Raw genomic sequence first — 72,089 nt, 5'->3', positions numbered from 1 at the left:
AAAGGTCTTCCCAATATGATCGGAACCTCATAATCAACCTCACAATCCAAGATCACAAAATCAGCAGGCAAAATGAACTTGTCCACCCGAACAAGAACATCATCTACAATTCCAAGCGGCATCTTCATAGTTCTATCCGCCATTTGCAACATCATTGAAGTAGCCCTCGGTTGCCTAATACCCAAAGTTTTGAACATGGAGTAAGGCATCAAAATTGATACCTGCACCCAAATCACACAATGCCTTTGCAAAATTAGCGCTCCCAATGGTAAATAGGATGGTGAAAGCGTCGGGATATTCAAGCTTTAGAGCCACCGAGTGCACGATTGCACTTACTTGGTGAGTCATCTTGATGGTCTCACAGTCCATGGATCTCTTCTTAGTCACCAAGTCTTTCATGAACTTGGCGTAACCCGATATTTGCTCAAGATCTTCCACCAAAGGAACATTGATTGATAAGCTCTTCATCATGTCAATAAATTTTCTAAATTGGTTCTCATTCTTTTGCTTTGCAAGCCTTTAAGGGTAAGGTGGAGGAGGCCTTGGCAAGGGAGCCTTAGACTTGGGTACTACCATTTTCGGTATGTCTATAACATGTTCCCTATACAGGTTCACATCATCTTGGGTATCCACCTCATCATCATGAACATCAATCCTCACTTATGCATTCACATTCTCTTCTCTCACGTGCTCATCAACTAGAGGAACATCATCATCTTGCACTTGAATCTCATCACTCACAATTTCCTTTTGCTTGGAGGTATTTACATCACCACCTCGACCACTTCTAGTAATCACTGCCATTGTATAACTGGTGTTGTTCCCACCCTTCGGGTTTACTACCGTATCAGTAGCTAGAGCTCCCTTAGGGTGAGTATTCAAAGACTGTAAAATCTGGCCAAGTTGAATCTCCAAATTCCAGATTGAAGTATTGTGGGATGCCAACTGGGCATCGGAGTCGGCGTTCTTCTTCATCATTTGTTCAAACATCATCTCGATCCTTCCCATCTCATTATTTTACGAGCTAGGACCTTGGGACGGAAATGGAGGTGGGTTGTTTGGTTGTTGATACATCGGAGGTCTTTGAAAGCCTTGCCCCCGATTCCCTTGATTGCGATTGTTCCAACCCCTTTGGTTGTTGTTTCCTCCCCAATTGTTGTTGTTGCCACTCCAGTTTCCCTGATTGTTCTGGTTGCCCCAATTTTGATTGTTGTTCCCCCAGTTGTTATTACCTTGTTGGTTTTGATTCCCCCAATTTCGTTGGGATCTCCATTGTTGTTGTTGATTAGGAGCATTGCCCCTTTGTTTTTGGTAATTGTTTACATATTGCACTTCTTCATTTTGCTCATCATAGCCCTCATCTTGATTGAAACCACCATTACCTTGGTCATATTGATCCGGACTACCTTGACCTTATTGATCTCTTTGTTGCCTCTTGTTGACCAACATGTTGACACCTTCCACAACATTTACTTGTCTAGAAGATTGAACTTGTTGCAATTGAGCTTTCGTTAACTGGTTCATTGTGGTAGTTAACTCTGCTATTGCCTGGACATGATCATGGAGCTCTTTGTGCAAGTGGATGACAGTGGGGTCACCCTGTGGCACATTGGCTTGACTTTGCCAAGCTGAGGAAGTATCTGCCATCTCATCCAATATCTCACACGCTTGATCATAAGGTGTGTTCATAAAATTTCCCCCTGCTAGCTGGTTCACTACACACTAATTGGTAGTGTTAATGCCACGGTAAAATGTCTGTTGAATCACTGCTTCGGTCATGTCATTGTTCGGACATTCTTTCACCATTGTCTGATATCTCTCCCAAATCTCATGAAGTGGTTCATTAGGTTCCTGTTTGAAGGCCAAAATCTCATCTCTCAAAGTTGTCATATGCCCCGGCGAGAAAAACTTTGCTATAAACTTGTCCGCCAACTCATCCCAAGTAGTGATGGAATGGTTGGGAAGCCTTTCAAGCCAGTCCAAAGCTTTCCTTCAAAGTGAAAAAGGGAACAATCTCAACCGAAGTGCATCCTCTGACACATTTGTTTGCTTGCTTCCCCAACAAGTATCCACAAAGCCTTTAAGATGTTTGCAAGCATTCTGATAAGGAGCACCTGTGAAATACCCTCGCTGCTCCAACAAAGTCAACATCACATTTTTAATTTAAAAATTGCCCGCCCGGATCCAAGGTGGGGAAATTGCACTAGCATATCATTGGTTTGGAAGCACCTGAGGAGCCACTCTTGGAGGTGGCGGGGAGGGTCTAGAACATTATCATTGGCCTGGCGGCCTCTCCTTTGGGCTTGAGGCACTAAGGGTACCTCTTCATCAGTATTGTCATCTACCTCCTCCCCCAAAATAGCATTTCCAAGAGGGTCATTGTTATTGTTCCCCATTTTGTACCTAGATTGTCAACACACACAAGTTAGTACCACAGAAGGAAAGAAAAACAAGACACAAAACTATTTAGATAGATAGCCAAAATTGTTAGCTCCCCGGTAACGGCGCCAAAAAATGATCGGATCCAACCCTACACCACTACAGAGTGGCAAGAGCGGTCGATGCAGCTTTTACCCGAGAAGGTCGGGATCGAATCCATAGGGAGCTAATACAATGTTTGGAGTTGGATTTCTATCTAATCTAGCAGTGTGTAGTGCTCTTGATTACACTTCCAATCATGTTTGTTTGTTTGTTTGTTACTTCTAATTTTATACGAATGATGTGCGGAAGTAAGCTAAGTAGATATGGTTGTAAAGTTTTCTAAATGGGTAAAGAGGCACTAGAGAAGTGACCTACTCCTAGGTGAGTATCTAACGGGAGAACTTAGGGCAATATTGTTAGAGTTGGGTTCATGATATAGCCAATGCACGAAGCTACTCACTCTACACCTCTCGGTAGTAAGAGTGACCTTGCCCTAATTGGCTTTCTCAAGCCCAATTGGGTGTTCAATTTGTGCAAGCAATGTTGGCTCAAGTCGGGTATTACTATTACTAGGTTTAACCCTTTAATTGGGGCTATCAATCTCTTGAATACACCCCAATTCCTTGTTGGCCTGAAATTACTAGACTTAGTCTCTCTTTCTCAAGAAGAGCCTAAGTTAAAAAGGCACAAATTAGTGTTTGCAACCACTAATTCAACATAGAAAGCATAAATCAGGCCAAATAACAATAACTCATAAACATCTAAGCCCTAAAATAAAAGACTCATTAAATATCCACACTAGGGTTGAGCTACAACCCTAGCTATTGGGTTTAGCTACTCATAATTGAAGAAGAAATCATAGATTGAAATGAAGAATAATCCATAAATTGTAATTACAAGATAAGATACTAAGATTAATTGCTAAACTAGCTACAAAATTACTCAAAATGGGAAAAAGTCGTTGTTCACGTGCTCCCTACTGATGAGGTGCCCTAAAAATCTGAAAAGAAAGTATTTATACACAGCTAAATTTTTCGGATAAAAATGCCCCTGACGGAGGTACCGTTGATAGCGGAAAATGGATCGCTGCAGCGGTGAGGCTACTGCGGCCGCGGTAAATCAACCGTGGACCGTGGTCTTCAGCTTTTGCTCAAACTCCAGGCTCTCTGAACTCCTCCATCGCAGACCGCAGTATACTGACCGTTGTCACGGTGGAGGTACCGCGGTCACACAAAATCACTGCGGACCGCGGTAGCTTGAATTCTAAAAATGCCAACTCTCTGAATCTTTGCCACCACGAACCGCGGTCGCGGTGAGTCTTTTGCGGCTGCGGTGGATTTTATGCTATAGCGCTGCTTTGATTTGGTTTTGAACTTGTGCTGGTTTCACTCTTTTTTTTGTGCTGGTTATGACATCCTTGTCCCTTTTTGACCAAACACTGCAAGCAAGCACAACAATTTAGATTTTGGGGAATACTTGTACACATTTTAGTCCAAAACTCAAGCAAAAAAGAAGCATAAACTAGACTAGAATCCCTAGTTATTAGTGACCTTTTTTGATATCTTGAATTGCTTATTGCTTTTTGAGCAATTTGTTTGTCAGAGAGAGTCGCAACTGGGTATGCGCCTTTTGCAAGATGTGCACACTTCATAGTCTCTGTTCAGTATTACATAGGTTATCTTTGCTTGCTTTAGCCAAGTAGGCAGACAAGGGTCTTTGGGGGGGGAAGTTTTTGCATGAATCCTTAAGGCATGTTGACTGTAACACCTGAGTGTATTGGCCAAATTTACTTTGTGCAACTGAAAAGCTGGTAGCAGATTTTGAAATCTTTTTTTTACTTATTTTAACAAGGACGGACTCAGAGTGAGGACACAATGATGCAAAGAAACAATATTAAGAAGAAATACCCCTGCCGGGAAGGATAAAAGGAATTGTTTTTGGGTCAATAACTAGCTTTAATGATCATGACATGCATTTTGGAATCAACGACCTGATCTATCAAACTGATCTAATCTTTCCTTTCACCATTCCTATGGCCTTTGAAGTTGGGCTTGTTCGTGCCAATCCTTTGCATCAGCTTCACGACTCACTTTCGACTAGTGGTACCCCGATGAATTTTCACCAACAAGTCTCTCTCATTTATTATCTTTACTTATTATCGCCTTACAGTGCCCGTAAGGGTTTTCACTAGTAAGACTCTCTCATTTTTTCTTTTTTCCTTTTTTTTGTGAGCAACTTGAAAGTGTTCTATGTCGTGTGGCAACTGTTGCTCATTGCATGCGTCTCTTGGCATTCTTGAAGGCTGATCAGGAGGTCTCTATTTGAAAGGTTTTTGGATAGAGTTGGAAAGAAAGAATGACATGAAGACTCAAAGCAGACTCAATATGATAGATTGTACACTTACAACTCTTGGAATCGATACTTTCAAAAACTAAAACAAACTCATGCCCTAGTTTTAGATACTGGATTTTTTTTTGGTTGGACCGAATCTAGGGTGAGGCTGCCTACGTATCCTTTTTTAAAGGAATCAGGTCAAACATAGTTCAAACATCTGACCTAACCATTTTTATCATTCTTTGTGTTTCTTTATCTTTTTTTCTTTCTTTTTTTCAAAACAAGTTGCCCCTTCTTTTATTTTCTGGCAGAATGGACCTTTGATTATTTTTTTCTTCTTATTTTCTTTTTTCACTTGAACTTTCTAAGAATTGCCCCAGTTTGTACTATGGAAGCATCATTTTTTGGACTTTTAACTCTAAACTTGATTCCAAAAGATGGTGGTTAAAGAAAATAACATAGACTCAAAAGGGTAACGAAGGGTATAAAGTGTTTAGGTAGCAGAAAAAGGGCCTCCCAGCCTCGAGAATGCTAAACATAGTATCCTTTCGTGATCACAACATTGATGAACATGTCTGTCTTCTTGGTGTGTCGTGGTCAAAAAACACTTTCTATCTCTTAATGTCAAACTTTCCATCGAACTTCAAATGATTCAACATTCTCAAATCTGATCTTCACAATGATTTTGAAGGTAAAGATCCTTAACTTCCACGGGTATGACTATTCTAGTTCCACTTGAATTTTACTCGGGCTTAATTCCAAGGTATTTCAACTCTTTTTCGTCCTCAAAAGTGTTTGGTTCTCAGTTATCTAGTTCGAGCTAAATTGGTTTTCTAAGATCTTGCCAAAAATTTCGCATGCATGTCATGTCACTAAAACTAGCGAGAAAAGTACTAAGCGCAGAATGACACAAAAAAGACAAACTGTATTTCATTGAGTAAATGATGGGAGGGTTTGACAACAAGACAAACAACCTAAAATCCGAGTTACAACCCTAAAATAAACCAGATAAGGAAAATAGCAACAAAACAAACAGACAGGACTTACACAAACAAAATAGATAGATAGAAGGGTTTGACTCAATAAAACAAATAAAATCTGGGTCACAACCCTAAAATAACCCAAAGAATAGAAAAACATCAAAACAAGCTACCAAGATTCCTTCCTAGTGAGGAGGGAATGACTTTTCAATTGCTAAGCTTGACATTTAGCCATAAATTTGCTCATCAGAATCACCAAGGCCTTCTTCAATCATAATCAATTTTTCCTGGATCATCCTTTCTATTTCTCTTTTTAAATCCTGGCAGCTTTCAACATTGTGCCCCTGGCATTGGAATGATATTCACACCTTCTAGAAAGGTCAAAGATTCATGTGGGTCCACATAATTTGGAGGAATTGGTGCAATCATGTCATAATACTTTAATTTCTCAAACAAGCTTGCATATGATTTCTATTGGTATAAAATTATCTTTCAACCTTTGTTCCCCTCTATACCCCAAGCTTGGATGTGGGTTATAGGGCATTTGAAAATTTTGTGGAGGCTGGTGGAGATTTTATGATGCTCGTGCTCGCCTTCTGGGGTGTTTTGATGGCTGGACAACATACTGAGGTGCAACAACAAAGTATTATGGGTTCTGAGGTGGATAATAGTGCTCAGGAGCATCATCGGAAACCAGATGAGGCTGGTCATACCTTCGAGATGCTCTCCTAGGACCTCTTCTCGACCCTGATGTCATCATGGTTTCTTCATCCTTCTCATTCATGTCACTAAAATTAACGGATTCAATCTAGACAACCTGAGTTATGGCTTTTAGAACTGCTTAACTCATAATTCTGCCCGTCTTAAGGCCGTTCTCAACCATTCCCCCCCATTTTGATTGCTTCCGAGAAGGATTTGCCCACTGCGAACATCATGTTTTGAAAATTATCTGGCTCTTGAGCCTGAAGGAAGACAGTTATTAGCTCGTGGTCATCTATGGGTGGCTTAACTCTAGCTGTTTGCTCTCTCCATTTAATGGCGTATTCCCTAAAACTTTCAATTGGTTTCCTCTTCATATTTGAAAGGGAATTACGTTCCGGGGCAATGTCCATGTTGTATTGGAACTATTTGACAAAGGCCCGGGCCATGTCATCCTAGACATGCCAGTCATCCCAGACATGCCAGCGAGAGGTGTCTTGATCAATAAACCATTCAGAGGTTATCCCGTAAGGCTTTCCCCAAAATAAGCCATTAGTAATTCTTCATTTCCTCCCGCACCTCTTAGTTGATTGCAATACCTTTTCAGGTGGGCTATGGGGTCTCCATGTCCATCATACTTTTCAAATTTGGGAGTCTTGAAACCAAGTGGCAAACGAACATCGGGGAACATATATAGATCCTTGAAGGCAATACTCTTCTGATCTGCCAACCCTTGCATATTTTTCAACTATTGTTCTAAGTTTTTCATTCTTTGGGTCCTTTCTTCTTGTGCCATCTTTCGGGCAGGCTTCTCAATCTTTGCAGGAAGATCAAATAGGTACGAGTGGTGCTCAAGAGAGTGGTATTGTTCTTGTTGGATAGCAAATTGTAACTCATGGGTTTTCCTCTGCACCACCATCGACTGTGGGATGGTGAAGATGGGCACAACAGTAGTGGTTGTCTGATTGGTTGTTAATGGCACACTTTGGGAGCGCGCAACAGAAGTTCGAGTTATAGTCGTATAGTTGGGACAAAGATTGAACCCAAGTGGATAAGATTGATCAGACAATGATACCGGAATAGTAGTAGTCGAGATGAATGTGAACTCTGGGAAACCATGAATAGGAAAAGGTTGTCCTTGGTCATTGGCCTATGCTTGACACATTTCGGTCATTTGTTGTTTCACTATTCTATTTTCCTCAACCACAGTAGACTCTTTTTGAACCCGCTGATCCTGAGTCTCTTAAGCACCTGTAACAGCTTCGATGTCAGTTGTCAATGGTATTTTTTCCTTGGATCTTGTGTTGCCAGTTTACCACAAACCGACCAGCTCAAACTTTCTTTACAATTCAAAACAAGAGACACGTTAGAATGGACTCAGTTAGTCCTTATTATTATCATCATCATTTTTTTTCTTTTTTCTTTTTTCTTTTTTTGAAAATGGTCGATCGAACCTGATGTGGGCTGCGTACGTATCATGTAGGAACATGAATTAAATCTTGCGTAGTTCGGGAAGATCAGGAATAAAGGAAATAAACTAACTCTCTTTTTTTGGATTTTGATTTCTTTTTTCTAATTTCAGAAAGAAAAACTTATAAAGAAGAAAGAAAATATTTTTGCATTTCGATTTATTTGTTTCTTAGACTTTTTGAAAAGAAATACTTCTAAAGAAGAAAGAAAATATATATATATATATATATATATATATATATATATATATATATATATATATATATATATGTTTTTATTGTTGTATTCTTGTAGGAATATCGAAAGAAAAACTTCTAAAGAAGAAAGGAAATATTTTTGATTTTTTTTGACTTTTATTTTGAATTTATGAAAGAGCGAGTTCTAAAGAAAAAAGAAAATATTTTTGAATCTTGAATTTTCTTTGTGGAAGAAAAACTTATGAAGAAGAATGAAAATATTTTTGGATTTTTAGAAGAAATTAAAAGAAAATATTTTTAGATTTTTTTCTTTAAAAAAAATTAAGGTCTCGAAGAAAGACTTTTCTAAAGAAGGAAGTAAAAGAATTTTTTTTTTTGATTTTTTGAAAATTGTGGGCCGGAACCGATGAGATTTGCCTACGTATCTCACATCCCGTGAGAACCAGACCCGCATAGTTCGGCCAATTTTGACACAACGGGAAAATATGACTTATTTTGAAATGACTTTTTCTTTTATTTATTTTTTTCAAAATTTTGGCAGAGTTTCAGGATATTTCGAGTACCGGGATTTTCAAAACCGGATGGATTTTCTCTTTCTACTTCACTCTTGGTTTTTCTTGATTTTCTTTCCCTATTCTAGAAGTCGGTCAACGTGCAAGATGAAACAAATAAATGCACAAGTAGCACGTTAGAATGCATCTGGATGGTCTTTTAATTTAGGTACACCTGTCCTAGACAGACCCAACCTCTTTGTTGAGTCCCCAAAGTCAAATGTACGTGATGCAAACAAGCGTACCTACTAGAGATCCGGCATGAGGCTATGTTATTCTAGGTTTAAATCCTAGGGTGTGTTTTTCTAGACCTAGCATATCCGAGCAGACAATTCGAGCCGAGGAGGGGCAATGTACCAGGAACCAAAAGGTCATCCGGCGTTGTAACTAATCTGATACTCGTCCTAAATTAGGGTATGACACTAACAGAAAAGAAGTCACGCCAGCGTGTGCTTCCCAGAATATTTAGAACACTCAAAGAGAAGAAGGGTTTCGTAACAATTTTATATACAGTTCAAACAATATCAAAGCGGTAAAAAGCGGCATTTAGCACATTAGACTCAAACACGTAAAAAATAATAATAATAAACAAAAATCAAGTATAACAGTTATTCTAAAATCAAATTCTGAACCCTAAACCAGAGATTCTGGGTTCGATCCTCAGCAGAGTCGCCAGAACTGTCACACCTCCTTTTTTCCGAGGGGATAAGGAGTTTTTTCAATTAAAGTGACATTAATCAAAATGGGATTATTTATTCATTTAGAGTAGCCACTTGGGATAATTATTATAGCGTCCCAAGTCATCGATTTATTTTTAAAATCCCAAATCGAGGAAATTGACTCTTATTTATGATCCGCGAACACAGAAGATCGGGTAAGGAATTATGTTAACCCGAAAAAAGGTGTGAGACACTCCCCAGTTTCGTAATTTTAGCATGGTCGCTCAACTATAAATAATTAGCCTAATTATCTGATTTAATACATATTTGAAATCTATGTGCATTTTTACTTTTTGACCGCTTTTAGTATTTATAGAATTTGTTTGAACAAGTCGCGATGTCGCGTACTCGTTTGTATTTTTGTACACATTGCGAATCGCGCCACGTGAAAAGCACCCGCGATTCACAACATGTTAATTTTTATTATTATTTGAAGTCGGGGGTCAAATCACGCGAAACGTGCACTCGAATTTGGGAATTAAGTATCATGACTATGTTATAGGAACCGTACCCATAGCCACGATAATTCATATTATTAGTCGTGCCTAAAGCAAGCTACGATATTTATAAATCCTTTTGCTAAACTAATTTGAGATTATTATGAGGCAAGGAGCTATGAGACGTCCAAATTCTTTAGGAATACGACCAAAGTGATGGTTTTCAGAAAGCACACTGGACGAAAAGCATTCAGAGAAGAAGAAAATTTATTAAAATTCTAAAACAAGTTATATAGATGCAGAACAGTGGATGGTGAAGCTATGATTACCAAAAATCTACCCAGTTACTCTTTGTAAAAAAAATAGAAAAGGGAAAAAATCTACCCAATTACTTTCGCACGTTTTCTTTGGCAAAAATAATAAGGTAAAGTTTTAATTTGGCAGACGTCCACTCCAATGTATATGACACTCTTTATATTATGAGACAGCTCCTAAGTAACAAATGGAAACAAAATAGAAAACTGTACTAATATGTAAATTCGATGCAATTTCAAATTGTAAAGGGATAAGATAGTGTTAACCTAGATCGGGAAGTATTAATTCTATGAACATAGCACACTAGATATTGTTCTTAGACTAAAACCAGATCCATGTAAGTATAGTTGAAGCTTACAGTGATTTTGAGTGAGATTTCCAAGTTCTGGTGCGAATATTCCTTTCAATGAATATCCATGAAGGTCCAACATTTGCACTTTACCATCCTTACATTGGACACCAGACTACATGGTTTCTTACGTATATGGCTACATATCGGACCGCCGCCGGAGCTGCAAACAAACACCTCATCGGCAAACTCAATTTCAACCTTCTTGGACTGGTATTTGGAGTTATTTTTCGGCTGAGTTTAAGGCTTTTGGAGCTTGGTTTTCGTGGCTACTTTGTTGCATTATGTGGTGGAATTCATCTGAGTTTTAGGCTGATATTGAGCACATTCAAAGCAAAAGAAGTTGTAGTTTGATGGAAAAAGGGGACAAAAGATTAGGCTTATGAGTAGGAGCGCTACGAAGCTTAAGGGACTATTTTAATGTCTGATTTTTCAGCTTTTTTTATGGAGCTGGAAATGCAGAAACAAAGTGCTTTTCTCGTTCTCTCCTCTTCAAGCTGTTGCGCAACTTTTCCTTCTTTTACTCTAGGGTTCTTTTTTTTGTGTATGAATGAATTGGCTTTTATGTGGTAGGGTAAAGGAGTATAGGCCAAGGGGAATGGGTTGTCCGCTTTGGGCCTTTGTTGGAAGGTATGTACTCAAAATTGGCCTAATTAGCCAAAAATCTATCAACCCAATATCAACTCTTGCTTATTACACAAAACAAAGATAAAGATACTACCAAAATATTAATTAGTCCTACTTAAGTAGAATAAACTATTAAAATAAAATTAACCGTTAAAACAAAATTATTTTTGGCATTTTCAAATAATAATAAAAATAATATCTTTCTAAAAATACCTAATACCTGAATTAAACAGAAAAAATGAATCTATTTTTTTTGTGTTTTCAATTTCATATCTTAAAACTAAAATTGTATATCTATAAACTCAAATAAATATTAAAAATACTACGAATACTAACGATAATTCTAATGTGGGGGTCAAAAATTACGTGCTTATACTGACCAAGAAAAATGTTGATCTCAAGAAACAGGTCGAGGACCTGAAGGAGAGGCTGCTTAACAAGCAAGTGTCGGTAAATGCTCGAATGGATATCCTCCTTAGTACCCTTGTCTCTTCATCTCTGCCTCCCTCTTCTAGTGCTCCTTAAAATAGTTCCCTTCCCACTGTCCAGTTAAAAGTTGTATGTCCTATATCTTGGTTCCTTTGTTTTGTTATTTTTGGTGGCCGGTACTTTTTAGGTTGTTTCTTTTTGTGAATGGTTGTGTTACAATGCTACTACTAATTCTGTTCGCTTTTTTGTCAAATTAATGAGCATCTCGTCCTTTTGCTATGCATGTTTTACTCTTATGCTATGTTTTTAGTCATGCTTTGTGCACACATGTGGCATGAGTTAATCATGTTGGATTTCTTTTTGCTTATTACTTGTGCATAATCTTTTTATGATGCCAAAAATGGGAAAATTGACAGGGGGAACAGGTTCTCAGGGGGAATACAAGAAATATTGTATGGTGATCTGGTTCTAAGGGAGAACTTCAATTATAAGTTTGTCATCATCAAAAAGGAGAAAATTGATAAGTTATGTGTTTTTATATTTTGATGATCTAATAAACTTTATGATAAAAATCAGATCGAGAACCTGTTACACATTCTCAAAGTGCTCAAAAACAACAAGTCTCAAGTCGAGCATGAGTTCCAACAACTAGAGTCAAAGAAACGAAAGAGGGAACATATGGACATCAATTCCCTTGCTGACTGTACCAATCAACTCCTCACAGCTGTAAAGTTGCTGCAACTGTTCCTTTGTACACACGCAATAATGCAAACAGTGCAGCATTCACTTATGGGGAATGCCTTGTACCGGATAATTGCTTACATCATCCAAGTGACATCACTTGTATATTATCAACATGAAGCAAAGGAAAAACACACACTTGCACATCCTGAAATTAATCAAGTTCTCTCTCAAGTGTGCTGCCTTTTTGCAAGTGATATTCAAGGCTTCAAGAACAAAAAACAACAGAACAAAGGACCAGTTTCCTGCACCGTGTTATCAAATATTTTTAGTTGTGTTGTAACTTTGTTTGAGTGATCTACTTGTAATCCTACTTAGCTCAGCTAGAAGTATTGTGTAGGAAATCATTTGTAAAACCATAAACCTTGTGTTTATGTCTTGTCTAGAGTTAGTCAAGTTGTTAGCTTTATAATAGAGTTATTACGAAGAGGCTTGTAATAGAGTTATTACAAGTGAGTGAGGGATTAAGAGTGTAATTCCTAGGTTACAATAGTTTGTAATCTAAAGTTTGCTTAGTAGTGAAGTTGAAATACTACGAGTGTAGGTCGTAGTTTTTAATCCTGTGAGCTGGGAGTTTTTCATATAAAACTCTATTGTGTTATCTACTTGTCTCTCATTATGTATGTTCCGTGAGAACTGACTATACAGTTTGGTGGACCCTAAGTTTTCATCAGAGAAACATGACAATACAAGATTAATGGTTAATGCATGGGCAATATGTAGGGATCCAAAGTACTGGGAAAATGCTGAATGTTTTGAACCAGAAAGACACCGAAATTCGACACTTGGTTTCAAAGGGAATCACTTTGAGTTCATACTTTGGTGCTGGAAGAAGGGCATGTCCTGGTTTGTTTGGAATATCAAATCTTAAGCTTCCACTTGCTCAGCTTTTGTTCCATTTTGATTGGAAACGCCCAAATGGTATTGAACCAAACAACCTTGATATGACAGAGGCTTTTGGTGAAACCGTAAGGAAGAAAACCAACTTGCGTGTAATTGGAATTCGCTATATGTCTAAATCATGTGGCTTATGGCCGTAACTCGGAGAAAGAGAATAAGAGTGATTGTCGGAATGTAAAAAAAGAACTTGGGTCGCTCATAGAAACTAAGGTCCACCAAAGTTCTCACAACAATAGTAAATAAAGAATACACAATATGTACGTGAAAAACTTCCAACTCATGGGATTAAAAATCACGACCTACCCTAATAGGATTTCAACTTCACTAACTAAGCAAACTTCAGATTACAACATATTGCAATCTAGGAATTAAACTCTTAAACACTCACATCTTACAATAACTCTATTGTAAGCCCTTTGTACTAACTCGATTACAAAGCCACACACTTGACTAACTCTAGTCAAACAACCAAAAAGCAATAATGGTTTAAATGATATCCTACTAAATGCTTCTAAAAAGTTGTTTAGAAATTATAAGTAAATACAAAAGACAAAGACACATCAAACTAAAGGATACAAGACATTAATGTTGGGTTCTGGTCCTTTGTTTTGTAGCTCCTTTGTTCTTCAATGCACCTGAGGGAAACAGAGGTGGCGGCACACTTGAGAGAATAATTGATTTTGTATTTGCAAGTGTTAGGTCAAAACCTTGTAACATGTTGTTTATATATGTGAGATCACGAGGGTAGTTACAAGGTATTTCCAGTTTAGCAAATTGCAACTATGCTATTGTACTGTTGCAAGTATAGTGCAATAGCTTTAACATCTGTAGAGTTGACTTGCGTGACGGCCTGAGGAACTGATCCTATCTCTTCCCTCTGAGGTTCCCTTATTTGTTTTTCCCGAGAATTAAACCAAACAACAGGGTATGTTGCAAAGAGCACAAGGGAACTGATTGTATCAGGTTCCTATATGCTTCTTCCATGAATTTTGACAAATTATCAAAATCATACTCGCATAACTTATCAATTGTTTCTAGGAAAAGAAAGAACTGCTATAACAACCACTGGGACATGCATTTTATTCTCTTCCATGGTGTACCTCTCGACCCCATCTCCAAGCAACTTTTAGACTAGCGAGTCATGAATGTATTATGTTGAACGAGTCAATAAGTCAAGATGTTCTGTCTGTTTTTCCCTTTCTTGGGAAGGTTTGTGTCTGATCCATATTGGTAATTTTTGGAAACCAATATATATATATAAATTAATAGAAAATGGCATTTAGTACATTTTTTAAAAAAAATTACAAGAAAAGAAAGGAAAAATGCCAAGTTTTAACTAACATAACAACCTAGAATAAATTACATTACAATCTTGTAATAAATGGGAAAAAGTCAAAGAAGGGCCTAAATTCACTCAAATTCGAGAGAATGAGAGGCAAATTGTACCTCCTAATATTTGGATCTCCCAATCACGTGTCCTAAAATCATCGGTGTAATAGCATAATCCAACTAATTATTTTCCACAAGAAAAGTTAATGAATTCTCCATTAGACAGGGTGTTCTTCTTTGTTGTTTGTTTAATCTCAATAACAAAGAGAAGTTAGATATTATAAGAGGGCAGAAGACCTTTCTTGTTGAAGTTTTTTTCTCTGCCATTTCTAACTCTTAATTAAAGAAGTTATTGAGATTGAATTTTCAAACAAAAGCAGAGAAGACATCAAAAATAGAGAAGAATGGCATTCACAGGAACATTGGATAAATGCAAAGCTTGTGATAAGACTGTTTATTTTGTTGATTTGTTGACTGCTGATGGTATAACTTACCATAAATCTTGCTTCAAATGCAGCCATTGCAAAGGCACTCTTGTGGTGCATTTTCTTACTCTTTTTGAGTTCTTTAAATATGTTCTTATGGACTGTGAAAATTTAACATAATCGGACCTAACTTGCTTAAGATTTGAGGCGTATTAATAGTCGCTGTTCTTGTTTCAACATCCCTTGTTCAATTTTCAACAAGTTGACTAAGAAGTTTCTCTTTATCTCAAATCTTTCTTGCTTGCTTATCCTTTCATTTCCTTTATATTTTACCTTCTATCTTCTTCAATCCTTATAAGTATGTGTATGGAAAGGTCACCCTTTTCCTCACCTCAATATATCAGCAACTATATCTTAATCTCAAACAAGTTAAAGTCGTCTATGTCACTATATTTAAACATTTAAAGCGGTTACATATTATGTACTATGAGATATTAATTGCAAAGTACTAATTTAATTTACTACCACGACCCTCTTCTTTTATCCAGACTTGGACCGATAATGTGCATGCTTACACATGCATGGAGTTTTCCCCCACCAGAACCTCCCAAAAATAAGAATAAGAATATAAATAAAAGGCGTCTAGGAAAAACTACAAATAGTGACAAATTTCTCACTTTCCTTACATTTATAATGAGAAAATTGATGTACAGTTTTCATTCGATGTAGGATCATTGAGATCTTGGCCTTATGTACTCTTAGTTTCAAACACATTGTGGCTTAAGAACATTAAGTACTTAAAGAATACATCACCCTTATCTTATTTTTTGTGTTTTTTTATATGTTTCTTTTTTCATTTATGCTATTACATGGGATAATCTGGCAATTATATATGTAGATGAGCAACTACTCCTCTATGGATGGAGTCCTCTATTGCAAGCCTCATTTCGAACAGCTTTTTAAGGAATGTGGAAATTTTAGCAAGAACTTTCAGACTTGTGAGACATACTTTCCAATAGATTATATAATACATTAATATTAACCTTCTTTACCAATCAATTTATTCATTTTTACTAATCATTTTTTCCCCATGTAATTAAACATTTCAGCTGCTAAGCCTGAGAGGGAACATGCACTGGTATGTTCTCTTTGTATCGTACAACTCATGATATATCTACATTATTAATTTTAATTAGATTTGATTCTACATGACATTGCAAATGCAAAATTTTCTATTTTATTTTTCCATAAAAAAAAACCCCTAATTTATGAATTTTTTTGCAGACTAGGACTCCAAGCAAACTCTCTGCCATGTTCTCTGGAACCCAAGACAAATGTGCAGCTTGCAACAAAACTGTCTATCCACTTGAAAAGGTTAATATCATTTATTTTGAAAAAACCATTACAACAACAACGGCCCAGTATAATCTCATTAACTAGTTAAATTTAGTATTGTGATCCCATATTTAGTATGACGAAATTCATTTTCTAGGAAAATATTTTTTTATGAGAAAATCACATTTTTATGTTTTGGTTACTAGAATCAGAAGGGAGAAAATGACTTCCCTCACCTATAGACAAAAGTTATTTTCCCTGCTATTATCTTTTTACTTTAACTTCATATTACTTGCTCTTACGAATATTTTGGTGTTATTATTAATTAATATTACTCAATACCTTCATCGAAATAACTCTCTAACCTGTTAATATTTTTTTATTAATTTTCAATACTTCACCCGTTTCAATTTATGTGACCTATTTAACCGGGCACAAAATTTAAAAAAAGAAAGAGAAGACTTTTGAACTTGTGGTGCAAAATAAGATACATATATTATGTGTGGATATGAATCATTATTATTTTCAAATATGGAAAGGGGTTATTCTTTTTTTCACAGGCTAGAAAAGAAAATAGATTCACATAAACTAAAACGGAGGACATATATATTTTTTCGAGAAATATCTCACCAATCAAACACCGAAAAACAACTTTTAGAAAAATATTTTTCGGAAAAAATATTTGAAAAAATGACTTATATCATATCAAGCACACTCTTAGGAAAAAAGTAAATAAGATCGGTAAAATACAATTACAACAACAACTACTACTATTACTATGTCTCAGTTCCAACAAGCTGGAATCAGCTTTATGAATCATCATCAAAGATTGGTAAAATAGATCTTGAAATTCTATCTCAGGTGACAATGGAAGGAGAATCATTTCACAAATCATGTTTCAAGTGTGCTCATGGAGGTTGTCCACTTACACATGCAACTTATGCTTCACTTGATGGAGTCCTTTATTGCAAGCACCATTTTGCTCAACTCTTCATGGAAAAAGGCACTTATCAACATGTTCTTGAAGCTGCAAATAATAAGAAGATTAATGCTGAAACACCAACAAATAATGAACCTGAAGATGATGAGGCTGCTAAGGAAACAATTGATAAACAACCAGAAAAGGAACCTGATGAGGAAGAGTCACAAGAATCCTAAATTATTGATCAATTTATTTTCTATAAAAAAAAATCCAAAATGTTTGTGTATTTCTGATCAGTAAATAAAGTTTTTTCCTTTTCTTTTTGTGATCAATAGACAAACTTCCTACCTTATTGTAATCATATTTCTTGCCTGGATTTTTTCATTTTTTATTTACACTTCTTTTATTTCGAGCCCGTACACATGTTAAAAAGATATATATTTTAAAGAGCAACTCGGTGCACTAAGCTTCCACTATGTGCAAGATTCAGGGAAGGGCCGGACTATAAGGATCTCGTACGCAGTCTTATCCTGCATTTCCGTAAGAGGCTGTTTTTACTACTTGAACCCATATTAAAAGGTATACTCTGTATACTTTATTATACGAATTTGATCGTGTTAGATAATGGGCACATTCAGTTCAATTTATATGACGGTATTTGATGGGGCACGAATATTAAGAAAGTAAAAAAAGACTTTAAAAAAGTGACGTCTAAAATATTCATAGACATTTCTATGACTATAAAATCATGTCATAAAAAAAAAAAAAAAAAAAAAAAAAAACTAAGAAGTTTAAGTGACATTATTTTTGAATATAAAAAATTATTTTTCGGGACAAATTAAAAAGAAATTCGTGTCATGTAGAATGTGATATTTCTTATTTTCCTTTCTTTTAGTGAAAAATGCAAAAAGGAATATGTTTGGACCAACAACAACAACGGCCTAGTATAATCCCACAAGTGGGGTTTGGGGAGGATTATATGTATGCAGACCTTACCCTTACTCCGAGGGGCAAAGAGGTTGTTTCCAGGAGACCCTCGGCTCAAGAAAGCAACAAGAGACGATATATTAGTACCATCAATAGAATCATAATAAAATAACAACAATATAAGAAATACGAAATAGATGGAAGGTATAATAATAACTAGCAGATAAAGCCCTGCATCAGTAGATGACTACTAGCATCCTAAAACTAACTCCTAATTGGCTAATCTCACTCTAGTGCACTGTAGAAATATTCACAACTTACCCCTAGCCAACAACTCTAATGTTCGACCTCCACAATTCCCTGTCAAGGGCCATGTCCTCAGCAATCCTAAGTCGTGTCATGTCCTGTCTGATCACCTCTCCCCAATTCTTCTTAGGTCTCCCTCTACCTCTTCTCGTGCCCACCACAGCCAGTCGCTCACACCTCCTCACCGGTGCATCAGTGCTCTTCCTCTGAATGTTCCCGAACCATCTGAGTCTTGCTTCCCGCATCTTGTCCTCCATGGGAGCCACGCTCACCTTCTCTCGAATTGCTTCATTCCTAATCTTATCCATCCTTGTATTCCCGCACATCCACCTCAACATCCTCATCTCTGCTACTTTCATCTTCTGGATGTGTGAGTTCTTAACCGGCCAACACTCAGTCCCATACAACATGGCAGGCCTAACCACTGCTCTATAAAACTTACCTTTTAGTAACGGTGGCACTTTCTTATCACACAGGACTCCCGACGCTAACCTCCACGTCATCCACCCCACCCCTATACGGTGTATGACATCCTCGTCGATCTCTCCGATCCCCTGAATAACCGACCCAGGGTACTTGAAGCTACCCCTCTTGGGAATGACTTGAGAGTCAAGCCTCACGTCCACTCTCACTTTCGTTGGCTCGACCCCAAATTTGCACTCAAGGTATTCCGCCTTCGTCCTGCTTAACTTGAAACCTTTAGACTCAAGGGCATGTCTCCAAACCTCTAGCCTCTCGTTGACGCCGCTTCGTGTCTCGTCAATTAGAACTATGTCATCAGCAAATAGCATGCACATGGCACCTCCCCTTGAATATGATGAGTTAGTGCATCCATCACCAGGGCAAATAGGAATGGGCTAAACGCAGACCCTTGGTGCAACCCCGTAATAACCGGAAAGTGCTCGGAGTCGCTTCCTACTGTCCTAACCTGAGTCTTAGCTCCATCATACATGTCTTTAATCACCCTAATATAGGCAACCGAAATCCCTTTAGCCTCCGGGGGAGCTCCATAAGACCTCCTAGGAACCCTGTCTCACTGTTTGGACCCTCAAAGATATTTCAAAAAGAGCAGCGTAGCTTTCCTAATACCCAATACTTTCTAAACTCTTCAAATCGCTTCTACTAATTACATTTTAAAAATTCTCTCTTATTTCTTTCTAACCCCCAATAGTTTCATTGTTTCTTAAAACGAACCCTGCTTTCCCCAGTTCAGAATTCGCGAAGGAAAAATGAACCCCAGAACTGATAAACTCGTAAGAAGGACGACTATGGTGGCTACTGTCACTGCTTCCTATTTTCTTCTCACTGCTGATTATGGCCCTGAACCCAATGTTCTTGACCCGGTATAATTTCTAATTGCGTCCTTCAATTTTCATTTTTAATTACATGTTGATGTTTTAATCTTGAAGTTCATCTATTTAAATTTTTAGTTCGTCGTTTTGTGTGTGAGTAGTTGATCGTGAAATTTAATATTTGGTTTTGAACTAGTATAAATGTGAAAACTTTCGTTTGTTGTAGAGGAAATGATCTCCTGCGCCCATTTACAATTTGAATTGTAAGAAATAACCTTACGATGTTCTCCTTTATTTTATTTACAGATGTTTTGTGTTATTTTTTACTGATCTCATGTGAAAGAGTCATAACTTAAGTGATAATATATTTGGGATGGACTACAAACCGAATCTCATGTTGGGGGAAAGGACTTTCAAAGGCTTTAAACAAATAATGGGTCAAGTTGGCTTGATAAATAGTAAGAAATCTCAATTGTTGGGAATTATCTACTGATAATAGTTACATATTTCTCTGTATTAGGTGCCTCCTCTTACCCTATTTTTCTTGCTGGTGAAGAATTTTGCGTTTCTGGTTTCAATTGGTCCTGTAATTTGTTGAGTTCCTTAGAATTAGTACCAGGGCTTGCCCTAGAAGTTCCTTTTCTTCTTCCTTTGTTAATCGAGTTTAAGTTATATACGCTATTGGTGTACATAAATTTTACGCTATCAGGTCACATTTATCTATTACAAAAGGTAATTTGCACTATTTTCAAGATTACAAATCTTAATTTTCGTTGAGGCTTACCTGTATAGATCTTTGGGGTGACCTGTAGTGTAAAATTCTTTACGCTAACCGTGTACATAACTTAAACTCTTATTAATTATAGCATATTAGAGTAGAAAAATGTAATGGAGTGAACAAATAGGTTGGTTTTTTCCGGAACATACTGTAGGAACTTGGTAATTGGAATATTGGAGTATTATAACAACAACTACACCTGAATCCCAAGCAAGTCGGGGTCGGATATATGAATCCTCACGGATAATGTAAGTCCATTTAATATCATCTATGGCCAATATTATGCAAAATAACAAAAACAACAAACCCAGTGAAATCCTACAAGTGGGATCTGGGGAGGGTAGTGTGTACGCAACCTTACCCCTAACTTTTTGAAGGTAGAGAGGTTGTTTCCGATAGACCTTCGGCTCAAGGAAAGCATAATCCCAACAATCAATGAAAGGACAAACAAAGCAGTAACAACAGCAAGAAAATAAACATATTGTAGGAACTTGGTAATTGGAATATTGGAGTACTATAACAATAACTACGCCTGAATTCCAAGTAATAGCCTGTTTGGCCAAGCTGGAAAAATTAGCTTATTTTGAGTAGTGTTTTTTTTGTAGAAGTGCTATTATTAAAAGTACTTTTGGTGAGAAGCAGTTTGTGTTTGACTAATTAATTAGAAAAACACTTCTAAGCAGCAATTAGTGTTTGACCAAGCTTTTAAAAAGTGCTTCTAAGTGTATCTTTCTCAAAAGTGCTTCTCAAAAAAGTGCTTCGGAGAAGAAGTTATTTTTTTCTGCATCTACAAAACTGCTTCTACTTCTACTCAAAAGCAATTTTTTAAAATTCTAAAAGCTTGGCCAAACACTCCACTTTGAAAAAAAAAGCATTTTTTTGAGGAAAAAAAAGTACTTTTCAACTTGGAGAAACTTGGCCAAATTGGCTATAAGTCGGGGTCGAATATGTGAATCCTCACTGACCATGTAAGTCCATTTAATATCTATGGCGAATATTATGCAAAACAACAACAACAAACAACCCAGTGAAATCCTACAAGTGGGGTCTGGGGAGGGTAGTGTATACGCAGCCTTACCCCTACCTTTGTGAAGGTGAAGAGGTTGTTTCTGATAGACCCTCGGCTCAAGGAAAGCATAATCCCAATAATCAATAAAAGGACAAACAAAGCAGTAACAATAACAAGAAAATAAGATAACCGAAGCAAAGAATTAACAGATAATCATAGAAAAGTAAGAACTTGGAAAGTAAAGTAATACTACCGGTATGTAGAAGAGAAACGCACGACTAACTACTGACCTACTATCTTTATCCTCGACCCCCACACCCTCCTATCAAGGGTTATTTCCTCAGTATGCTGAATCACCTCTCCCAAATACTTCTTCGGTCTACCTCTGCCTCTACTGAGGCCCACCATTGTCAATCTCTCACACCTTCTCACTGGGGCATCTGGGATATTATGCAAAACAAAAATAAAAATAAAGGTAGTGGAAGTTCTCTATATTTTCCGCTAGCATAAACTCATTTATTTCAATTTGTGGCAACATGACTTTGGGGAGTGTAAAAAGTTCGTTCACCTTTTGCAAGTGTACCTACTATTCATACTTGAGTCAGTTTATGCACAGATGCATGGGACTCTTCTCTGGGAGAAATGGAGCTTTGCAGTTGGAAGTCTATTTCTCGTACATTGACTTTTACTCTGTGGCACTCACGTGCTCCGTGAGAATTGTGTGTCTGGAAGTAGTAAATAGTATAGGCCAACTTGTTTTTCCTTTATGTCTTGTTTGCGCAAAACTAGTGTGGCCTCCCTTTGCGCACAAGTAATGTAGTGGCAGACGCTGCTTCAGGGGTGGCACTGGCTATACATGGTGTTGTTATTCCACGACCTCCCGCCTCTGATGGACCCAGCTCCATCGCCCCCTCATCTGCTCCTGGGCTTAGTTGTGTTGAGGCTACACTTCAAGCTTCTTATTCTTCTGGGAAGATTGTTGAGCATGCCCCATCTGATATTAGTGCCGGACCAGTATTTCCAGTTAAGATGTCGCCAAAGGCTCCATACTCTCCTCCTTCCTGCTACCCTACTGGTGTTTCTGGTCATTCCTGTAGCAGCGGGGTGCTAATTTCTGAGATTGATACCCCTCAAGGAAATGGCGAGATCCTTTCGACACCTAAAGTTCCTATTGCTAGCAATGCTATGGTCTTGTATTCCTCCGGTAGGGGCAAGGAAAGGGTGCATATAGAAGACGCCTGTCCAATCTCGTCACGGATTGGAGGAGGGGATATGTCTTTCTAGATGGAGGATAAACTATTAAACTTTGGAAAGTTTCTAGGTGTTTCTTTTGAAGGGAAGGAAGATAGGATGTTAGAACTATTGAGGGAGATTGAGCAACAATCTTGTTATGATGGTGCAGGGAGGGAGTTGGGTCAAGGTGTTAAGCAAAATAATTTAGGGGATGTAGTGGTGTACCAGAGAAGGGGCCGGGTATGTGACAGGGAGGAAGGGAACTCAGTTAGAGGGGGTGGGGAGAAGGAGGATATTGTTTCTTATGGAAGTTAAAATTCTTTCATGGAATATGAAGGTGATGAATGACCCAAACAAAAGGGTCATCATCAAAGTGGGAGTTAGAGAGTGGGGTGCTAACCTAGTTTGCTTTCAGGAGACAAAAATGGAAGTTTTGTCGGATGTGATTGTGAGGAGTGTCTGGGGAGGTAGTTGGGTAAAATATGACTGGGTTCTAGCAGCGGGAAGTGTCGGGGGTATTCTTCTAATGTGGGATGATAGAAGCTTGGAGGTAAAGGAGATTAAGAAGGGAGTTTTTTCTTTAGCAGCTCTTGTCAAAAATAGAGGGAGTGGGGTGGAGTGGGGATTTTGGGGAGTATACGGACCGGTAGGAGAAGGGTCCAAGGTGTTTTTCTGGGAGGAACTGGCTAATATGATGGGGGAATGGGACATTCCATGGGTTTTAGGGGAGACTTTAACACTATTAGATTCCCGGAGGAGAGATTAGGGTGTAGTATGATTTCGAGGGCCATGGAGGAGTTTTCTGACTTCATCAATGATCACTTTTTCATTGATCTTCCTCTGTCAAGGGAAATGTTTACTTGGGCCAGGGCAGAGGATTCCAACTCAAGGTCTAGACTTGATAGATTTCTGATATCGCCCTCGTGGGATGAGCTGGTGTCGAACGTGCTGCAGATTCCTTTACTTAGGCTGACTTCGGATCATTTGCCTATCTTGCTAGATGGATGCAGAGGGAGGGGGGTGTGTGCTCCCTTCCGATTCGAGAACATGTGGTTGAAGGTGCCAGGATTTGGTGACAAGGTGAAAGAATGGTGGACAAGCTACGGGGTATCAGGGACACCTTCATTCCGCCTTTCGAAGAAACTCAAATTGCTCAAGGGAGATATTATTAGGTGGAATAAGGAAATTTTTGGGAGGGTTGAGGTTAAAATGAGGGAGCTTATGCATGAATTGGGGGATCTAGAGAGAGGGGAAGGGGCGAGGGAGTTAGATGAATATGAGAAAGAGAGATTGGGGGAGGTTAAGAGGGAAATAGTCGAGTTAGCAATAGCTCAGGAGACTAGTTGGCGGCAAAAATCGAGGGCGCTATGGCTAAAGGAAGGGGATTCGAATACTAAATTTTTCCAAAGGGTGGCAGTTGCAAATCGAAGGAGAAACTTCATAGAGTCCTTACTTGTGGATGGGGTGAGGATTGAGGGAGAGGAGGAGGTAAAAGGGGCGATAGTGGAGTTTTATGAGAACTTATACAAAGAGGAAGTTAGTTGGAGGCCGACTTTGAGGGGGAATAGAGTTCAACCACATATGGGAGGGAGACAGTGAATGGCTAGAAAGGGCTTTCGAGGAGGAGGATGTGCACGAGGCTGTGTCGACTTGTGCTAGTGATAAGGCCCCTGGCCCTGATGGTTTCTCCTTGGCCTTCTTCCAGCTCTGTTGGGACACCATCAAGGGGGAGTTGATGGAAGCCATTGAATATTTTCATGTGAATGGTGTTTTCGAGAGAAGTATCAATGCTTCTTTTATTACTATTGTGCCTAAGAAAGAAGATGTATCTTGTATCAGTGACTACAGGCCTATTAGTCTCGTGGGGAGCATTTACAGGATTATTTCTAAAGTGTTTTCCAATAGACTCGAGAAGGTGCTTAGAATGTGTTTGTGGACGGTAGGTAGATCCTGGATGCCGCTTTGGTGGCAAATGAACTTGTAGACTCCAGAAGGAAAAATAGAGATCCCGGCTTACTATGCAAGTTGGACCTTGAGAAGGCTTTCGACCATGTCGGAGTTCCTGGATTTCATTATGATGCGGATGGGGTTTGGGGCAAGATGGAGGGGATGGATCAAGTTCTGCATTTCCTTAGTCAGATTCTCTATCCTAGTTAATGGTAGCCCGTGTGGTTTCTTTGGCAGCTCCAGGGGTCTCAGGCAAAGAGACCCCCTATCCCCCATGCTTTCTAGTGATGGATGCTTCGAGTAAAATGATGGATCGTGCGGCGGGCGGAGGCTTCTTGAGAGGATTCTTAGCTCCGATTGGGATGCCCAGTGCCCAAAGAGTCTCTCATTTGCTTTTTGTGGATGACACCTTGGCTTTCTGTGATGCCGATATGGATCAGTTGACCTACCTGAAGCAGGTCCAGCAGTGGTTTCAGATAGTATCAGGTCTCAAAATCAACCTCGGCAAGTGTGAGATTTTCCCGGTGGGTGAGGTTGCTAACATTGATGTTTTGTCTTATGTTCTCAGATGTAAGGTGGGCTCCCTTCCCACTACTTACCTGGGTCTCCCATTGGGCGCTTCGCATAAGGATACTACGATTTGGAATCCAGTGATCGAAAGGGTTGAAAAAAGATTTGCAGGCTGGCTGAAACGGTACTTGTCAAAGGCGGAAAGGAAGTGCTCATTAAAAGCACTTTATCGAGTATGCCCACCTATTACTTGTCCCTGTTGCAAGCTCCTGTGAGCATCACAGAAAAACTGGAGCGGCTTCAAAGGAATTTTCTTTAGGATGCAGCGGATGGAACTAGAAAGTATCATCTAGTGAATTGGCAGACAGTCACTTCCCCAAAGAAGTGGGGTGGACTTGGAGTGAAAGATCTTAGAGTATTCAACAGAGCTTTGTTGGGGAAATGGCTGTGGAGATTCGGGGTAGAAGAGCATGCTCTATGGAGGGAGGTCATAGTAGAAAAGTACGATTTCACGGGAGGGGATTGGAGGACCAAGGCAATCACAACACCTTTCGGGTGTGGCATGTGGAGGAGCATCATGAAGAATTGGGAATGCTTCAGTGGCAACATGTCTTATAGGGTGGGAGATGGAAGGAGAATCAGCTTTTAAAATCATAGGTGGTGTGGAGAGGATACTCTGAGGGTCTCCTTCCCCATGTCTTCAGAGTTTCAAACCAGAAGGAATTGATGGTCCAACAGATTCGTAAGGAGCATGAAGGGGGAGTAGTATGTGACCTCTCATTTAGAAGGAAAATGCAAGATTGGGAGATTGCGGAACTCCAAGATTTATTGACACTACTATATGGGCAAGACAGGCCTCTGCCATCTTGTGATTCTTGGAGATGGGGTTTGCGTGGCGATGGTTTGTTTACCGTAAAGTCCTTTTACCAGAGTATGTTGGTGAGAAAGGAGGCCTCTTTTCCATACTCCTCGATCTGGATTCCTAAGTCGCCCACGAAGGTGTGCTTTTTTGCATGGCTAATGGCGAGGAGAGTGATTTTGACTAGTGAGAATCTTCGAAAGAGGGGAATTACACTTGTTAGTTGGTGCTATATGTGTAAAAGCTCAGGGGAAGAAGTTGATCATCTTTTGTTGCATTACCCTGTGTCCTCGGCTTTGTGGAGGGCGATCCTAACCTTTTTGGTGTTCAATGGGTGATGCCAAGCACTGTAAAGGAAATGCTATATAGTTGGGCCGGTTTCCGTAGAAGAAGAAAGCAAAAGGCGTGGAAGTTCGCCCTGTTAGCTCTCATGTGGATAGTTTGGGGGAGAGAAATAGGAGAGCTTTTGAGGGAATTGAGTCTCCTTTTTCACATCTTAAGAATAGTCTTTTATCTTTGATCGCTTTTTGGTGCACTCATATAACCCCTATTTGTATAGAAGATTGGGCGTCTTTTGTAGAGAATCATGTTCTGATGTAAATTCTCTACTTTTTGGTATACTTCTTGTATACGGGAGTTTCTCTCCCTTTTGATTAATACAATTTACCTTATAAAAAAAACCATCTTTCAAATCTTGTTCCAGGTAGAAAGTGCATCTCTTTGAATTGCTGCAATGTTTGGTACTAGCATAGCATATTAGAAATTGTCATCTCTTTTTTCTCTCTAAGTTATTATCAAGTGACCTTTCGAGAATTTGCTTCTTTTGTTGCATATTATTTTGCTTTGCAATAAGCTCTTCCTGATGTGTTGTTTCTGCTTTTAAAATGTCAGATTAAAAATGCAATACTGTCAGCAGAACATTCTCTGAAAGAGTCGATATTTGGACCAAAGAAAGGTGTTCAAGAACGCGAGACTGAGAAATTGGCCCCTAGCTCGTCAGAGAAACATCAAAAGTCTGGCGGCTAGCTTGTTTTCTCGTCTAAGGAGGCAGAATGTAGGACTACAGCAACCCAACATCTGTAACTCTACTTTAGTTTCTGAGTTCTTCTTTGAGTGAATGTGAATATTAGAGTTGGCCTTGTTTAAGCATATTACTGATGCTGTAAATGTGATCGATGCTGGAGTGTTTATTTTGGTATCCAGGGATCTTTCATCAGTTGAATGAATTACACTTTTCGTCTATAACCTGACAAGCTCACCTTCATGTGAGCTGTTATTCTCATGAGTTTAACTCTTTTAAGAAAAACTCAGTTCAAAAGAGTATTAGTCTAATCAAGGTGCAGTTTCCATTTAGGGGTCTAAGGTGTATAACCGGAGCCTGTGGAAATTCATGAAATATGTGTATTTTTTTTTTTGGCCATCTTGAATGAATTGCTTCTGGAGTGCGACATGTAGGAACAGGGTTTAGTTTGGTTTGGTTTCCATAAAAAGCGAACTAACCTGACTCATGTATACTCCTAACTTGCATAAAGTTTCTTAGTGCGCATTTTCGTATCATACTTCAGCCAATCCTGTACTGAATAGCGCTTGATGTGTTAGATTAGATGAATGTTGCGAGTTCAAACTCTATTCCGGACCAAAATCTTGATATTCAAGTAGAGAAGGAAAGAAAAGTGAGTCCGTTAACCAGAGAGTTTTAAACTGCGTGTCAGTTTGCCCTCGGGACTTTTTGATTATCGACACAACGTGTAATAACAAAGATATGTGAATAAGAAATACAAGAAGATTTCTTGATTATCATAAAAACAAAAAACAAGAAAAGTTTAGAAAGCTTCGGTGTTCGAAAGTAACTAGGGAGAGGAACAGAAACTAGTTCTTATCCACCCAATATGGAAGCATTGATCGGTCGAAATCTTTTCTTTCAGAAATAGCCTCTTTCCACTTAGCAAATAAGACTCCTGGAGGCTGGAGTTGAGTTCAAATTCAGTGACTCCAGTCTTCTGTATTGGCTAATGGAAATCGAGGAAGCAAATTGGCATGACAATCATAAATTTAATACACTTTCTCTCTTAGGTAATCCAATTTGGAGAACTTGGGGAAAAAGGCTTCGAGCTGCTACTTGTATCCTCTAGTAATGACTATAAGTTGCTACTGCTAAATTACAAGCTAATTAATTCATAAGAAAAAATTATCCATGCTTGCCTTAACATTTTACATTTTGTAACAAACGGAAAAAAAAAATTAAAAGTAAAAAAGAAGAATGAAAGTGAAGAAAAATAAAAGAAAGAATGCAAAAAAAATAGAAAATTGGAAAAAAGGGAGATTGTCTGAGCCCGGGTTCGAACCGGGGACCTCTAGTGTGTGAGACTAGCGTGATAACCGACTACACCACCCAGACTTGTCTGTCCGTTTAACGCTAGTTTATTTATAAAATTAAAATCAACTGACGCATCTTAATTAGTTTGAGCATTCACACTATTGAGAATCGAACAGATAATACACGGTCATTTAGCTATTTATCTCTTTTGGTAGAGTGTCCTAATTGTTTAAAGAACTTTTTTACCTTTTTGCTTTCGAGGAGCTTTTGGTCACATATGAAATTTATGTCAATAGAATATATAAAGAACTATTAGTATTTATTATTGTTGTTGTAATATAGATCTAAGATGAGCTTAAACAGAGTGGCATGATGAGCGAGAATTCATACCACCGACCCCAACTTTGCTTGAAATTGACGGATAATTGTTGTCACACAACAACATACTTTTTCTTCTAGTAATTTTCTGGTTTAATTTTTGAGGTATCTATCTTTTCCATTATCATTGTCAGCTTGCAATTCTCACCTTTATGTTCTTGATGAAAACATTAAACATGTAAAACAGTATGATATATTTTCATATTCTACTGACCGTGAATAACTTTTTATCACTGAAGGATGTAATTTTGATAAAGTTTCAACCAATTCCGACTAGACAATTTCTGAAAAAAGGTCAATTTCTACACAAACCTTGGCAAAGCTTAGTCATGACCATAAAACAGTAGGACTATCAAATGAGAGCACACATCCAATAGGTTTTATTGCTGACATATCAAATCAATACCAAGCCTGGAAAATTAATCCAAACAGGAGCTAGAGAAGGTTTTTTTTTTTTTTGGGTGAAGTCTTTCATGTATCTAAAAGTACACATCTGCGTGTCATAAATTACCCAAAACATTCGAAAAAACATAACTTGTAGCCTTCTTCATTGGTGAATCCAAGAAAAATGTGCAAAGGATCCAATCTCATAAGTCACAATCGAAAACTTTCCTTGAAATTATGAACATATCTTTCCTAATATCATCAATTTTAGGCCAAGCATATGAGAATATTCCCAACTAACCCAATCTGAAGGAAAGCGACGTGAGCCACCTTGTCGTCCTCAATGAAAAGGCAATCAGCCTCATCTTTGTACATTGTTGGAGATTGATAAACTAGAAATGGTGAAGCAAAAGAACATGAAATATGGACAGTGGTGAAGGATCATAGTAATAGCTAATTGTTGGTTGCAGTTGTTAGTGAATGTCAATGTAGTAAGCTGCAGCAGATAAGGATATTTGATAGATGTCCAATGGAAAATTCACCAAGTTCAGACACATCTGTCTGATAAATTAGCTTTGTCTATTTAATTTCAAAACCACCTACAATGTTAAGGATTTAGGAAGGGATATGAACAACCTAAAACAGATACCCCAATACAAACTCGACCATCAAAATATGAGCAAGCTTAATAAGGCTCAGAGATGACAGACAGCAACATTGACACAATGAATTATAATATAATAAAAAATAATTCAGCTAATATACATTAACATTGTAAGAAATTTTACACTATATGATCACCTAAAAGCCATTTACAGAGGTACCTTCTATAGCAAGCATGGACTGGTAACCTGCAAGGCATGGTAAATAACCTATTATCGCAGGTAAATTAAACTATGTGCAAATCTTTTTAGCGATGTCGATGCATATAAGTTAAACTCTAATAAAAATTTGCTACAAACTCATATCCTTCCAGTAAGACAAACTTGCACTTTATTTATGTATTTTCAAATCTGAGAGGGCTATGCAGAAGCTCCTTGTAACCAGAGAAATGAAATCAATGCGATAGGAGATACATCAGATCAGCTTCAGGATCAGATAATTAACAACTCATAATATCATACAGCTACAGCATGTTCCCAAAACTATCTTATCTTGCATAGTTTCATAGATTTTCTCAAGCCGTTCAATAATTTCTTGAAAGGAGGGTCTACGATCAGGGTTCTTGTGCCAGCATTCACGAAGCAGCCTGCACACAATGTCATGTCAGTTTTTGTTGTGTCTCTGTGTCTAATTTCGACGGATTTAAGTTGTATACTGTCAAATTAAAGATATTTTAAGCTGTCAGTGAATTTAGCATCTGATAGCAGGTTAGTTACCATTTTACTAGGTTACCACGTAGTGTCTATAATCGAGATTTACCCGTAATTACTTTAAAACTGACTTCATTGTGTAATATTTTTCACACCCAATGCATAGAACTTAAACTCAATTTGCTATATGCTGAAAGGACCTGAGATTGGCTATAGGAAATTTTAAGGATGACGTACCTAGGCACTCAATCATATATATGCTGTGATGTACAATCAGCAATTAGAAAGCAAGTGGTAGTAGCAATCAAAAATAGAAACCATAGGATAGCATATAAAAGAAGTAACCAATTCTCCATGTGATTGGAGTGCCTACCTAGGATCCTTTTTATAAGGGTGGTGTTCGAGTCAGCTTGCATGCACCTAGATTAATCTACCAGGTAATTTCTGCCTCCCGCCAACACATGTACCTAAGATTTTCTAGCATATAAAAGGAGTAACCAGCTTGAAACCCAGAAAAGGAGAAAGTGCTTGATACTCCATTGTGCCTAGAGTTATAGTGTTTATTTAATCGCTTCTATTCCAGAAACCAAAATCTGAGAAACACAAGGCCACATTTACTTCGTCAACTAAACTGGCCTCCAGATTCTTGCCACAGAAACCAAATTTGAGAAATTACTGTCTATAAGAATGCAACTCATCTAATTTTCTATGTGAGTTCGGACACTGACACCTCAAGTTATTGAAATGAAATCTGCATATCTAGAAAGTACATAAAAGTACTACAAAAAATAATTCTATAACTTAAATTTATTGGATTGTTCAAAAAATAGTAGTAAAAAATATGTTTGACTCTCTAAATGGTAATGAGTTCACATAAAACAGGAGAAACAACCTTCAAGTTTATTATGGTATTTATGATTTCTTTCTACTATCTACTAAAAGATAATTATCATTCAAATCCTATTGCCAGATTTTTTCAATATCAATTTGTATGCCAAATATGCAAAAACAAAAAATTTATGTCAAATGCAAGGTATTAGTCCAGATAATTATTCACAATTGAAGAAGGTGAGTCATTGATTTGATTATATACACAATGATTTCTTTTCACTTTTTCAAAATCAGGAAACATTTTAAAACTTTGCAATCCGAACAAGTTCAATATTAACAAGCATTTTCAGCAAAAACAATCAAAACGCTCAAATGGTATTTATGATTTCTTTCTACTATCTACTAAAAGATAATTATCATTCAAATTCTATTGCCAGATTTTTTCAATATCAATTTGTATGCCAAATATGCAAAAACAAAAAATTTATGTCAAATGCAAGGTATTAGTCCAGATAATTATTCACAATTGAAGAAGGTGAGTCATTGATTTGATTATATACACAATGATTTCTTTTCACTTTTTCAAAATCAGGAAACATTTTAAAACTTTGCAATCCGAACAAGTTCAATATTAACAAGCATTTTCAGCAAAAACAATCAAAACGCTCAAACAACTACGTCAAAACCAGTTAAAAAATACTATACTTACCCCCAAACATTGAAACTCAAAATGTAACACAGATAAAAAATAAAAAATGCTAAGAAAGACCTACATCGTATAGACACTTTGGAAATACAAACTAATACAGTTGGACTTCAATGATCACCACATAGGCGTAGTTCTATTAGCAAAAAAGGGAAAAATGGTAAGTTTGAAAATGCAACAAAAATAGACTAACTTACGTCTTGACTGGCTCCGGAAATATGTATGAAGCAAGATGTGGCCGATAATCTTCGTATGCTGTCTTATCGGCCACCGTCTCTGGAGCTGCTTCCCTATTTGATGGTCCTCCTTGGAACATCTGTAATACAGAAGCATATATATCCCTAGCTTTTATTTTATATTTAAAGAAACGACATTGCAAAGCCAAATCATCAAACCATGTGAGGATTGTTTCCGTAGCTATTTTACTCTCATGATTAGGGGCCTAACTTTCCACAGCAAGATTTGAGAACACGAAGTACCAACTCAACATCTAATAGATGTATGGAAAACTTTCCAAAAGAAACTCTGATGATGAAAATGGATAAACCGTGCATATCTTCAGTTGGACAAAATGTAAACGTGTAATTTCAACTTACCTCATGAACGATTAGAGCAAATGAGAAAACATCAACACTCTTTCCATATGATTCTCGACGGTAAACTTCTGGAGCCATGTATCGATCTAATAACCATGGATATAATTATGTTCGGGAGTCGACTGACCAAAGAAAAGGAAATACAGATTAGCTTAGTAGTAGATCATACATGATCCAGTCCCTCCAGTCATTTTGTAACCATAAGAATCCTTCTGTTGTGCAATTTTACTGAGTCCAAAGTCTGTGACTTTAAGATGCCCTGCTTCATCCTGCAATACATTTCTGCAGGAGTAGAAATTTGATATAATAGCTGCAAAGATATCTTAAATCTGAACTATAAAGGAAGTAGTTTGTACTCTCTGAAGTGACAAGTACCAATGGTTTGATGCATATGAGCTGAGTTAAATGTAACTAGTGAAACTGCCAGTACCTAGGAGTCAAATCTCTATGGATAATAGCATGAGGCTTATGCTGATGAAGATAATTCATTCCTCTGCACATGCAAACAGAGAACTTAGTATAGCTGCTTTAAAGAGTACAATATGCACGACAACCACTCTTTAAACAGTAAAGTATGTCAACCACGAAAAGTGAGTCTGACAACTGCTTCAATGTTTAAAGACATTTCATAATGAGGAGCACCAAGTTGAAAGCAAATAACCCACAATTATTTTCATTCTTTGATCCATCTTTTTGGCATTTGATACTTTGCGTTAAGAATTTTGGATTGCACTTAGTTGTCTACACTTTCCATATCAACGCACCTTTTATCTATGGTCGTGGCTAAATTAAGGGGAGATTTGGTCATGTTTCTGCTCAGATAGACTACAAACTTTATAATAAGAACAAAGTACATATTTTATTGAAGAACTCTGGCTATAAAGAATCTGAACCAATATTACCAAATTTATCTTGGCATAAGATGCATCGTAAGACTATTGCACATTAATGACTGGAAGAGTGCCTCTTTTCCTGTAACTTTCAATTAAAATACTTGGTGATTGCACATAGTAAATGCAGATGATTGCATTTAACTGAAAAGAAAGAGGTGAAAAAGCTACAAAGTTGTTTTGAAGAACAATGAATAAAAAATGCTGTAAATTGTGGTAAAAGGTGAAATGTAACACTTGAATTCTAGGTGGCTTTTGATTGAACATTATACCTTGCAATATCTAATGCATAAGCAACTGCTGTCAGTGGATCAAGTCTTCCTTTCTTTCTCAATTGGTCATACAAGCTTCCCTAGATTCCAATTTGTAGAAATATCAGTGCGTGCATTACTGAAAGCCCATATAATAACACTTATATAGCTATTACGGAATATCAAGTGAAATCAGAGTGCTTGTGACATCATACACGGCTTACATTTCGAAGATACTCAGTAAGGAAGATCAATCGATCAGATTGCTTTAGGACGCCAAGAAACTGCACAATATTGGGATGGCGCAACTTTTGCCACAACGCTAGCTCCTTCAGAAAAGCATTCCTGTGAAGCTCTCAATTATGGATGGATGAATCCGAATGTTAAAGCCAAGTTGACGAAGTAAGTTGTTACTCTACGTCATATTAACGAATCCGAATGTTAAAGCCAAGTTGACGAAGTAAGTTGTTACTCTAAGTCATATTAACCCAAGTTCTGGAAAAGAAAATATCAGAGATCTAAAGAAGCCGTAGAAATTTTGACACAATAAAAGTCCATTGCTTGGCCAACAACTTTTTGGCAAGCTTTTGACATATAGACCTGGAGTGAAATTATCTCCTTGGGAGTATAGTTGGTTCTTAATGATACTGAAGATAGAAGACCTTAAAAGTGATTTGATTGTACAGGATAAAAAAGAACATGAAACAGTCAACCACTTCCAATCAGTCCCATCAGTTGCTTATGTGATTTTTAAATTACAGCTCTGGAAAAAATCAGTAAACTTACTTCACCATTGGGTTTGATGCAATGGAAGCGCGAATGGTTTTTGCAGCAACTTCTGTGCCACGCCACTTTACCAAATAAACTTCACCATATGCTCCCTGCTATTCACACTCACAATCATTAATAGTCAAAACAAATGTAAGGTGAATTGACATATTAAAAAAACATAGTCAAGTTGATATTTGCCTTGGCTTCTGGGTAAGAGAAATTACTTCTCCAATAAGAGCTGCATCCTTCATGTCAACTTCACCATGATCAATTATACAACATGGCGTAGGAGAGTCACCCAACTATGTCAAGCAAAAGGAAATGAAGGTAAAAAGAGATGTTGATATCATACAACATTTCCGGGAAATTCACATTATTTAACACAGCAACAGAAATAAAGATAACATAGTAGTAAAGAACATGCAGTTCTAACAAGGATCCTATCTACATTAACTCATCCAGAAGGCGTACTTATGACTTAGCCTGTCCTGTTTTCTTGCTGGGGATTATTGTTACTTAGCTTCCTTCGTCTTTTCACATAATTATAAGCTAGCTGATCACGAGATAAATGAGTTAAATGAGTTGGGATGCAACATACAATTCATGCTCACAGAAAAGGGATGTCATGCATGGCTCGCAGGATATCATGGTTCAAAATCACTACTCATAAACCACTTAAAGTAAAAGAAAAGAAGAAGAAAGAAAAGGAAACAAGAGGATATTTCTCACAGATTTTAACATGCTGTATAGATCCCCTAATTCATGCATTATACTGATAGAAACCCCAAAACCAGCGTATGAAGCAACTTTTGTTACAAGTCCAACATCGAAATTGGAAAGTCAGCTAGTGACCGAAGGAAATAAAGGAGTTAGGCACGTGATTTTTAGTTGTTTTGGTTGTAACTGTGAATGGGAAGAGTAGTTGTTAGTTGATAGGAAATAAAGGAGTTAGGCACGTGATTTTAAAACGGCGGGTTCATTGTGTAATTTCATTGATGGTTCTCTCTCTCTCTCTCTCTCTCGGCTGCTTTATTGCGTTTGACTGTGCGGTTAACTCTAGCTAGTCTGCTGGAAAATCCGTTTGGGATCCATTCTTGCGTTTGTCTCCTTGGGATTTGTCATTTCTTTGATTCATGTTGACTGGTTTCTTCTTTGATTGATAAAGGAAAGAAATTTTTAAGAACGCTTCAACATTCTGTAAATACACCAATCACATGCAGATATGATTGAGAATCCATATATTTTATCTACTATTATTCCCTTTTGAAAAGGTGGTTGATGATAGGCTATAATTACCTATTTTAGTCGCTTATTACACTTTAATTTACTGCACTTTAATTGAGTTTGAGCTTTAATCGCTAGTGTTTTGTACTAATTGCGTGTTTTATGCCTTGTAGGAGTGATTCCGAGCTAGGTAGATGTTATGGAACGAATTAGAGCTATTTGGAGCTTTGAAGTCTGAGTAAAAGCCCAAGGAATTAAGCCGGGATCGCGTTCGGGGGTCGAGAACCACGTTTGGATGTCAAAAAATCAAGAAAAATCCGTACTAAGAAAAAGACACAACCGCTCCGCGTGGCGTGCCGCGGCTGTGTAATTGTTGTTGTTGTGATTTTGCACGCTCTCTGATAAAGCCCACTACCACACCGCGTGGCACATCGCCCCATGCGGGGCGCCTGTGCAATTTGTGCAGAGCCGGAATCCTATTTCGCACAGGAAAAGGTGTTTTCGTCTAGGCTCGACCCTACTTGGTATAAGTACATGTAAAAACGTTATTTTTGGGACTTTTGACACACCTTAGATCGAGGAGACTATTTTGGGAGGAGAGAAGACGTTGGGAACATTCTTTGGAGGAGAAAATCATCGAGTTCTTCATTCCTTCATCTTTTCTTTGTAATTTGTTTATGCAAAATACTCGGAAAGTTGTTACTACGAACATGAGTGACTAAGCACTTTAGTTTCTAGGGTTGTGGTTGACATGATTATTAACGTTTATTAATTACATCTTCGTTGATTCGGATTATCATCTTGTGGTTGTTTCTTTAATTCTAGTTTTAACTTGTGAATTGTTGTAGCTACCAATTCACCATACTATCTATGCTATGCTTGAGAAAGTCGTGTTTAGATTAGAGTAGAATTAACGAGAGCTTGTTTCTGAACCCGTGACTCGGGGAAAGATTTCGCTATTAGGATAGGAATATACCTAACGGTCTTGCTTAGTTAAATATCGTATTATATTCGTTAACGATAGACTCAATACCATAGGAATATAGGATTGATATATTGTGAACAGGAGAGTAGTATTGTTGGAACATGCTATTCATATAAACGATCCGGCTAATTAGCAACCATAGATAATCTGGATTAACAAGTGTGATTATTGAACTTAATAGGATTGATAAACCAACCACAGCCCTGGAATCTTCATCTCCTCTGAATTAAAATCTCATCATACACATTTGCATTCTTGATAACTTAGTTGTTACTTGTTTAATTTCTGCAATAGTAGTTTAATAGAAAAACATCACTCTCAATTATTTTGGACAGTTAATTGATTTTAGCTTGCTTAGTTAACGGTTGATCTAAGTCTATGAGCGTTCGACATCCGACTTTCAAGTCACTTTATCACACGTATACTTGCGTGTATTTGGGGAACCAACAGTGGTATTAGCCAATATGTAGGATTTCACCAACCAGGAGATTGTAAGGCTAGTAAGCAGGGCGACAATAAACTTATGATGGTGTTCTCATTTCATCCAGTCAAAAGGAGTTTCATCATACACTAAAATGGAAAGAGCCACTGAGAAGAAGGCATGGAGATCCTACACCTAGAGTGGACAATGCAATAATCTGAAACCTAGAAAGGGAAATATATTAAGAACACGATTCAATATCTCAACACATTAGCTTTGGGTGTGCATAATTCCGTAAATCCATAGTTCTAGATCTGTTAGTAATCGACAGAGGATCTTCCAACTCTGCAAGTTCATTGGAATATTTGGTAGTTAGGCACTATTTCACTCAGCTTTCTTTGTTAAAGTTATGTTTCCTCTTCATGTCATCCAATGCAATTTCGACTGTTTCTTTGGACTAAAAGAGCCTTTCTTTAGGAATTGATCTTTTCATCGTTCCATTTTCAAAAGTTTGGATAATTAAGTAACCAAATATGACATGTTTACTTTTGCAACTAAAATCAGATCAAAAAGAAAAAAGGAGGAGGAGGAGGAGGAGGAGGAAGAAGAGTGTGGATCTGCAAACGTTTTTAAAATGGGGACAAAGTTTTAAACACCGGCTCGCAAAAGGGACACCAATGAAATTTACTGACTTAATTATGTTTTAGACATGCCTATTCATTCACATGCGGCCCCAATTCTGTTTCATGAGCCCAACACGTGAAATTTTTATTTGATGATAAGAAATGATCTTGGGCGTAACTCAACCCTAAAAGCTAGTTCATAAGAGGAGGATTGCCCAATAAAATATAAGGAGACCACAACCTATTCCTTCAGACAATTTTGGGACTTGACAACCCACCACACGCTCAGGACTATACAACTGGAGTGTGGATAACATAAACCGAGAGTCCAACATTGAGAAACACAACAACAAGGATCGATGGGTTTGGATCAATATTTGCAAACGTTTTTAAAATGGGGACAAAAGTTTTAAACGTCCGCTCCCAAAAGGGACACCAATGAAATTTACCGAGTTAATTATGTTTTCGCCATGCCTATTCATTCACGTGCGGCCCTAATTCTTTTTCATGTGCCCAACACATGGAATCTCTATCTGATGATAAGAAATGAATTTTGAGCCTGACTCAACCCTAGAAGCTAGCTCATGAGAGGGGGATTGCCCAATAATATAAGGAGACACAACCTATTCCTTCAGCCAATGCTGGGACTTAAAAACCCACCACACGCCCAGGATTGGACAATTGGAGCGGGGATAACATAAAACGGGAGTCCAACATTGAGAAACACAACAACAAGGATCGATGGGTTTGGCTCTCGTAACATATTGAAGAGTGTGATTATCTCATTTAAGAAGATAAGTTATAGGAGGAGAATGCACTTTTATTTACTTAATTATGTCTTCAACAAATCAGTGATGTTCCTATACGAGCCAATTAACTAGTATAGCTGGCAGCCCGTCTAAGCTTATACTATAAGCAAAAAAAGTCACAGATAAAAGTGATGTGTGCTTAGTGTCTGAGTGATCGATGAATATATAATTTAGAACTATAAACAAAGTAGTTTGTTACTCCTTGCATCAGCTTTTCTAGTCAATCTTATTAATAGAAGAGTTTCTTTTTCAACCATGTATAGCAGGAAAAGCAAATTACCCATTCTGTTTCCAAGCAGTATTGTGAGACAAAATTAAGATATCATTCGGAGTACACTGTGGTGGAAATCATATGACCGAGAAAAAAGGTTAGGACATATACCGGATCATATCCACCATGTGCCCCTAATATCTTGCAGACATCCTTGTGACCAAAGTTGCAGGCATCGGAAAGTGGCTGCACGAGATTTTGATCAAAGCTTACACTAATCAATTTGTTGAGAAACAAGCTATAGCCCTATATTATAACCTTACAGATTGCTACAGTAAAAGAAAAGAACCATATATCTTCAAGTAAATTTTGGTTATAGCATGGAAGCAATCAATCCAATATTTACAGTTCAACCATATATTCCTTTTTATTGGTTTTGAATTGCTAATAAATCCTATATTTACAGATCATCGGTTATTGTATAATAGTATACAATATAGTAGTATAAAACATTCAAACCAAATAAGAAAATGTAATTCAATGACAACAAACAATATAGTCTATCCACGCATTGTTGCAACAACAGAATACGGTAAAATAAAATTGATGCAAAACAATAATCCAGAACAGACTGTAAAGGTAATTCACTTAATTGCAATAAGTGCAACTTACAGTTCGACCCCAGCGATCTGTGGAGTTCACATCAGCTCCTTTCTCAAGAAGTAGAACAACAATCTCCACACAACCTTCAGAGGCAGCTAAATGAAGTGCTGTTCTCCTATCATAGTCAACCAGATTGGGTTCCACTCCTTTTCCGAGCTCTTGCATCACACCTTCTTTGTCACCCAAACCTGAACAGTGCAGAAGACGATAAGGACCTCCTGAGTCCATTCTTTGAGGTAGCATCTGCTGCTCAAAATGTACCATTAACCAAACTTAGTGCAAGAAAAAACTTCACTATACAATTAATAAGAAGCAAGTGTGATGTGAACATAACATCCATTATAGCAAGCAGGGCGGAGACACACTGGATCACTTCACCTAAAAAATATGTATGTAAGCATATTATTTTATAACAATAACATGCATATTACACCATTTTAAAAAGTAATACAAGTAAATATCAACTTCAGATTCTTTCTCAAGAAAAAATATCAACTTGAGATAGAAAGTAAAGCCTTAAACCCAACAACCCGTGTACAAGACGAATTTACGAAATTGGATCAACACCACTCGAGCAAAATCTTGTGTATGCTACTGATGGCAAGTGTTTCCTTAAATGCTGGTCCTTTTGCAACTAAAAAGTTGCTAGCTAAATAATACCAACAAACTTAAAGGTCCATTATATGGGAATGTGATGTGCTTTTGCGTTTTTGCGTCAGACAGAATGGAGGATTGAGTGGCTGGAGGGTCAAAATCTCTATACAAAATCACCTTCTCTTTACATGCAGAGCAAGACATGAAACAATTTCCAAGCATGTTATTGCATAGGGAAGTTTTATGAAAAGTAGAGCAGTAGATTATTTTATTTATATGGTCACCATACCATAGCTTTGATTATTCAATTCACATGGTCACTGGACCATAGCTGACTTTTCAAGCTCATTATATTTTCTTTATTATATTTACTTCAATACATTTTAATTTACTTACTTACCAATATACTACTATATTTCAACTCTAAATAATTAACTCCCTCATAAAAGCAAATCCCATATAAATTAATATATGGGTAGGATCTCTAAAATATTGAGGAATTAAATTTATGATTTTGAAATACGTCAACTCAATCGTATTGTAACAGGGTTTAGTGCAATTTTGCTCCACAAAGAAAAATTGAAAATATAGGAAAATATCTATGAGTGCAAGTGTGCAACAAAACCAACAATACAGCCAAACACACAAAGTTATGAAAAAACTAAAAGACAACAAAAAGTTAATTTTGTCTCTAAGAACATAGCCCGTTTAGTTGGTTTGTAAGGAGAATTAATCACCTTATAAAATTCAACATAGCTCGTACTTTGTTTGGTTATCATTTTACCTTTTCTCATAAATAATACACATATAAGTTATGTATGAATCTATCCATTATTTTATGCGAGAAAAAAATGTGAAATAAGAATGTGAATGTTGACAATACTAAGAGTGTGAAATAAGAGTGTGAATGTGAATGATCTTCAAACTAATACTATTTCTTGTTTCCTCAAACACTATGAATTAATTCAAAAGTACAACAAGTTCAGTACTAATTTAAAAATTGAACCCACAAAGTTTAGATTTTGGATTCACCTCTTTCACAATTACAATCCCTGCATTTTTTTTAATTCTTTTTGGTTTCCCGCTTTGGAGCCCCGACTAATCCGGATTAGCGCGCGTAAGGCCCATTAAAGGGGAAGCACGCCTCGGAGCCTCGACTAATCCGGATTCGCACAGGTAAGGCCCATTAAAGGGGTAAGCACTGCATATTAGGATCTTTTCCATTCGCAGGACTTGAACTCGAGACTCTGGTTAGGTTAGGGATGGAGGGATCCTACCCGTTCCAGCACAATCCGAAAGCCAAAAACTTACACAAAAAATAAAAGAAAAATAAAGAAGAACAAGAACGAAACTATGTTTTATAGTCCAAAATAGACACTGACCTTAGGAGGAGACAAGTGAAGTTTATTCTCGTCCATGAGAAGGAAACTAGAACCCTTGTATCAGAAACAGAAACAAAAGAATTGTTTTTATGTACATGAAAAGAGTGTCAAGTAAATAGAGAAGATTATATAGAAGGCCAAATTAAAGAGGGTCACAATCGAGGACGGAAATGACAAGAAAAAATTGCAGAGCATTTTGCCGGTGGAATGGAGACACATAGTGGTGTTCGTCTAGGCTGATTGATCGATTTTCTTGTGCAATGAGCGGAATTCTTCGATTTTGGGCATAAGCTGTTTGTCTTAATGCTCTTTAGAATGCAAAGCTTGAAAATACCGTAACATTATAAACAAGAATAAAGAATTTTAAAAATCCTCTCTAGTGCGCGCTTCTTTCCTTGCCCACATTCTATCCGAGGTAATTTGTTAAATATTTGAAATGGACATAAAGTATTCATTTTTTCTAAATTCTAAAGGATTAAAATTACTTAGGAATATATGTAAGAGACCTTTTTGAATTCACCTGTAAACATAAGAGACCATTTTTGTCATTTTCTCAAAAAATATTACTACCTTTTATTAATTTGTGTGTCGTAGTTTGACTTATTGTAGAGTTTATGGGAAAAAAATATATTTAAAACTTGTGGTCCTAAAAACTTAAAGGGTCAAAGCTTTGTGGAATCATAATTTATGTGGATATAAAAGTTTCTTATTAAGGGTAAAATTGGTAAATTAAAAAGTTTAAAGTTAAATTATTTTTAAATATAAAAATATTTTATTCTTTTTAGAATTGACTAAAAAGAAAAGTGTGTTACAAAATTTGAGACGGAGAGAGTACTAGGTAAGTACTTTTTATATGTTAATATTAAAACAGCTACTAGCCTACTAATAAGATACAAATAAAATGCAAAGATTTGAAGGTATAACAATGGCAGAAGCTCTGAGAAGAGAGAGACGGTTAAGAGAGAAATGAACAACTGTTTTATTGAAGAAGAAGATCAGTACATTTATACACCTAACTACCATTAACTTAACCTAATCCACTAACTAATTGATAACTCATTAACAGTTGTCATTAACAGAAAGAAGCACGTGACTAACTAACTATTACATGTGTTATTTCTATATTACAATATGCCTCCTCAAGCTGGAGGTTGTAGAATGTTGAGCACTCCAAGATTGTCAAGAAGATGCACATGTTCAGCAATTCCCAAACCTTTGATTAGCAAATCAGCCTGCTACTCCTTTGTATTCACATGTACTGCTTGAACTATCCCTTCTGTGATCTTGTCTCTAATGAAATGACAATCGATTTCTATGTGTTTTGTTCGTTCATGTAGTATGGGATTTGCTGCAATCTGAATGGAAGACTTACTATCACTAAGAATTGTCACGGGTTGTGTAATCTTCACACCCAACTCTTTAAACAGACCCAGTAACCATATGATTTCAGCAGTTGCAGCAGCCATGCTTCTGTACTCAGCTTCAGCTGAGCTTCTTGACACAGTTTGTTGTTTCTTTGATTTCCAAGATACCAAGGAAGTTTCAAACTTTATCGCATAACCAGTAACTGACCTTCTTGTATTGGGACATGCTGCCCAGTCTGAATCACACCAACATGTTAGCTCCCCTGTGTGATTAAAAGCCATTAAGATTCTATGTCCTGGTGCATCCTTTAAGTATTTTACAACTCTAACTGCAGCATCCCAATGAGACTTCTTGGGCCTTTGCATGAACTGGCTCAAGATTTCCACAGCATAACTGATGACAAATCTTGTAATGGTGACATACATCAACTTTCCAACTAGCCTTTGATAGGCACTGATATCCTGCAATGGGTGATCAATCTTTGACTTTATTTGCCTGATCATATTCTACTGAAGTGAGTTTTTCATTGGCCTCTAAGGGTGTGCAAGCAGGCTTAACCCCACTTAATCCCATCTCTGAGATAAGCTGCAATACATACTTCCTCTGGTTCAACAGAATGCCAGCCTTGGATCTTAGTACTTCAATTCGCATGAAGTACTTAAGTTCTCCTAGGTCCTTGACTTTGAACTTCTGGTGTAAAGTATTCTTGGCCTGTTTGATCAAGTTTGCACTGCTTCTGTGATGAGAAGATCATCCACATAGACTAGGACAATCACTACCTCTTCCTGGCTTCTCATAGTGAATAGAGAGTAGTCATAATTACTTTGAGTGAAACCTACACCTAAAAATGCTTCTGTTAGCTTTGATGTTCCACTATCTTGAAGCTTGTTTAAGACCATATAAGAACTTCATTAACTTGCAAACTTTCTTGTCACCTTGTTGTCTAAATCCCTCAAACAATTCCATATAAACTACCTCATACAAATTACCTTGCAAGAAGGCATTGTACACATCCATTTGGAATAGATTCCAACATTTTGAGGCGGCAAGTTCTATGATTGACCTCACAATGACCATTTTTCCACTGGTGAGAAAGTGTCATGATAGTCCAATCCTTCCCTTTGACCATACCCCTTTGCCACTAGCCTTTCCTTATATCTCTCAATGTCCCCATTTGCTTTATATTTAATCTTATATACCCATTTTGAGCCTACTGTATTTTTACCCTTTGGCAAATCAACTATACACCATGTTTTGTTATCTTCTAAGGACTTTATCTCCTATTTCATAGCCTCAATCCATCTACTGTCTTTGGCTGCTTCTTTGAAGGACTGTGGCTCAATCTGTTGAGAGAACTTGGCCAAATAACATTGATAGTTGGAGGATGTTTTGTCATAAGACAAATAGTTTGAAATTGGATAATTGCAAGTAGCAACCTTCTTTGTAGTGATATAATCTTTCATCCATAGTGGCTCATTGATCTGTCTTGAAGATTTCCTGCCTATGTTTGATGGCACACTTTCATTTTCTTCTTCAAGTGATTTGTTGCATTTCACTGTGTGACTCATTCTGAGCCTCTGCATCCTAAACATTAGGACTCTGAACTTATGCATCCTGAAGAATTGTTGCATCAGTACCATCAGAATTTGCCTCCTCAACTGCATGTTGTGTATCATCTTCTGTTTCTGTGTGATCTATATTTACTGTTGTTTCTAGTAAGTTTGATCCACAAGGAATACTGTTGTGATCTGATACCTTTATATGTAAAGGAGAAGACATAGACAATTCAGATTCATTGCTCATACTAGTACTCCCTTTGGCAAAAGGAACTCAGATTCCCTAAAAACAACATCCCTGCTATTAAAGAATTGCATAGTTTGTAGATCCAGAAGTATATATCCCTTCTATGTTTCAGAGTATCCCATTAAAACTGCTGCTTTAGCTCTTTCAGCAAATTTGTATCCCTTGGGCAGATTTGTTGCATAACATAGACAACCTATAACTCTTAGATGAAGAAGAGAAGCCTTTCTACCATATAGTAGCTCAAAAGGCACTTTGCCCCCTAGAGTTTTTGATGGCAGCCTATTAATCAAATATACTGCAGTATTCACACATATGCCCCAATACTTCATAGGAATGGACCCCTGAAACTTCAATGCCCTAGCAGTGTCAAGAATATGCCTATGCTACCTTTCTACTATGTCATTCTGTTAAGGGGTATAAGGATAACTACTCTGATGAATGATGCCAAGATTACTCAACAAAGTTGCACATTGTGAGCTAAAAAATTCAGTCCCATTATCTGATTTCGGTATCTTAACCATGACTCCAAACTGAGTTTGAACCATGTTAAAGAATTGTTTTATTGCTACTATAACTTCAAACTTTAGCTGCAAGAAATGTAGCCATGTGTATCTAGAATGATCATCTACAATAGTAAGGAAGTAGTACTTGTTATTGAATGTAGGAACCTTATAAGGGCCCTAAAAATTCATATGTACAAGATGAAATAATCTATCAGCTCTAGAGTCACTAAGTGGGAATTTCAACCTAGTCTGTTTTGCTAAGGGGCAAACAAAATAATTATTCTCTGCTATACTACTAACATAGCTATGTAACTCTTTTATATTCTTCGTAGTTGACAATGAGGGATGTCCCGGTCTCATATGCCATAGGTTGCTGGTTCCTTCACACAATCTACTCATTGCACAAATAGCCTTCAGCTTGTTAGTTAATCTTCCATTTCTAAGCAAATATAATCCACTTCTCTATCTATTAATCCCATTCACTCTGCTATTGCAGAGGTCTTGAAATACACAAAAGTCAGGAAAGAAGTTGACATTGCAAGACAGTGATCTTGTGAGCTTTGAGATTGACAATAGGTTGAACCTAAAATCAGGTACATAAAGAACATTTTTCACTGTTTTTTTATCCAGCAAACATGCACTACCAATATGTGTGATATCAGCTTTTTCCCCTATAGGTAGATGTACTCTGTCATTGTTAGATTTGTTTGTAGTTATAGTATTAGTTAATAATTCTAATTTTTGAGGCAATGTGATGAGTTGCTCCTGAGTCAATAATCCACTCCTCTTCCTTTTGGTTGGAATTAGACATTAAACAAGTGACATTACCTGCCATGTTAGCCTGGTGATCACCACAATCTTTGTTTAGCAAAATCAGAATTTGATTGTACTGCATCAGTGAAGTAGTATCCCTTGTTTTCAGTTGTTGTCTGTCCATGTCCATCTCCTTGTGAACATGATCCAATATCTTCCTGATTCACAGCTGCAAGGGGTTCTCTCCTCCAATTATCTGGCCTTCTTCCACCATTTTGATTTTCATTGTTAGTAGCTCTCCAGTTGTCAGGGTTCCCTGTACCTTGTTTCTTCTTTGGAATAAAATCTGATGGATAGCCAATAATTTTGTAACAATTTTTCTTGGTGTGCCCTTTCATCCGGAGTGTTCACATTGAAAATATTATTTCTTGCCTCGATATCCTTGTCCTCTGCTAGTTGCTTGCATAGCCAAGGTAGGATCACCTCTATCGGTCATAACATTGGCACCCACATTCTGCTGACTTTCATCTTGTACAAACATTGCATAGGCCTGATTCAGCGTAGGTGCAGTTGTCTTCATGAGAATTTGTCTTCTAGCCTGATCATAGGACTCATTCAATCCGCTGAGAAATTGCATAACTCGTTGTTGATGTAGTTGTTCCATATTTTCCTTAGATTTAGGGCATCCGTAATTAGAAAAAGGGAATAACACATCATACTCATGCCAAAGCTCCTTTAGTTTTGTGAAGTAGATTGAAACTGAACTAGTTCCTTGTGAGAGGGTTGCAATTTCACGATGTAATTGAAAAATTCATACTCGATTGACCTTATCGAATCTCTCTCGTAAATCCTCCCAAACAAGATGAGCATCTGATGCATACACAATGCCACCAAAGGAGCTCCTCACACACATTGTTCATGATCCATGACAAAACTATAGCATTACAGGTTTCTCATTGCTCCTGTAAATCAACCGTCTTGTAGGATTCCTTTTTGCACATACCGATCACAAACCCTAGCTTCCTCTTCCCCAAAAGTGCAATCCTCATCGACCTACTCCATAACTCATAGTTTTCGACTCAGTGAGCTTTACTGGAATCGATACTGAGCTCGTAGTGTCTGAAGGACCCAAAAACAGGGAATGTGTGGGGTCAATTGTGTTTTCTGCCATTGTTGCATCAATAACATCAATTGATCAACGAAATTGAGAGATTTAGACCAGCAATCAGCTTAAGAGCGTGACAACATGAGATTCCAGTATCTCCCGCTCTGATACCAAGATAAAATGCAAGGATTTGAAGGTGTAATAATGGCAGAAGCTGTGAGAAGAGAGAAACGGTTAAGAGAGAAATGAACAACTATTTTATTGAAGAAGAAGATCAGTACATTTTATACACCTAATTATCATTAATTTAGGCTAACCCATTAACTAATTGACAACTCATTAACAACTGTCATTAACAGAAAGAATCACGTGACTAACTAACTATTACATGTGCTATTTCTCTATTACAATAAATACCACGAAAATAATGAAGACTTTGAGTACGTAAATAGTGAAGCACAAAAGAAAAACGTAATTAAACGACCTAAAGAAAAATCCAAAAACGACAAAAGAGAAAATTTGATTAGAGGGGAAGGGAAAATGTCTTTTCGAGGTGACAAATCTATCTATTAACGCTAAACTTGTCTTTTCTTGTTCTAAAATTTCTTGGATAACTTTCCTAAATGGTTGCAGGAAGAAAAATAAATGATGGCACCATCTTTATTCTCTCTTTTTTCATTTGTGGATGATATTTTATTGAATTTCTAACAAATAAACTTTCCTATAATTTGATAATGGTGAAAAGTTTAAGTTTGGATTTCCATATAATAAAAGCTATATAAAGTGCTAAGAACTGGTTCGTTACTAATTGTTTCCCGTTAAAGAAGTATACTTTAATTCTGGATAAATATTTATTGTCATTTAGTGCATGCACTAGTAACGTCTTCAAATACATTGCCAAACTTCTTTTTCTTTCTGTAACTCCTTTAATGTATGTTTTCTGTTGCATTACTTAGAACTGCCTAAAGATTTATTAATCCTTAAACTAAAAGGAAATCTGAAAGAAAGAAAGGAAAACTCCATGAAGGGAGGACTCCTTGAAGTTTTTGTTGTAAGTGCCCGAGGCATTAGACACTCCAACATTATTGGTAAGGATTTAACGTGTATACACTAATAATGTAAAGAATTTTTATATTATTCGCGCATTTTGACGTGTTCTAATAGGTGACTTTACCTTATTTTTCATTTGCCACTCCAACATTATTGATACAATAAGGGTTTTACATGTATGCACCGATAGTGTACAAAAATTTTATATTGTCAATACATTTTAACTTGCGTAATAGGTGACTTGCCTTATTATTCATTTGCGGCTCCAACATTATTGGCAAAGACTTAACTTGTAGTTTATTTTACAGCTTATTAATTCATTTATTATGGACAGTTACTTGTAATTTTTTGTTTTAGAAAATATTCGGTGCGTAAAAAGTTCTCCTAATTTGCTTTTGGGAAATATCATAATCTTTTTTTTTGGTCAACCTCATTACAGTTACGGACTATTACTTTGATTTGTGTAGGGAACCCATCGTACTATGTCATTGTTGAATGTGGATCTCAATCCTACAGAACAAAAACCTCCTCAGGTTTGCTTTTTCTTTTTTCCTATATATTTTTGCATTAACCTGTATAATCTGGAAAACCATCGTACTATGTCTCCAGAATAGCAGCAAATTACAAGGTGATACAAAATTAACTCATAAATATATATTGGTACAATAATGTCAGTGATATTCATATCCGTTTTATGACTTAATTGTTTTTCACTGCAGGCAATCCAAAGGAAATTTTGTGGAATGAGAAATTTAAGTATGAATTGCCAACTTCCAAATTAGAAAAGTGGTACTACCTTAAACTAAAAATTATGGACGAGGAATTTTTCACAGCCGGTGGATTTGTTGGTGAAACCACGTAATACCCTTACTTGCCCTCTTTTTTTTTTTTTTTTTTTCTTTTATGAAAAACTAAATTTTTTTGACATTCTTTCTACATATTTATAACTATATTCGTATATCAGCAAGAAATGCAGTGGAATAGTTGAAATTCCTTCATCCATATAATATTTTGATATGAATCGTTTTACGTTGTTAGAAAACTCATTTAGTGAATCTCAATTAACCAATAAGGGTTGTGGTAAAGTGATAAGTAGTCTTTCATTCTTAATCAAATATCTCGGTTCGAACTTTGGGTATAGAATCGCTTTTGTTAGGGACCAATGTAGGATTTTTCAATGCGAATCTAAATTTAGTCGGACCTCATTGCAAATACCCAAATACCGAATGGGAAACCAAAAAAAATAATTAAGATAGTGTGTTTTAGATACCAAATACCTAAAATAAAAAAAAGAAGACGCTGCTTTTTGCATACTCGCGTGGCTATATGATGTAATGATGATGTAGAATAAAATCTTTTACACAATTTACAAGCTTAATTAAGAATATTTTCTATTTTTACCTGAACCAATTCTGCAGCAACATATCCTTACTGTTTATTTTTCTTATTATACTACTCCCTAGCTATTTAATTGAAAAATTTTAATTTTTGATTTTTCGGTTTCTGATTCATTTGAGTCAGAATTTATCTGAAAGGAATAGTTACTGAGGGGAATGAAAAGGGATTCATGGAAGTGACACCAGTTGCTTATAATGTGGTGCTTGAAGATGACACATACAAAGGGCACATAAAAGTTGGACTCAAATTCACTCCTAGCAATGTATGCATCTTTAATCATCCCATGAATGGATTAATTGACTGTGTTGCTCGGATTTTTCAAAATTGTTATTGAGTGTGTGTTGGATCTTTCAGAAAATAGTGCACTTTATGAGGATCCGACATATATGAATGAGACAATATTTTCAGAGAATCCGAGCAACATAGGTTATTGGTTTTACTATATTTTTCAATTTCCCATAATTTATAAAATGGCCAAATTCTTGTTTTTGCAGAAAACAGTACAGACCGTGGAAAGAGAAAATGCTTCAAAGGAAAATGTAAATAATGGAGTTGGGCAATTCATCTATAGCAACATCATTAATCTATGGGGAAACACCTGGTGGAGAAGCTTCATTCCTTATGGGGATGCTAATAGTAGTATTGACAAAAATAAGCCAAATTAGAGTTATTTCTTGTTTCTTTTTCTTACTCTTTTTTGGTACTTTTCTACCTAAGGATGGTAAGGGAATACCGTTTAGCCTTTACTGTTTGTTTTGAGTAGTAAAACATGCTTTGGATGAATGTGGTTCGGACGAGGAGATTTGGTTTTGTCATTCATTACAAATGTTATTATAGTATGATAATTTTGCAATAGATAAAAAAAAATAAAAATAATGTGACATCCTCGATCCATTCCCAATATCTCTTGGATGCAATAATATTTAACTTTACAAATTACGTATATTTTTTCCCCGAGGCAGCTCCCCTTGAATCATGCAACAATTTTGGAGGACGCTTGTAAGTTTTCCTCGTTCCGGTCAGTATTTAAATATAAAAGATCTTTTTATATTTTTTTACATTATTTTAGTTAAGTCGGCATGGTTCTTGCAATATTTTAATTTTGCATAAGCTCATTTTATTTGGCAATTTTTTAGATGTTACTTACTTACTATGCTAATAATGCTATTCGTTGGGATGAATTAATTCCAATCAGAATGGAAGAACGATTAAGACTTCCTAAATAGATTAAAGAGAAAAAAAAAAGTGTAAGGAGAAAGTTTACTAATTCGGCAACATGTTATAACTATTGAAGTAGATAACCCAAATCATTTAAAAAAAAAAATCAAAATATGTTCGAATTAAGTTGCATTCAAATTTATAACATACAGTTAAGTGGTTATAGCCCAACCTCAACCCTAGAGCGTAGCCGAGTCAGGGTTGAACCCTAGAGAGACGAATTGATGATATCGTGACTCTTGAAAGCTCCAATTAACTCATAATTAACCTATTTGCGGACTGTGGACAATAAATTTGGGTCGAGAAGATAAAATCAAGACCGAAAAAATATCGCAACAATCGTAGTATTTTATTTCGAATATTTGAGTGTTACAATCTCTATGATTCCTCTGATTCTACTTTTCTAGTATAAATTCAAGGGCTTTTGAGGTTGATCTTGATTGTAATTTGATTTATCCGTCACGAACACTTTGATTGTTGCCACGAATTTTATCACAAACAAGTAGCCTTGATCTTGAACGCCTTGTATTTGATTTGACTTCGTTCTTGATCTTGAATACTTGAATTGTTCTTCGTTCTTGAGCTTGAACTTGATTACTTGAAGCTTGAAACTTGTAGAGAAATTTGCGGCGTTTGATCCACGAGCTTTCTCTTGCTTCTTGTTATAACTTCTGGTATCTTTTCTGAGTTATAAAGACCCCTATTTATAGTTGTGGAAAGAAGGAGTTGTGATAAGAATAAACTCTTTCCGACCAATCAAATTGAAGTGTGACATGACCACATTTGATTGGCCAGAACATGTCACTTGCACACGTGGCGCGATTTCATTGGACTTTTAGTGTGACTGGGCATGCCTTGTCATTTTGACACATGGCACGATTCTATTGGCTCTTTCGTTTGACTTGGCTCGCCACGTCATTTGACATATGACACCAAACTGGGCCTCTAAGAAGATAGCATCTTGGGCTTAATTAAGTGGGCTCATCACTTTAGCCCAATTAAATGGGCTAGCCCAATAGATTAAGACTTATTTATTTAATCCATATATATTGGACTAATATAATTAATCTAATCATATTGACCCATAATATTTATTTGGACTAACATATATTTAAAGTACAATCCAAAATATTTTATTGAATTTCAATTCAATAAATTTTGCATGCTTACAAATGCCCCCTACTTCAAGGCTTATCGATTATTTTAAGACTAGACTTGAAGTACATGTGAGGTTCACTCTTTCATTTTTCATTTTTTTTGTACGTAGCTTCTAGTTGTTTAATTGTAAACCTTCTCCATTGGTATTGCACCGTAATTCCTTTTTCATGCAATGAAGCAGCTACTTACACCTCGGTTGGATCCCCTTGAAAAAATAGCACACCTCATGTGATAGTTAGGAGCAGATATTGTAGGGAAATTACGCCGGAAAATAACGATAATAATACTGCAATAAATTTTTTTGGAGCAGAAATATACCAACTAGCTTGAATTGTGCTACGCAATGTCCTAAGAAATTATTTCAGCAATGTGAAATGTTTTCCCAGGATTAAACAAGCTCATCTCTATTTATTTAGAGGATACAAAAATCAGCAAAATTAAATAATAAATCCAGCAAGTTGGAAGAGAAAGGGCAACTAATATCTTATGTCAATTAAAATATTATAGAAGAAGAAATTGGAAGGAGAGGGACGTCTTTGCTAATGATTAGCTTTTCTTGGTGTTTGATGATTGAAGAATGATGTCCTAATCATGACTATATACAGGCCTAAGGAAAGCTTCTACACAAGACAAGTATTTTACTTGTCAAATTTCCTTCATGCAAGATGATACTTGAACAAAATAAGCCATTTGTCCATAGCTTCTAGAAGGCTTGCCACATGTAAAATCTCTTTACATGCATATTGACACTTGAATTCATTTATTTTGAAAATACTACCACAAATATAATATGCTACAAGCCTACAATGCAATGTTACATGACATGACCCAGAAGACCAAACGAGCAAACTAAGTAATTAGAATTTCGTCCAAAGGACCAAACGAGCAAACTAAGTAATTAGAATTTCGTGTTTAAGGAGGTTCTTTTCCTCTTTACTAATCACTATCGTGTTACAAAGAATGTTTCGTTTAAGTAGCACTTTAATGAGCCACATTGAAGGTTCAATGAAACAACAAAAAATGTTGCTTCGTTAAATGGTCTCCAATCATCTTGATCCGGTAAATTGAGGTTTATGGGAGCTAATTCAGAGCCAAACAAAAAATTCGAGATAAGTAAATATATACAAAAATGAAATGATTATTTGTCATATTATTCTCTATTAAGTTTTATGCATTTCATGTTATGATAATAATTGGAAAGTGAAGTATAATAAACTCGAATGATTGAAGAATTTCACATGTTGAAAATTTTGACAAATTATTTAATTTTTCACGTAATATTGATTTCAATAAAATGGTACGTATAAATACTAGTATTAGTACCCGTGTGATGTGCGGATAAATAGATTTTGGTTATTCGAATTATATACATGCAAATTACGTTAAAATTCAAACTTTCCAGATAAAAATTATATATAATCATTAGATATTAATAAACAGGACATGAAATCGTTTCTCATATTTCGTACTGGATAACATATTTTTTTTTATATATATGTAACAACCCAATCCTTGATCGTAGTACTTGCATTTTATTTTGTGGTCAATATTAAAGAATACTAAAGATACCACATTGTAATATGTCTTGTTTGAGCATATTGTTTTTATAAAATTTTTACTACCACTTTATATTTTATCTCAAAGTCGAATAAGTTTTATCCTTGCACATTTTCACCAAAAAAAGACTATTCAATTTTTGCTTATAGTTGTTGCATTATTCATTACTTAATATTGTTATATTTTTATGTATTCTTTTATTAACTTATCAATTAGATTAATATCTTGCTTATTACCCTTTTGATAATCATATATAAATATAATTTTTATTCCTAAAATTAATGTATTTTTATACTTTTATCCTTTTACTTAGAGCTCTTTCGTCATTAAAATCTATCAATAATATTTTTGAGTACATATTATTTAATTATTTAATATACTCATCTTTAAATTAATTCAAAGTATAAATATGTAGTATCACATTTTATTTAAAGTTATAACTTAGAATTAGTCTAAAATATTAATACATAAGTTTTTTAATTATTATATTTCAAATCTATTGTATTTTATTATAATTAAATATATACAAAATGAAATGATTATTTGTCATATTATTCTCTATTAAGTTTTATGCATTTCATGTTATGATAATAATTGGAAAGTGAAGTATAATATACTCGTATGGTTGAAGAATTTCACATGTTAGATTTTTGACAAAATATTTAATTTTTCACGTCAGATTGATTTCAATAAAATGGTATGTATAAATTTGTTAGTAGTGTTATTTCATGTTATACCGCATTGTCATTAATATGTTAGTAGTTGGTGTGATATATCCCACAAAGTAAAAATTGTGTGGGGAAACTATTTTTTAAAGTGGTATTTATTTTTTATCCTGCATTTTTAATATTGAGCAAAAATAGCCACTAATCTATTAAAATTAATATAAAAAGACAGTGTTACCCTTACTTCTATTTCTTTTCTGTCCATGTTATACCAATGTAAAGAACGTACAGGATTGTTTTGTTCTTGACCAAAGTAGAGATGTTGCTTTCCATTCTCTAATATCTATGAAGTTTAATAATTTCAAGTATTTAAGTGCTTGGAACACGACATTACTGTCGTCCCAACAATCTTCCACAAAAGTGTCTCGTATTTTCAATTTGAAATTCTCCAGATTACGCAATCTTGCAATATTTTGATATAACCCTTTGATTGGCAATTCGATGAGAATATGCAAGTAGATATTAGTAATTTTTATCTTCAGCTTGTTTTCTCTTGACCAAAGTAGAGATTTTGCTGCCACTTAACTTGAGTTACAAGAACAGAAATTAAGGACAAGTAATCCTTAACCTAGGGTTACAAGCACAGAAATTAAGGACAGATAGTCCTGAACTTAGAGTTACAAGTTCAAAAGTTAAGGACATTTGGTCCTGAACTTAGAGTTACAAGCTCAAAAACTAAGGACATCTAGTCCTTAACTTAGACTTACAAGCTCATAAATTAAGGACAGCTAGTCCCAAACTTACAATAACAAGCTCATAAGTTAAGGACACTTGGTCCTGAACTTAAAGTTGGAAGTTCAAAAATTAAGGACACTTGGTCCTTAACTTAGAGTTACAAGCACACAACGTAAGAATATGTAGTCCTTAACTTAGAGTTACAAGCACATAAATTAAGGACATGTAGTCCTTAACTTAGAGTTTCAAGAAAAAGTTAAGGACATGTAGTCCTGAACTTAGAGTTACAAGTTCAAAAGTTAAGCACATATAGTCCTAAACTTAGACTTACAAGGTCATAAATTAAGGATAACTAGTCTTGAACTTATAGTAATAAGCTCATAAGTTAAGGACACTTGGTTCTGAACTTTATGAGCAGAAGGGTATTTTTGTCCGGGCAGGTAAAATTTATTAAAGCAGTGACTAAAGACTAAAGACATTTTTGTGATGACCCAGAAGGTCATCACTTGATTTACAAGTCAATTCTGCATTTCGAGGCCTTAAAAATCTCCTTTTATCTCACTTCAATTTGTGTGCGGTTCGAGCATATATTCAGAATGCTTTTATATGAAAATTTGATAAAAATGCTAATTTTGCCTTTAAAATTAAATTTAAGTTGACTTCGGTCAATATTTTGGATAAATGGACCCGGAACTATGATTTGACGGTCTCGAAGGGTCCATAAAAAAATATGGGACTTGGACGTATGCCCGGAATTGGATTCTGAGGTCCCAAGCCAGAAAAATGAATTTTTGAAGAAAATTGTTTAACTGAAATTTTAAGAGTTTTTAGAAATTTAAATGTGTTTGAATTTGATGGTATCTGGCGCGCATTTTGGTTTCAGAGCCCGGTACAGGTCTTATATGGTATTTAAGTTGTGCCTATAAAATTTGGTAAGAAACGGACTTCATATGACGTGAATCGGACCCTCGGTTGTGAAAAATTAAACTTAAGAGTTATTGAGACTTTTCTTTGATTTTGATACTAAACTCGTCGTTCGAGGCATTATTTTGATGATTTGATCATACGAGTAAGTCCGTATAATGTTTTTAGGGTTGTGTGCATGTTTGGTTTGGAGCCTCGAGGGTTCGGGTGAGTTTCGGATAGGCCACGAGATGTTTTTACACTTAGGAAAGTTGCAGGTTTTGCTGCTTCTGATGCACAGACATTTTGTGCTTCGCGATTGCGAAGTAACTCTTGCAATCGCGAAAGGGAACTAGGCTGGGGGCGGAATTTGTTCTATGCGAACGCGAAGACAGGGACGCGCACGCGGAGCACTGGGGGGCTACTCTACGCGAACGTGACCCATGTCCCGTGAACGCGTATAGTAAATTGGAGGTGGGCTAGGGAGTTGCCATTTCTTCTACGCGAATGCGTACGCCTGTCCGCGAACACGAAGGTCAAGGGGACTTACCCTTCGCGAACGCGTAGGAGAACTCGCGATCGCGTAAGTCCTCAACGGGCATCTCTTTGCGAACGCGGCAAGCCCATCGCGAATACGATGAAGGCTTGCCCACTCTTTTAAAACAGTAGCAAATCGAGAATAAGCCATATTTTCACATCTCCTTCCCCAAAATCAGAACCTAGGCGATTTTTGAAGTGCAAAATCAACCCCAAATCATAGGTATTTGTTCCTAAACCCATCTCCTTCATTTTCCATCAACACCCATTAGATTTCTAGACCTAAATATTGTTCTTCCATGGTAGAATTAGGGATTTTGGGTAGAATTAGGGCTTTTGGATAATTGGAATTTAGACATCGTTTTGGGGTCGGATTTCGAAACTAATTGCATATTCGGGCTCGTGGGTGAATGGGTGATCGGGTTTTGGTCCGAACCTCGAGATTTGACCAAGCAGGCCTGTTACACCCTATGTTTTTGTATGTTAGAGTATCCGTAAGTCAATTGATGTAAGCTCAGAAATGAGATCAACTTTGAAAGTATGTAAAGTAAGTTAATCCTTTTATAATGGAGGTTACAAATCTTTATGATCATGAATAACGAGTACCAAAAGGGTTGGAAAGCTTAGGCGCTAAATGAATTAAAGAAAATAAGTTTCGTCGAATGTCGACAAGTTTGGAATGTTATAACCTATACTTTTGGGGTGAGACAAGGGTTATTAACATGATGATGAGGTTATGTTATGAGTTAGTTTAATTTTATGATAGTCGTGTGTTATGTTTTTAAGTCAAGCAAGTTGTGGAACAAAAGTTGGAAAAGGTCATCACAAGTTACATTCAAAAATGAGTTGAAACTTAGGTTAAATGTAGTTGAGCTTTTCTCCCAACATACTTTGAATCAAGGAATGATCTATATATGAAATTTAAGATATATGAGTCTAGTTTTTAACTCATTAAACCGTTTATCAATACGATCTCTGAGCATAGAGATATTTGCATTTTCGCGAGACCGCGCAGCTAGTATGTGACAAGTAGGTGCATCACCTACTTGCCAAAAAGAGAGGCCTCAACTAAGTCGGTCAAGAGGGGACATTTAAGGGATTATAAACTCAGTTATTTCACCTATCTTTCAGACCAAGAAAACCTAATTGAACCCCTGCAAATCCTCCCCAGAAATTCCACACAAACCCTAGGGTATTTCGGGTGTTACGACGCGATTCTAGTGCTGAAAAGTTCGGATAGCTTGCTAGTTTCTCTTTCTCCTTCTTGTAGCCGTGTTGAGGAACTTATTTTTGATGAAAAAGGACCAGGTTTCATGGGTTATACTCAGTACAATATAAGTTTATGCTTCTCCTTCCATTATCTATGCGTTTGCAAGTTGTAACTCGATCATAAAGAATAGACCTAGCTAGTTTCGAAAGAATGGTATGTTGTTTGTTCTTGTGTAATAGTTGGCTAGTTGTAAACTTATTTTTAAGTTGAATTCATGGCTGGTTTATTAGATAAGAGGTATAATGATGTACCTTTGGTTGTATTTCCCAATTTGAAAGAAAAGACAAGTCGAAACGTGTTTAAGTAAACTGAAAAATTATTTTTGAGTTGATGAACTTGTGGGAATATTTTTGGGCTGTTTCGTGTTGGTATTGGGTTGTCTCTTTTACTACTATTTTTATGGAGTTGAGAGGAGGAAGGTTGTGGAGAAACACCACATAATGGCAAGGTTGTTTGTTGGTCGTTCGTCGTAACATTTTCGGGTTGGTTGACACTGTTATGGTTGTCGTGTTGTGTATGAAGTGATAGGGGTATGTTGGGCTGTTTGTGATTGTTTTGACTAGTGTGAAGTCATATATATAGGGGAGGTTCTGTCCGTTTCATTGTAAAATAGGTTGTGGTCGATACATAATAGTTACGACGCTTAAACGATAACGAGAGTGTCATTTCTCTTATTGTAGACTAAGGAGCCATGAAATTGCATAGCTTGAGGTTGGGAAGAATATACAAGGTATGTTAAGGAACTTACTTCTTTCTTTTGGCATGATCTAAAGTGACATGAACATAAACGGTACGCTAATTCATAACGGATCTACTCCTAGAAACTAAGGTTGTCCATGTTGTTCTTTCCTTATAAAGTTATTCTAAACAAGTGTGTATGATCCTTAAATCCCACTAAGGTTCATATTGATGGTAGGGATGTCCATAATGTTAATCGAAGGTGCAATGACCTTACATCACTCCGAAAGGGTTAGAACGTGATTCCATGAGTCGAGCATGCATTATATATATGTATCTATTTTACTCTACCGAGCCGCGCTATAGTCGGCCGGGTATGGCACCTATTGTGCAACCACTGATCAGTTGGGTTTACCGAGCTCCACGTGGCCGGGTACGATTCTACCGAGCCTTATGATGGCCGGGTATGTTTTTACCGAGTCCTATTTGAGGCCGGGTACGATATGATGATGATGCCCACAAAGGCGACTGTTTTTAAAAAAGTTCATGTATATATATGTATTATGCATTTCATCTCAGTAGCCCCCAGAGGCACTCAGATGTTACAAGTTGTATCTCCTCTATCTCTCTTTACATTACTGTTCTTCTTTATGCTTTCCTACCTTACATACTCGGTACTTGCTCCGGAGTTGCCTAGTTGGTCAGTATGCTTTGGATATGTATTGATTGGTATGGCGGGGCCCTATCCCTATCTTTATGATTTTATGTACTCTTAGAGGCTTGTAGACAGATGTCAGGTGTAGGGACACTTGTATGGCCTTGTAGGCCTATGTTTTGAGTTTACAAATGGTCATGTCGGCCTTATAGGCCCGTATGTCACATATATAAGTTTGTATATCATTTTGGGTCTTCATATGTTGAGTACTCCCTTATGTTTTATTCTTGTTATCTCATGACCGGTTTTCTGGCTCATTTACTCATGATAGTATGATAAGAAAGATATGTTACGTTGGTACTCGGTTGAGTAAAGCACCGGGTGCCCGTCACGGCCCTCTGATTCGGGTCGTGATAAGGTCTGTGGTCGATTTTTGACTTTTTGGGAAAAATGATAAACCTATAATTAAGCATTGAGTATGAATTCTTTAGTATTTATTGATATGTTAAATTAATTTGGGTTAGATACAAGTAAATTTGAGGCGAATTCTAAAGGAAAAATGGTGTTTGAGGCTTGAGTTGGCCGTGGAAGTTGAAGGTAAGTGTTTGGTCTAACCTTAGCTTGAAGAAATAGGTATTGTGATTTATTTGCTATGTGCTAGTTTAGTGTACGTCGTATAGGTGTGGTGACGAGTATCTATACGTCGGTGTCAAGCATGCCCGTGAGTCTTAAATTGTGATCGTTGTGTTTCTTAATAAGTACTATAAATGCCTAAATTGTTGATTCTCCGTGTTGAGCGAGACTTATGATTATCTTCGTGGTATTTGTTTATTGTTGAGCATTAGCTCCAGTTGAGGTTTCATTTGTGAAGTTAATTATTGGTACAAGTTTGGTTATAGTTAATTCCCTTCCTGAAACGTATTTATTTCTTACTGTTGATTCCCTTGCCGGGATGTGTTTATTCTTGTTGTTGATTCCCTTGCCGGGATGTTGTTGTTGCTATTGTTTGGGTGAGGAAAGAGAGATAAAGCACAAAAGGTGATGCCGTGCACATTCATATTTATGCATATGGTGAGGAAAGAGTGATAAAGCATGAAGGTGATTCATGTACATTTTTATTGACATTGATGCATGTGGTGAGGAAGAGAGATAAAGAACGAAGGGTGATGTCGTGCACATTTCTAATATTTACATGGTGAGGAATAGAGATAAAACACGAAGGGTGATGTCGTGCACATTCATACTTATGCATATGGTAAGGAAAGAGTGATAAAGCACGAAGGTGATGCAATGTACATTTTCATTGATATTGATGCATGTGGTGAGGAAGAGAGATAAAGCACGAAGGGTGATGCCATGCACATTTCTAATATTTACATGGTGAGTAAGAGAGATAAAGCATGAAGGGTGATGTCGTGCAAATTTTCATTACTTGATTGCATTGGTGAGGATTGAGAATAAAAGCACGAAGGGTGATACCGTGCACTTATTGCCTGTTTGTTATAATTTCTTGTTGTTTTCAGCGCAAGTACCTTTAATTGTCTTATTCCATTATTATTAAAATAACGCGCCTAAAGTGACTCCGCATTTTTGACTTTGCGAGGTCCATGGAAATTTGCTAAATGGAGCGCCTCGATTTCTAAAGGATTAAAATATTAATTAAGCGAGGGCCATGCATTTGAGATTTGCTTGGCATGGCACGCCTCGAACTATTCTAACAAAAGGGTTCCTACATTAGCTATTGAGGGCCATAAATTGTAACTTATCTAATATAGCTCGCCTCAAGCTAAACTAAAGAATCTAAGTAATTAAGGAGGGGTTAAAGGGGTTTAATCATTTCAGGCTAAACGTAATACATGAACACACTAATTTGGATAACTGTGTAAGCCCAAAAAACAACGTACTCATTCAGCACAAAATGTAAAGAAGGAAAGAAAACAATTATCGTTGAAACAACTACATCACATGCAAATCATATCGCGTGAGGTTTCCTTTTTGACAGTAATTGCTTAATGAGTGCAGAAATCTTACACTATCATTTTTAGTAATCAACTAGGACATATCATTGTGACTTGGATTAGGAACCTATAGTATGCATTCAACAACTCTCTCGAGTTCTATGGGGTTCTCTTTGCAGTAGGCATGTCAAACTCTTGAAACTCTACTCTATCACCACATACTGATTCAATAATTCTCTTATCTCTCGTCAACTAAAAAAACCAAAGATGCCATTTAACCAAGAATCAGATGATAACTACCTTATGTGAACTAAAGCCAATGGTATGAATTCACACAGAAAAACAGTAACAAGCACATATGAACACCAATGGCCATAAACCAACTAGAACAAAATTCTACCAAGGGGTACTTGGGTCTCCTCTTCCAGTTAACTGCACAGCCTCCAATTTCAGTGGAGGATGCTTCAAACAAACTTTGTAGCCAGCTATTAAAATGTGATTCTGTTATTTACATAAAAAAAAACTACGAAAACTAGTAAAATATCTAATTCAACATTGAAATACTACACTGATTTCTGCAGAAGTAACTCTGAATAATAGGATACATGAACACCTGAGTATAAAACTTTATTTAGCAATCTCAGTCATCAACTCTAATATTACAGATATCACTACATCCACTTCCATTCCAGGGATTCGAGAGTGTACCTGGATACAGCAAAAACAAACCAAAAATGTGCTTGGAATCTGCTAACAGCAGCAACAAATAGAATCAGCTTCTAAAAAAATCAGTAACACCAGATAAAATTCACTTCTTCCAACCAATAAAGAGCCCAGATGAACAACAATCTCGAAAATCTGATTAGCTAAGAATTTTTAAGGCAAAATTGGACTAGTTTTGACCAAAGAAATGCAAGAAATTCAATGTTCTCTCAAAACTCTTCAGTCTCAGCCGTTTTCAATTTTCCCAGGTCTGATCCTCTTTTCCAAAATTTAGGAAATAGGGACTTTATAGAGGGGTTTTTAGGGCAGCAGTAATAGCTTTGTTAATTATCATTCACCCCTTTCCCCAATTTCATCATTTCAATTCAGACCCCAATTCAAATCAGTTTTTGCAAGCCAATCCCTTCCCCCACTTTCCTAGAAGCTTCCTAATGTAGTTACAAAAGATTCCTCTGCCCAATTTCCTAAACCACCCCTTAAACAACTACCGTTTACCTTTATAAACCAAAACAGATATGGGTCATCTTAAAACAAAACCTCACCCAACCCATGGGCCTGAATACTATAGCCCAAACATGAATTTCCAACTATGAACATAGTCGGAACCTTTTAAACAAACAAACCTTTCAATAGAAGGTGTTCGGAAACATTAATTTAAAGCAATTGAACCAAAATCAAATTATACCAAGACATTGATACGCTAATTCCTATTTCATTGAACTTAAAAATAAACTTAAATTAAAGAGAAGGAAGATTCAGAATCACAAACACGCACACAAAATGACTTAAAAACATTTAAAAGACAGAAAAGAGAAGAAACAGAAGGAGGCGAGTACACGAACAAAACAGAAGACGGAGACGAAGGAGAAAAGAACGAGAATACCTAGATGGCCACACGGACAAGGCTTGACAACCTTAAGCGACTTCGATTTGACCCGAAACTGGTATTACCCGCATGTTTTCTTTGAGAACAAATGAACAATACTAGTTTCAAGCCGCATCGATCATAGAAAACTCGAAAGCTTGTAGGATTTTCTTTTCTTCGTTTTTAGATTTGAAATTGACCCAATTTGGTGAGGATTTGGGGAGAAATGGTGGTGGATTGGGGTTCAGGGAGGGGTGACGGTTGCATTGTTGGATTTTAGTGGTGGTGTGAGCCCCGCTGCCGTCCGGAGATGGTGAAGGGGTTCAAGGCGGCGGGTCTAGGGTTGAAAATGAGAGATGGAAGTGAAGAGAAACGAGGTTCTTTTAAAGTTCAGACAATTTTAATTAAAATTATAGGGCGTCTCACAGCCGTTGGATGATGAAAACTGAAGGGCTGAGATCGATTTAACCCTAATGAACTCAAAACTACGTAGTATCGTCCCCGTACTACGTCGTTTCAAAGGTCTTCATGGCTGACCACTTGGACCGGGTAAAACGATGGGTTTTGGGCCAATTTCAACGGTTTGATGGGAAATTAATTGAGATGGGTAAAGTTAAATTGAAATAGCCCAAAATCCAGGCTTCTTTTGTTTTAATTCTTTTTCTCTTTTTCAAATTCAAATTTTCTCTTCTTTTCAAAATTAAAAATAAAACCTAGATTAATTATTAACCTAAATGAACCTACCACATTATATTAGATACTCAACATAATATTTATAATAATTAATTAAGTCCTAAATTAAAAGAAAAGCTATGAAATTCAAAATTAAAGAGTTAAAATGTAACATGAACTATTTTTGTGTTTTTTCATATTTTATAGAACAACTAATTTACGAATTAAATCCTAAGATGCAAAATTAAATCCTAAATGCAAATGCAATGTACTTTTTTATTTTCATGAATTAGATAAAATAAATGTGCAAAGACAAATGCAAGCAATTAATAAAAAATGCTACAAAAATTCACAAAATTGCAAATAATGGGAAAAAATTATTTTTCTTAAATTTATGGGAGTAATTTATATAGGGCAAAAATCACGTGCTCACAGCTGCCCCTCTTTGCTCGGAAACACGAAGAGTTTTCGTGCAAAGATAAAGTGAGCGAATACGAGTGATTTTTTGCCCGTTTGAATGCTCCGTGGGAAGCATTTTTTTTGAAAGATTTGACCGCACCCTGCTTCCGAGGTTGCCTACATATCCTTGGGTATAAAGGAATCAGGTCAGTGTAGTTCGGAAAGTTTCGGTAGCTGGGACTACCATGAAGCTGTGATTTCACTGTTGTTGCTGCTACTGCTGCTACTGCTCACTGAACTCCTTATTACACCATGTCAAAATAAAAAGAAGCTAGACTAGACTATGATCTATGCATTACAAAAATCCTATCTATATCTTCAAACTTGCTCTTGTGGTTCTTGTTGCCTTGTTGACTTGTATTCTCCCGGTGAAGTCCCTTTGTTGCCGATTTGAATTGTAATCTGAGATGCTTTTCCTTTTCTCCAGGTGGACGCCTGATTGCTGAACTTTGAACTATATTCCCGTGCTCTCTAGGTGGGCGCCTGACTGCCGAACTTGAATTGTATTCCCGTGCTCTCCAGGGGGCTCCTGACTACTGAACTTGAATTGTATTCCCGTGCTCTCCAGGTGGGCTCCTGACTGCTGAACTTGAATTGTATTCCCGTTCTCTCCAGGTGGGCGCCTGATTGCTGAACTCGAATTGTATTCCCGTGCTCTCCAGGTAGGCTCTTGATTGCTGAACTTGAATTGTATTCCCGTGCTCTCCAGGTGGGCGTCTGACTGCTGAACTTGAATTGCTTCTCCCTATTCTCCAACTGGGTGCCTGATTTCAACAAAAATAGACAAAACAAAGAAAATTTCCTGCCCCAGTTTGGTAGCTGGGCACATCTGTGAGTGTTAAACTGAATCATGTTACCAAACATTATCAAGAATTTGAAAGCTAGATCCTGTTATCCAGGATGGTCCTGACAACTCCTATTTAAATGACAATTTTAAAGCTAAATTATGTCTTCTGAAGGTATGTCTTATGCTAAGTCTTGTTATCCAAGCAAGTTTTAAAACTACATCCCATTATCCAGGAGGATCCTGAAAACTCTTAATTAAATGACAATTTTAAATCTAAGTTATATCTCCTAAAGGTATGACTTCCGCTAATTCTTGTTATCTAAGAGGGTCTTAAACTACACCCCATTATCCAGGAGGGTCCTAAAAATCAAAAGTCAAGTTTTATCTTAAGAGTGACTATTTTACGACTAAATTATAATACCCTACACCAGAACTTACGCTAAATTTGTTATCCAATGGAAATTTTAAAGCTAGGTCCCATTATTCAATAGGGTCCTGACAACTCTTAATTAAATCCTATCTTAAACATGCAAACTTTGAAAACCAACTTATATTCCTTGGGGTTACATTTATGCTAGATTTTGCTACTTATGATTGTATCGATTTTTAAACTAGGTCCCATTTTCCAGGAGGGTCCTGAAAATTTACAGTCAAACCTTTATGATGCTTGCCTTTCCTTATAGTAGGTTTCTCCGAAGTAATCGAAATTTTCTGCCCCTGTTTCAATCAAAGAAAAATCTTGTCAGTTTAAAATGTGGTGGTTAGTTTGTGGCATTCTTGCTGAAAATGACCTCCCCGCTGTCGTGCTTTGTTTTGACTGACTTCTCCTGAACTGGCCAAGAACCGCTTGACTTTTCGACTGACTTTCAAATCATATGACCTTGGATGACCCGAGTGTTCTTATACCCAAACCGTTGTTTTACATCTCTGACCCCTTTATCGGAACCTCTGCATCTCCCATGAAATTACCAAATCATTCCGCCGATGGAACTTTCGCTGACACTTTATATCCCACTTTTCATCATACTATCCTTGTTATGCCTTGGCCACACTGTGCTTTGTGCAATTTTGGAAGTTGGTAGTGAGCTTTGAAATCCTTTCTTATTTGCTCAAACAACACTGACATTGAAAACATCTTAGGGAAATAAAACCTAAAAGAAATGAAATGCAGTGACTTTGAGAGTTAAGGATAAGAAAAATCCAAAACTGGATGACTGCTAGAAGGGAAAAAGAAAAGAGACTTATCTGAGTGGAGCAGCTGATACCAATGATCATGACATGCATTTCGGATTAATCGGCCCAGTCTGTCCAATCAACCAACTTTCAATTGCCATACTTTGTTGCCCCGGAGTTTCTGTAACCTGACTTCTTCGCCAAAACCTTGACCTTGTTCGGCTTGCGGTGCCCTAAAGGGTTTTCACCAACAAGACTCTCTCATTTATTCATTTCTCAACTTACTTTCGCCTTACGGTGCCCGTGAGGGTTTTCACCAATAAGACTCTCTCATTTTTGATTTCTCTCAGCCCCCGTTGCCTTATGGTGCCCGTGAGGGTTTTCACCAATAAGACTCTCTCATTTTTCATTTTCCTGCTTGGACTAGAGTGTTGCCCCTAATATGAATCACTTCTACTTGCTCGAGTTGGCCTCTCTCGAAGACTGATCAGAAGGTCTTTCTTTGGACCGTAACGTGGGCGTTTGGATAGGGTTAGAAAGAAAGGGTGTCAAAAGGCTCAAAACAACTCAAATGGGTTCAAAATTACAACTTTCGGAATCAAATTTCTTACAACAATCACAACTTCTGCCCCAATTTCTCTGATTGGACACTTTTGGGATTTTATTTTGATGGGACCGAACCGTGAGGCTGCCTACGTATTCTTAAAAGGAATCAGGTCAAACGTAGTTCATATCATAGAAATTGCTTTGTTGTTGTGATTTTTCTTTTCTCTTCCTTTTCTTCCTTTCTTTTCTCTCTCTTTTTTCTTTCTGTTGTTTTTTTTCATTCTTTTCTCTTTTTTTTTATTTTTGTTTTTCATTCTTTTCTTTCTTTTTTCATTCTTTTCTTTTACTCATCTTTTGCCCTCGCATTTTTGAATTTTGTCACTGATTCCAAAAGAGGGGTATGAAAGGAAATAAATAAGGCTCAAGGGGATAACAAAGGACAAAGTGTTTAGATAGCAGAACAAAATGCCTTCGTCATTCCAATCTTCAAAACATGCCAAGTAAAAATAAATACAATTTAAACAAAGAAATTATACATAATATCTCTTGACCGCATCGAAATTGATGGCCATTTCTACACATTTGCCTTCTATGTCTGTTAAATAGCACCATTGGACAACACTCTCGTCATGATGAACAGCCCCTGCCAATTTGGGGCGAACTTGACTTTTGCCTCAGCATGATGTGGAAGGATACGTTTCAACACTTGCTGACCCACTTCAAACTTCCGTGGACGCACCTTCTTGTTATATGCTCTTGCCATCCTCTATTGATACAACTGACCATGACACACCGCTGCCAATCTTTTCTCATCAATCAAACTCAATTGTTCCAAGCGAGTTTTGACCCACTCATCGTCATCAATTTCGGCCTCAGCGACAATCCGAAGGGACGAGATTTCAACTTTCGCGGGTATTACTGCTTCAGTGCCATACACTAACAAATAAGGAGTTGCCCCCACTGAAGTACGAACAGTAGTGCGATAACCCAGCAATGCAAAAGGCAACTTTTTATGCCACTGCCTGGAACCTTCCACCATTTTCCGAAGTATTTTCTTTATATTCTTGTTGGCCGCCTCTACTGCTCCGTTTGCCTTGGGGCGGTAAGGGGTGGAATTGCGATGTGTAATCTTGAACTGCTGACATACCTATTTCATCAGATGACTATTGAGATTAGCTCCATTGTCTGTAATGATCACTTTTGGTATCCCAAACCGACAAATGATATTTGAGTGCACAAAATCAACCACCGCTTTCTTGGTTACAGACTTGAATGTTTTAGCCTCTACCCACTTGGTGAAATAGTCGATGGCCACTAGAATGAACCTGTGCCTATTTGATGCCGATGGCTCAATTGGCCTAATGACATCCATGCCCCACACAACAAAAGGCCATGGTGCAGACATTGTGTGCAATTCAGATGGTGGAGAATGAATCAAATCTCCGTGCACTTGGCACTGATGACACTTGCGCTCGAAACTGATACAATCTCGCTCCATAATGAGCCAATAATAACCTGCTCGGAGGATCTTCTTTGCCAACATGTAGCCACTTATATGCGGCCCACAGACTCCAGAATGTACTTCGATCATGATAGTCGTGGCCTGTCTAGCATCTATGCATCTTAACAATCCCATCTGGGGTTCTTTTGTACAACACTCCTCCACTGAAGAAAAATCCACTTGCCAAACGACGAATTGCTCTCTTTTGATCACTTGTGGCTTGTACTGGATACACCCGCATCCTGATATATTCCTTGATATCATGAAACCAAGGCTCACCATCAATTTCTTCTTCCACCACATTACAGTAAGCATGTTGTTTATGGACCTGAATATGCAACGGGTCAACATAAGCCTTATTCGGATAATGTAACATTGATGCCAAGGTAGCCAAAGCATCAGCAACTTCGTTATGGATCCTTGGAATATTCTTGAACTCTACTGATCGAAACCGTTGACAAAGATCATGCAAACATTGCCGGTACGGTATGAGTTTCAAATCTCGTGTTTCCCATTCCCCTTGAATTTGGTGCACTAGAAGGTCCGAGTCCCCCAAGACCAACACTTCCTGGACACCCATGTCCGCAGCTAACCTCAAACCCAAAATGCATGCCTCGTACTCAGCCATGTTGTTAGTATAGTAGAAACGAAGTTGAGCCGTAACAGGGTAGTGATGTCCTGTTTCAGAAATCAATACAGCTCATATCCCAACACCTTTCATGTTAGCAGCTCCATCAAAGAAAAGTTTCCAACCTGGCTCTCCAACTTGTTCCAACTCATCAATGTGCATTACCTCTTCATCAGGGAAGTAAGTCTTCAAAGGCTCATATTCTTCATCTACTAGGTTCTCAGCCAAATGGTCGGCCAATGCCTAGGCTTTCATTGTATTCCGGGCCACATAGACAATGTCAAATTCTGTGAGCAAAATCTTCCACTTTGCAAACCTCCCTGTGGGCATAGGCTTCTGAAAGATATACTTTAATGGATCTAAACGAGAGATGAGGTAAGTAGTGTAAGATGACAAATAATGCTTCAGCTTCTGTGCCACCCAAGTTAGGGCGCAACATGTCCTTTCCAGGTGAGTGTACTTAACCTCGTAAGATGTGAACTTCTTGTTGAGATAATAGATGGCCTGCTCTTTCCTGCTGGTGATATCATGTTGACCTAACACGCAACCAAACGAATTATCCAAAACTGTCAAATACAGAATCAAAGGTCTCCCCGGTTCTGGTAGCACCAACACAGGTGGGTTTGACAAATACCCCTTTATCTTATTAATGCTTCTTGACACTCATCTGTCCACTTGACCGCAACATCTTTCTTTAATAGTTTGAAGATAGGCTCACAAGTTGTCGTAAGCTAAGCAATAAACCTACTGATGTAATTCACCCTCTCTAATAGACTCATCACTTCAGTCTTGTTCTTTGGAGGTGGCAATTCTTGGATAGCTTTAATCTTTGACGGGTCCAATTCAATACCTCGATGGCTGACTATGAATCCCAACAATTTTCCAGATGGCACACCGAATGCGTATTTTGCAGGATTGAGCTTAAGATTGTACCTGTGAAGCCTTTGGAAGAACTTTCTCAAATCCTTGCCAAGGTCAGACTGCTTTCTAGACTTTATGATCACATCATCCACATAAACCTCGATCTCCTTATGTGTCATGTCGTGGAATATGGTTGTCATTGCCCTCATGTAAGTTTCCCCACCATTTTTCAAACCAAAAGGCATGACCCTGTAGCAGTATGTTCCCCATGGCGTGATGAATGCTGTCTTCTCTACATCTTCCTCATCCATTAAGATCTGATGATAGCCCGCATAGCAATCCACAAAGGACCCAATCTCATGTTTGGCGCAATTGTCAATCAGAATGTGGATATTTGGCAGTGGAAAGTTGTCCTTGGGGCTCGCCTTGTTGAGATTACGGTAATCAACACACACCCTGTTCTTGCCATCCTTCTTTGGCATAGGTATTACATTGGCTAACCAAGTGGGATACCGAGTGACCCGAATGACTTTTGCATCGAACTGCTTGGTGACCTCTTCTTTGATCTTCACACTCATATCAGTTTTAAATTTCCTCAGCTTCTGCTTGACAAGAGGGAATGCCGGGTCAGTGGGCAATTTGTAAACCACCAAGTCAGTTCTTAAACCCGGCATGTCGTCATATGACCATGCAAAGACGTCTTTGTACTCAAGTAATGCTTTAATTATCTCCTCCCTAAGTTGAGGTTCAAGATGGACACTTATCTTAGTTTCTCTGATATTATCTGGGTCCCCTAAATTGATTGCTTCTGTATCACTCAGGTTAGGCTTGGATTTTTCTTCAAAATGGCTTAGTTCTTTACTAATCTCTTCAAATGCCTCATCCTCGTCGTATTTCGATTCATCATCACACTCTATTTCTTGAATTACTATTTCAGAATTAGATTGACTTTTAAGACAGAGCCAAAGATTCCTCATGCATGTCATGTTATTGAAACCAGCATAAAAAGAACTGTATAAGGAAGAAAAGAAAACAAAAATAAAACTGTCAGGAATGAGGAAAAAGGGAAATTGCATTTCATTGAAATTAAAAGATAACAAGGTTTATACATCCAAACGGACGGAACATAGAATCTGAATTACAACCTGGAATAATCCAGATAAACTGAAAGAAAATCAAAGCAAACTACCAAAACTCCTTCCTGGTGGGGAGAGGAGTAGTTTCCCAATTGTTAATCTTTGCACTGGGCCCAACAAATTGCACATCCGCCTTGCTAGAACACTCTCCAGCTTCCACCATGTTCACATCATCGAATAACTTCTCGAACCTTTCAATCAACTCTTTATCAGGACCAACCACAGAATTAGGAACTGTTGTTACTGGGCATTTCTTGGTGCCAGGCCTGACAAATGATCTAGAGAGCCGTGGGATGGGCTTTGGGAGGACCCATGCCCTCTGTTTCAACTTTCTGGCTCTTTTTATGTCCGCAACTGTGGGCTTGAACCCAAAACCAAATGTATCCAAGTTTTTAGGGAGGGACACCGGTTGTACGATACCTTGCAGAGATGCACCCAAACCTTTGCCCGATACAAAACCATTTTTCAACATTCAACAACTACCAAGACTGATGCAGCAGCTACTCTCGGAGTTGGAACTCACTTCCTTTCTGGAATTTTCTCTACCGATACCGTGTCAAACACCTAATAAACCCATGGCCCCTTGTCATCTTCAAACTCTATGAATGGAACAATGGCATCACTGAGAACACACAAATTGTCTTCGCCGTGCACAACAATTTCCTGTCTATCCCATTCAAACTTGACTATTTGATGCAGAGTAGACGGGACCGCTTTGGCAGCATGAATCCAAGATCAACCTAACAGTAGATTGTAAGAAATGGCCACATAGAGCACCTGGAATTCCATGGTAAATTCAACTGGACCTATTGTAAGCTCAAGCACTATGTCCCCAACTGAATCTTTGCCTCCGCCATCAAATCCCCGAACGCAGATACTATTCTTGTGAATTCTCTCATCCTCCACTTTCAACTTGTTTAAGGTGGAGAGAGGGAAAATGTTGGCACTGGAACCATTATCGATCAACACTCGAGTAACCACGAAAACTTCGCACTTTACCGTAAGATAAAGGGCCTTATTGTGCTCAGTGCCCTCTACGGGTAACTCATCATCAGAAAAAGTGACTCCGTTTACCTCAAATATCTTGTTAGCTATCTTTTCCAAGTGGTTTACTGAGATTTTGTCAGGAATGTGGGCCTCATTCAGGATTTTCATCAAAGCCCGACGATGCTCGTCTGAATGGATCAATAATGACAATAGTGAAATCTGAGTCGGTGTCTTCCTCAACTGCTTCACAATGGAATAGTGCTGCACTTTCATCTTTCTCAAAAATTCCTCTACTTCTTCCTCGGTCACAACGTTTTTCACCAGCACTGGGTTATCTTTGGAGATCTTAGCTTTTCTCAACTCTTCAGGGGCAAAACATCTCCCCAATCGAGTCAAACCATGGTTCTCACAAACTTCTTCTTTAACTTTTTTCCCCTTGTAAGTCACTGTTACTCGTTCATAATTCCATGGGACAGCCTTGCTGTTGACTATTGGTAATTGGGTGACAGGTTTGATAATTACAGGATCTGTGCGAGCACCCTCCACAATTACAACAGGCTTGTTCACCACTCCTGGCACAACCACTTTTGCTCTTTCTTGCTTTACTGCCATATCACTTGGGGTCCCCTTCTTGACCACCGCAGATGGTTCGCTGTTTGCCCCGCTCAACCTGATCACTGATTTCTCACTTGTCGACTTTTCAACTGGCCTGACTTCACTGGACCAAATCATCATGATGGTCTGCGAAGGCTTCTTGGGATACCCTCCCTTATGCACTATCTCAATCATATTTGTCTTAGGATGGACTGGCAACAGATTCTGGTTGATATTGGGTGCCTCCAGAGCTTGGACCTCAATCTGATTAGTATCAATGAGCTCTTGAATAGCTATTTTCAATAGCCAGCACTTCTTCGTGCTGTTCCCCAAAGCACCAGAATAATATTCGCAACTCACAGAGTGATCAAGATTCCTCAGGGGAGGGTTTGGCAGTTTTGACTCAATCGGACTCAACATACCCAATTGTCTCAACCTGTGAAACAAACTAGTATA

General features: G+C 37.3%; 3 protein-coding genes and 1 non-coding gene across 9 annotated transcripts; 2 read left to right on the top strand and 2 right to left on the bottom strand.

Moving 5' to 3' along the window:
• Positions 1–14,902: 14,902 nt before the first annotated feature.
• LOC107768724 (LIM domain-containing protein PLIM2c-like) lies at positions 14,903–17,416 on the top strand. The gene is made up of 5 exons (NM_001324994.1): positions 14,903–15,037; positions 15,822–15,921; positions 16,033–16,061; positions 16,208–16,297; positions 17,120–17,416. The coding sequence occupies exons 1-5, from the start codon at positions 14,903–14,905 to the stop codon at positions 17,414–17,416; spliced, it is 651 nt and encodes a 216-aa protein (NP_001311923.1).
• A 7,465-nt stretch (positions 17,417–24,881) lies between these two features.
• Positions 24,882–27,067, top strand: LOC142164210 (uncharacterized). Its single transcript, XM_075221635.1, has 2 exons — positions 24,882–25,415; positions 26,933–27,067. Exons 1-2 carry the CDS (start codon positions 24,882–24,884, stop codon positions 27,065–27,067), a joined length of 669 nt encoding a protein of 222 aa, XP_075077736.1.
• A 1,298-nt stretch (positions 27,068–28,365) lies between these two features.
• On the bottom strand, positions 28,366–28,439 carry TRNAV-CAC (transfer RNA valine (anticodon CAC)). Its single transcript has one exon. It is a non-coding gene; the product is annotated as a tRNA-Val (tRNA).
• A 770-nt stretch (positions 28,440–29,209) lies between these two features.
• Positions 29,210–41,789, bottom strand: LOC107803316 (serine/threonine-protein kinase VIK-like). 6 transcript variants are annotated; one of them, XM_075254242.1, is made up of 12 exons: positions 41,391–41,789; positions 39,424–39,657; positions 38,923–38,997; positions 34,703–34,780; positions 34,494–34,591; positions 33,932–34,052; positions 33,729–33,808; positions 32,997–33,059; positions 32,736–32,848; positions 32,567–32,652; positions 32,168–32,286; positions 29,212–30,369 (listed from the first exon to the last, which is right to left on the bottom strand). In XM_075254242.1, exons 1-12 carry the CDS (start codon positions 41,424–41,426, stop codon positions 30,231–30,233), a joined length of 1,242 nt encoding a protein of 413 aa, XP_075110343.1. In that variant the 5' UTR covers positions 41,427–41,789; the 3' UTR covers positions 29,212–30,230. The 6 variants fall into 6 exon arrangements, with proteins under 6 accessions (XP_075110346.1, XP_075110348.1, XP_075110343.1 ...); XM_075254235.1 differs by having other exon boundaries at positions 29,213–30,369; positions 39,424–39,660; XM_075254249.1 differs by having other exon boundaries at positions 29,213–30,369; positions 39,424–39,602.
• Positions 41,790–72,089: the final 30,300 nt, after the last annotated feature.

This window comes from Nicotiana tabacum, chromosome 1 (genome assembly GCF_000715075.1).
Source record: "Nicotiana tabacum cultivar K326 chromosome 1, ASM71507v2, whole genome shotgun sequence".
NCBI lineage: Eukaryota > Viridiplantae > Streptophyta > Magnoliopsida > Solanales > Solanaceae > Nicotiana > Nicotiana tabacum.
This window is presented reverse-complemented; position numbering and strand designations above follow the sequence as displayed.

Excerpts from the sequence above, each read along its gene's own strand:
- LOC107803316 (XM_075254235.1), bottom strand. The coding sequence starts at position 41,426 with ATGGACGAGAATAAACTTCACTTGTCTCCTCCTAAG. Across the intron at positions 39,661-41,390 it reads TTCACTTGTCTCCTCCTAAG|CAGATGCTACCTCAAAGAAT; the intron begins GTCAGTGTCTAT and ends CATTTTGAGCAG. Across the intron at positions 30,370-32,167 it reads TTTCCGGAGCCAGTCAAGAC|GCTGCTTCGTGAATGCTGGC; the intron begins GTAAGTTAGTCT and ends CATTGTGTGCAG.
- LOC142164210 (XM_075221635.1), top strand. The coding sequence starts at position 24,882 with ATGGTAGCCCGTGTGGTTTCTTTGGCAGCTCCAGGGGTCTCAGGCAAA. Across the intron at positions 25,416-26,932 it reads CATTAAAAGCACTTTATCGA|ATTAAAAATGCAATACTGTC; the intron begins GTATGCCCACCT and ends TTAAAATGTCAG.
- LOC107768724 (NM_001324994.1), top strand. The coding sequence starts at position 14,903 with ATGGCATTCACAGGAACATTGGATAAATGCAAAGCTTGTGATAAGACT. Across the intron at positions 15,922-16,032 it reads TAGCAAGAACTTTCAGACTT|CTGCTAAGCCTGAGAGGGAA; the intron begins GTGAGACATACT and ends TAAACATTTCAG. Across the intron at positions 16,062-16,207 it reads CTGAGAGGGAACATGCACTG|ACTAGGACTCCAAGCAAACT; the intron begins GTATGTTCTCTT and ends ATTTTTTTGCAG.